Here is a 72089-nt window from a genome sequence, read left to right on the forward strand (position 1 = left end):
TTGCCCATCAGAACCCACTGTCTTACATCAGAAACCATATTGTACCAAATCCTAAACAGGTGGCCACTTTGCAGAACATAAAAGCATGACTTATGCTAAAATCAGCATGCCAGCTGAGATCCCCCCCCCATGCAGTTCAAAGAAAATGAAGCTGTAAGGCAGATTCTCCTTGGCAGCGTGCCGTAAACCAGTAACAGAGATTTACCGACAGAAACAGCCTTTCATACCTGCATCGCCCTTTGTATCAATGTTGCACATACTGAAGCGTGTGCACAGTGGAGGGGGAATGGCACTTGGCGCCTGGGTGCTGCTTTGCCTGGCACTCCTGAATTGGACAGGAAGTGCCAAATAGATCGTTGCGTACCGTTAGTTTGGACAATGCCCATCAAATGTTTGGAGGAAGTACCCAGATTTTCCCCCTCTTCCCAAGTTAATAATAGCACGGGGTGTTTGGTTTCAACTGGCAAACCACGCAGGTGGAACAGAGACCCCCGGCTCCCCAAACGCAGACTGGGGCGCTGCTCAGCTGCTACTTCTGTTTTTTAAAATACTGGCAAGTTCCACTCCAGGCCTTTAAGGGCTTCCAAGCAGGCAGTGGAGGCAAGTGTTGATAGTCTATTTCAGTGCCCTTCCACACCCACCAAGTTTACAGCATCACCCAACCCCCCACCCATCACAATTGGGCCTGCCCACCATATTGTGATACTTTTTTTCTGCTGGGAGTTGGGCCAGTTGCCTTTGGTAGGCAGATCAGGCAGAAATCAATGAATTCCCCAACTCACCCTGAAAACCCAGGGTGTTGCCTCTCTCTAGCATTTAGATGCTCCTTCGCACAGTCTGCATCCAATCCGTGCCTTGCTCCTCAAACCCATCTCTTTGGTGATAGCCACATACCTAGGTAGGGACAGCGGCATCTCTTCCTATGGAACTACACATCCAACTGATTCATTCAATGATTTATTTCATTTATATATGTGGAAGCTACTGGTCTTTGGAAGACAAAGCTTGTTTTTAGCTTTGGAGCACAGAAGGTTGTAGAACTGAAAGAGGCGAATCCTTTTCCCTGGGAAACCAGCAGTAGCTGGGAAGAGCTGAAGAAGAAAGGAAGAGCAGTGAACACAAATTACTCATGGCTAAACTTCTTGACTCCTTCAGACCAGGCACCCTACTACAAAACGGCGTGAGAGCCAAGCTACAAGTGACGCCTGACACAGGTTGGACACTTGTCAGCTTCCCTCAAGTTTTGATGGGAAATGTAAGCATCCTGATCTTATAGCTTGGCTCTCCATTTAATTGAAATTTACAGAACCCCCCCCCCCAAACACACACACAGCGAAGGGGAAGGGGGGAAGGGGGTGCCTGGCGAGAGGCTGACGCCTGCACTCCCCTCCTGACCGCATATTCTCTCTCCCATAGACTGCTGCTCTGTAAACTTCAATTAAATGGAGAGCCAAGCTGCAAGACCAGGACGCCTACATTTCCCATCAGAACTTGAGGGAAGCTGACAAGTGTCGAACCTGTGTCAGACGTCACTTGTAGCTTGGCACTTCCTCTTGCTAGGAGAAAAGGGGAACTGCTCCTAGGGCAACAAGCAAGCTCCAGGGTTCAGACAGCGTCTTCACAAAAACGGCCCTGTTGTTCTAAGGCTTTCTGGATATTTGGGACGCTGTTCCAGGCGTAGCCTCTGGCCAAATCCACAGAACTGACTGTGCATTCTACCAAGGGATTGGGAGTAGGACTCTGCTCTGGGGTCACTGGTTACTTGTCCAGTAGTGATAACTTTGGGAATGTTTTCATAGTTGTGTTCTGTTATATTTAAATAAATTGGATTTATATTTTGAATTTGTAAACACATCTCTAGACATTGAACCTGGCCCTGAGGACTTGCGGGGTGACATATGGCCTTTCTTCTCAATATTTATTTATTTTTTAAAAGCATTATACCACGTTTCTACCCAATAAGGTCCCCAAAGTGGCATTTAGGGTCCTCAGATCAGCTTACATTGTTCTCCTCTTTTCCATCTTATCCTAACAACAGCCCTGTGAAGTAAGTTAAGCTGACAGCATGCGATTGGCCCAAGGTCACCCAGCAAGCTTCCATGGCAGAGTTGGGGTTCGAACTTGGGTCTCCCACGGCCTCATCTGATGCTGTAACCACTGCACCCCTCTGGCGCTCTTTTTTGGAACCATAATCAAGTGAGAAGCTTCCTGGGGCACCCACCAAGTTCAAGCATTGACCTCATCCATACGGCTGTCAGGTCCAACTATCTATTCCACAGGCATGTGGGTAGCAGTGACTAAGGATCTCTGGATCTCTTTGCTTTCTACCACAGAGTAATCATTGCTGCTTAATGCAACTAATGTTCCTCTCAAATAACAGCATGATTGTACAGTTAAAGATTCTTTCTCAGCACATCAGACCTGTTACATACACATATTCCAGGGGTGGGCAATTGTTTTGGCTCGGGGGCCACTTTGTGGGAGCGGAGGTTAGCTGAGGACCACACCTTTTAAAATGATTGCATTCATTAGTTAACTTTGCATTTCAGAAAAGGTATAAATTGTATCATAAAAATCAATAAATATAAATTAAATAAAATAGTGGTAGTTTTATTCAATTTATTTATTGTGCTAATTTCATATCATCTATAGCTGCAAGCACATTTAATTTTAGAATCCGTTTAATGAGACAAATGTACCCTATCACACTTTTCTATTGTTTTGGCGGGCCACAAAAAACTCTGTAGCGGGCCGCATGTGGCCTGCGGGCCGCAATTTGCCCACCCCTGACATATTTGGTTAGCAGTTTATTTTATGTTGCTGTTTATTAAAGAGTGGGGGTGATCTGTTTGATTGACCTATCACTTCTCAAACATCCCTACAACTGAATGATACCTAGAAGCTTTGATTTTTGCACAAGTGTAAATGCTGTAGGGATTCCTGCCGACATTCAGATCCATCTGTTGTAAATTCACTTACAACATTACCTTCCCATCCAAAACATGGCTGTAAAAAATTCACTTAAAGTCAGGGCTCATTTCGAGGGGGAACGCGCAGGAACGCAGTTCCGGTAGTTCCCCAAAAAGGTCATATGTCAGGTGGCCCCGCCCACCTGACTCGGCCATTTTGGGCCTGTTTTGGCCTGGATTGAGGCTGAAATGGCCTGGATCGGGCCTCTGACGGGTGGTGGATCACTCTCCCACTCAACAGTGGCCTGATCCTGACCATTTTGGGCCCCTTTTTGGCCATTTTCAGCCCCATTTGCCATTTTGGGCCCAATTTTGGCCCTGAATGGCCAGGATTGGGTCCAAAACAACCAGGATAGGTGATGTCAGGGGGCATGGCATGCGCAAATCAGTTATGCTAATGACATATTTCCAGTGATGTCAAGGGGCGTGGCATATGCTAATTAGTTATGCTAATGAGTTCCGCTCTTTTTCTATTAAATAACCCCTGCTTAAAGTCATCAGATTGTCATTAGATTGCAACAGCTGAGATCTTTCCTTGCTCACGGTCAGTGCACAGACGCCAAAGGGATGTCCTCATCTGAAGTGCTTGTAGCTGGTTGTTCCCAGAAATTGCTCCACCAGAAGTACACACACACCATCTTTCAATAGCCCGTCACCAAGAGGGACATACAGCATTTCTACTGAGTCCCACCAAATTCTGGGGTTCCATCTTGAACTTCACCTGTTCTGTTTCCTACAACTGCCTAAAACTGAAGCCGGGGTGTTTCTTTTTTGTTATATCCTCCAAATCTGTTTTGGCAAAGATTTGGTGTAGTAGTTAAAAGTGGTAGGACTCTAATCTGGAGAAACGGGTCTGATTCCCCACTCCCTCGCTTGAAGCCAGCTGGTGACCTTAGGTCAGTCACAGCTTCTTGGAGCTCCCTCAGCCCCACCCACCTCACAGGGTGGTTGTTACAAGAATAATAATAACACACTTTGTAAACCACTTTGAGTGGGTGTTAAGTTGTCCTCAAGGGCGGTATATAAATCAAATATTATTATTATTGTTATTTTAATGGCCTTTCTCGTATCCTTCACACCTCTTCTCAACACACACAAACTCTGGTCCATCTAGCCTTGGGCATAACTTCACACATCATACCGGAATGAGCTTCTCTGTGTCCTGATACAATCTACTTTATAGGTGCATGAGAAATCTTATGGACATAGAGGTGCTCGTGTAAGTTATCAGCAGATGTCGTTGAGTAGGAACAAACGAAACCGTGTATTTACGTATTTATGATATTTATTGAATGACTGATATTTATATATTTATTGTATTATTGTACAAGAACAGTAATTCTGTATGTGAGAATATCTCAGAGTGTATTTATGAGGAGCATGTGAGCACTTCACCAGTCTTTATTACATTCAAACAATACATTAAAATATTTATAAATATTCTAATATCTTTGTACTTGACTATATGTCCTTGTGTTTTGGTAAATTATTTACATCTTCCTTGGGGGTTCCCCTTGGTCTTTGCAGTAGTGGTAGGGATGCCAACTTCCACATGGGGCCTGGAGATCTCCCAGAATTATAACTAATCTCCAGCCTGAAGAGACCAGTTCCCCTGGAGAAAATGGCTGCTTTGGGGGTGGGCGGACTCTATGGCATTATATCCTGCTGAGGCCCCTCCCCAAACCCCAGGCTCCGCCCCCAAATCTCCAGGAACTTCCTAACACAGAGCGGGCAACCCTATCTAGAGAGCAGCTGGTGGCCAGGAGGCTTTCGGGAGGAAGTAATGGGAGAGCTAATACTCACCACTGTTTGCACCAATGAGCCGAGTCGTCCCTGCAGTGCTGACTTGTAGCACCTCAGGGAACACTCAGCTTGCCTTACTCTGGGGCCACTTTCACTTTCCAGTCCCTTTCTGTTCCCTCTGTAAGAATAAAACTACCCGTTTTTACTTGAAAGGAAGATGATCCTGAATGTAAGACAACCCACTCCCCCAATGTTATACATACAAACATATTATTATTGTATATAACTTGTATGCAAATATATGATCCTCTCTTTTAATTGTTGGCATACCCAGGGAAACCATAGCCTTGCATTTGAGTTACCACTGTAACAGTGCACTCTCATAAACATGATCTCGAAATAAATGCACATCTCTAGGGATTTAAATAGGCTTCAATGCGAATATGTCCATTACTCTACCATTACCTATTCACCGTTTGGTTCCAGGGATTCAGAAGTTCTACCTTTTTCTCCCAGTTCAGCCAAACAAGGGACAGGGTTGCCACTGCCAGCTTGTGGTCAGCAACTAGCAGGAGCCCGGAGAGGTGGAGACTGGTGCGAATGGTGTGGCACAACACTGCAATGCCATTTCCAGCTGAAAAGCCAGAATTGGTGTCACCATGTTGAGCAATGCACTAAGCATTTACTACATCTCTATGGTAAAAACTATAGAGAACTGGGAAATCCCTACAGCACTGTGCAATGTGGTGACGTCACTTCTGGGTTTCCAACTGGAAGTGACATCACAGCATTATGCAATGGCATTCCCTCTTCCCTCTTTGCTCCTGCAGTTCATGCAAAGGGCAGGAGGTTGTCCACCAAAGCAGACAGCCCGGCAGCCCTAGCTCAACGTTATATAAACCACCACAGTACGCCAAGACAAGACTGAGGACATCATCCCTAATAACATTTCCTGTTTTCACGCAGCCCTTGCCAAGATTAACCTTTCTTAGCATGCCTTTCTGTTGCAAACTGATGTAATCCTCACAAGACCAGTGCTGCAGGAGGTAATTATTATTCAGTTCTCAATAAATGGTGTGCAAAAAAAATAAAGATGAATGATAAAAAAAGTTAACCATAAATCTTTACTTGCCTATGGCACACAAACGCATAATCAATCACTGGAGCAAAAGGACACACGGACAGCCTCGACTAAATCTGTTCTAAGCATGTTAGTAAACCCACACATTCTGAAATGAAAGGATGCCTATCTAGGGGGATGATAATACCATCAGCCGCAGGCACGTCTTTGGAACGAATTAGCTGTTCCTTCATTTGCTGAGTATAAAACCAGATCCCCTTGGTTTTGCACTGCATGGAGCCACGTTGGGTTGCATCTCACCAGAATGTGGAATGTACAGATAAGTCTTCCTGGTTTATTTCTCTTAGGACATTTTACACTTTTATACATGATATACTATCAGAGTGTTATTTATGCTCAACTTGGTTTGGCATATCATTCCTATCAACACTCACTAGTATGAATGGGAAAAAATACATTTGCACAGGGCTTTTTTTCTGGGAAAAGAGGTGGTGGCACTCAGTGGGTTGCGAGCACAGGGGGCAACTCTTGGTGGGAGGTGGTACCCCTGGTACCACATGTGCATGCGCAAAGTGCTTGCATGTCCCCAGGACCAATGATGTCACTTTGGGTCAGCTGGAACAAGGGGGGAGTTTTTAAAAGTTTAAACCGCCCTCAGTGAAAATGGTCACATGGCTGGTGGCCCCACCCCCTGATCTCCAGACAGAGGGGGGGTTAGATTGCCCTCTGCGCCACTCCATTTTCAAGAGGTTCCGGAACTCCGTTCCACCACGTTCCAGCTGAAAAAAAGCCCTGCATTTGCATACCAAGTGGGAGCAACCCAGATCAGAAATCTTTTGGTCAAAAAAGCATGTACATGAAATCTGGCAACATCTTTACCTAGAATGTACAGGTAGGGATCTGAAGCAATAAAAGCTAGTTATGTGTAGCAGTTAGACGGTTGATCTGGGAGACCCCAGTTCGAATCCCCACTCGACCATGGAAGCTCACTGGGTGACCTTGGATCAGTCACATACTCTCAGCCTAATCTTCCTCACAGGGTGGTTGGGAAGATAAAGTGGAGGAAAGGAAAATGATGGAAACTGCAGTGGGCCTCTATTGGAGAGAAAAGTGGGGTATAAATGAAGTGAGAAGTAAGTTCATAAATAAACATCCCCCTTGGGGAGGACCAATAAAGTCACTGTACCACTCTGTTCATCAGCAGTGATTAGAACACAAATACAAACTACTGTATAATATTCATTCGGAGCAAATACACAATAAAATAGGGCTCTTAACACTGCAGTATTCCATGTACACGATGACTGCATATTTGCAGCGTAGTATATATTTTCCTTCTTCTTCTAAAAATGCCTCCGATCTAGAGATTGCTAAGCCACATGCTGGCTACTATCCCACTCTAGTTGCATGCAACAGCTTGTAGTCATCCCAAAATGTTTCCTCCTGATAGTTCAAAGGTACCTGAATGATGAGCCCAACAGTGCAGATGTGGTTGCACTCCAAAATGCTCTTCCTCATCCCCATTACTGCATGATCAGAGACAGTGCTTTTTTTCAGGGGGAACGCGGGGGAACGGAGTTCCAGAACCTCTTGAAAATGGTCACATGGCCGGTGGCCCCGACCCCTGACCTCCAGACAGAGGGGAGTTTAGATGGCCCTCTGTCTGGAGATCAGGGGGCGGGGCCACCGGCCATGTGACCATTTTCTCTGAGGGCAACCCACTGAGTTCCACCACCTCTTTTCCCAGAAAAAAAGCCCTGATCAGAGATAACCTTCCACGAGTGGAGTGGATCTTTCCCATGGAAGTGAGATGAAGAATTCACCCTGTAGGAACAGACCGAAGGGCTGTTTAGCCCAATCTTCTGCATAGAGCCACTAGCATGCCCCTTGAAAGCTCAAAAGAAAGATGGGGGAAATGACAATGGTGGTAGAAAAGCTCTAGAAAATCCAAATCAAGGAAATCTATACAACAACAACAAAGTGTATTAGCCAGAGGCCATCACGTTCTTGAAATCAATTCAAAATTACATGATTGCCCATCAGCGAGACCATACTTTGTTGGTATTTTAGCAAGTGTCCTATATTCAGTCATGAAAGAGTTAAATTGTTGTTCTGTTTAGTCAGATAGCTAGTTAGCATAGTACCACTTAGGCCTCGGATAAAAGATCCCGCCATAGAAAGGGGAGTTTTTAGACTTAATGACGAGATCTAGGATTGTCTATTGGATGAACCAGTTTATCGGGGGACAATTAACTAGCAACATATACTAAGGTTTTATTGCTCAGTTGGTCAGTTAGTCTTTGGTCAGTGTCTTAGAAGTATTGAGATCTAGTAACCATCAAAATGTAGAGAGAGAGCCATTTATTTTCTCACCAAATGTACCATTTTCCCTAATATGTAGCAAAAGTATTTTTCTATAAAACCACAGGAGTCTGTCTTTTGATTCTACTGTTTGGTGTAGTGGTTTGGTGTAGTGGTTAAGAGCACAGGACTCTAATCTTGAGAACCAGGTTTGATTCCCCACTCCTCCACTTGAAGCCAGCTGGGTGACCTTGGGCTAGTCACAGGGCTCTCTGGAGCTCTCTCAGCCCCACCCACCTCACAGGGTGTTTTCTTGTGGGGATCATAGTAACATACTTTGTAAACCGCTCTGAGTGGGTGTTAAGTCACCTTGAAGGGTGGTATATAAATCAAATATTATTATTATGTTATTATTATGTGCAATAACCACTCTGCAACTTAATCCCCCAAACTGTTTTTTTTTACCAGGGAAAACCAAGGATGTTCGTTCTCTCTTCTTGTTTAATCAAGGAACCCAGATAGAATCCGTGGAGAGAACTCAGGAGACCAGTCACAGAACTCTGTCGCATTTGACCCTGGATTCAGCTCTTCTGCTCTTTATGGGTAACGTATGCATCCTGGCTGTGCTCTACCTCCCATTCCACGGCATCAGTCTAATGGTGTCTTCGGTGCAAACGTATTTATCTTACCCTGACTATGGACTATGGACAAAAGTAATTTGAATTGCCCTGTGACCTTTTGGCTAAGATCGAGTATTGTAATATTAGTTTAACTCGATACAGTCTGGATTTGAGAGTTACAGATTTTTGGAATGGGAAATCAGCTCAGAATCTTGCTCCGCCTCTTCCATGCAACATACCAGCATGCCACACTTCCAGAAGCAGTGGACAAAAAAAAAAGTTTAAAAGAAGTCATCAGAAGCCTGGAGGGTATCAAATGATTTTCTGCCACCAAATGTTCTGTGTCCCTCCCAGCCCCGATCTCAATTTAAAAATGTGCAGATGTTTCGGCTTATATACTGGATACGGGCCTTCAAAACTGCCTTCTTCTTGTGCTGGGTCCTCTTTTTAAATATACGGCCCAGCATTAATCAAGCACTTTGGAAGCACCCTGGATCATCTCAGTCGAAATGGATCTCAAATGACTTTCCGTTCTCGTTTCCCAGCTCCTGTTGGGCTTCTGTTTTCCTTTCATGTTTGGGAGCAGAGGTCAGCAGCAGGAAGACACGATGGCCTTCACGTGGTCTCCCATTTGTTGCCGTCATTCTAAACCTGTTTTGGGTCCCCTGCTGGGCAACAGGATGTGTTCATGCTCCCAGAGTTATATGCTAATTGATTTTGGGGGAACCCATTCGTCAGTTTAATTTAAGAGATCACCCACTAGGTTTGCTGCTCACTGTCAAAGGTAATTCAATTAAAAGTCCAGAAGTGTGACTAACTACCCCACAGTTAAATAAGTTTACCAGCTGTCTCCAAGCATCACTCCAGCCCAGCATGTCTGTCAGGTACTCTTTTCATAATATATGACCCTGCCGTGCAACCCAGTTGACTAACACATGCAGCCCTTTCACAACTGTCCTGGAGAATTGGTTCAAATATTTTCTGCCTGACATTAGAAAATACACATATCTGTACTATGCAATTAGGATCTTAAGTAACTTAAAACATCAACAGGTTGAATTAGTTAGAAGATAGCTGTTGAATTGGCCATAAAATGACAGCCTTCCTAAGTCAAACTATCCAAAGGTCCATTTTTAAACATTCGAAGAGATGTTCTAGGCAATTCACCTAAAAGCTTCCAAAACAGTAAACGTAGTGATAAATGCACACTAAGGGATTATTAATTCTATATTGGATCCTTGCTAATGCTAGGTCTTTGTAAACTTGTATTTATTTACCCTATGGCATTGTTTATGGAAATGTCCTTGAAACTGACTGTACTAATCTCACACGGTGTAATCCGCCTTGAGTCTCAGTGAGAAAGGCGGCCTATAAATGATATAAATAACAACAACATGTTACATAAAAGATTTTTTAAATTGTAAAAAGTGGGTAAATGGGGTATGGGATTAGGCCCTCGACACTAACACAAAACCTATCACCAACCCTTCCACATGTTTTCTTTTTAAAGACAGAAATATAAATAGCTCCAAGCTTCTTAAAGGAAAGGAAGGATACAATTTTAACAGCTAGATTGAAAAATTACGGGTGCAAGTGGGTCTGAGTAGTTAGTGTTTCTGACTGATTTGGGAAATCCAGGTTCAAGTCTCCACTCAGCCATGAAATTAGCCGGCCGACCTCAGGGAAGACAGCCTCTCACCATCTAGCCTTCCTCACAGAGTTGTTGCAAGGGCAAAAACATGTTCCATCTATCTGATCACAGGGCCAAACTACAAGTGACAAAAGGCACAGGTTGGACACTTGCCAGCTTCCCTCCAGTTTTGATGGGAAATGTAGGCAGCTTGGTGGAATGTTGAACAAGTGACAGTTGAAAAGTCCATTGGACAGCGGTCAGAGAGCCAAGCTGCAAGACCAGGATGCCTACATTTCCCATCAAAACTTGAGGGAAGCTGACAAGTGTCCAACCTGTGTCATTTGTCACTTGTAGCTTGGCCCACAGGTATAACATGTAGTTAGGGTTGCCAACCCCGGGCTGGGAAATTCCTGGATATTTGGGAATGGAGCCAGGAGAGGGCAGGGTCTGGGGAAGGGAGAGCCTGAGTGGGGAATAATCAGAGCTGAGTACAGGCACCTTTGCGGGGTGGGGGGTGGGGGGGCTCTTTCCATTCCTGCCAAATCAAGCCTTGGAAGTTTCTGGAGAATTGGGAGGGTAACGTTTGGGGAGAGAAGGGAGTTTAGGAAAGATGTGATGTTGTATCAGTTGCAATTCTGCTTCTTAGCAAAGGTTTCATAAGAGGAGGCTCTACCTAAGTAACTGTTGCTAGTCACAGTCAGGGCCAGATCGAGGGGGCAGGGTGGGTAGCCTGCCCCCAGCGCTGCCAAAGAGGGGGCACCGGGTGCAGCTGCCAGCCGCTGGAAGTGCACCATGGCTTGCTGCACAGGAGGCTGAACGCAGGGTTGGGAGGCCCTCACCTGCCCTGCTGATGGGGCGACTGGCTTGTCACGCATGCAGGGCTTCCCAGCCCTACGCTCAGCCCCCTGTGCGGCAAGCCAGCCACCCCAGCGCATGCCTGCGCCACCACCAGCTCAGCGGCGCACCAGGCGCTGGGGTGGCCGGCTTGCCACGCGGGCGGCTACAGGCAGGTGAACTGGGCCAAGGGCCTCCTAGCCCTGTGCTCAGCTGCCCATGCGGCAAGCTGGCCGCCCCAGTGCCTGGTGCACCATGGAGCGGGCAGCAGCGGCGGCAGTGGCGTGTGCGTGCGCTGGGGCAGCTGGCTTGCCACGCAGATTGCTGAGCGCAGGGCTGGGAGGTCCTGTGTGCACGGCAAGCCAGCCGCCCCATCAGCAGGGCAGGCGAGGGCCTCCCAACCCTGCGCTCAGCCTCCTGTGCAGCAAGCCATGGCACACTCTCAGCTGCGTGGACGTGCGCTGGGGCGGCTGGCTTGTTGCACGGGTGGCTGAGTGCAGGGCTAGGAGGTCCTGCATGCACAGCAAGCCAGCCTCCCCAGTGCACGCCCACACCACTGCCACCAGCTCCATGGCGCACCGGGCGCTGGGGCGGCCGGCTTGCTGTGTGGGCAGCACGCCCCCCGCCCCTGCATGATGACATCATGGAAGTGACATTATCATGCAGTGCCAGGAGCGCACGCGTGCTGCACGTGCGCACACAGGACCAGACAAGAGTTGCACCAGACACCAGCAACTCTAGATCCAGCCCTAGTCACAGTATGGAGGAAGGACCAGAGTGCCCAGGCGAACCAGGCAGTGAGAAGAGCTGGTGCTATTGACCTTTGATTCATTAGGATAGCCATGTAGTCCATTTGTCTGGATTTCGAGCATGTGGCCCAGTATCCTCGGACTCTTACCTGACTTTTATTTTTTAAAGAAGTAACTTTCTAACCCTTGTGGAGCCAGACAAGCGATTCAAAATGTGCAGGCAGTGTTTTGCCCATGCCTGCTCCTGCCTTTCAGTGTTCCAGCCAATGTGGGAAGGCATCGTTATGACTGACATGCTTGTCGCATCTCTCCTCAACCACCACTGCTGTTTTCTAAGAAGGGAGCATGGGCAAACTGCTCAGATAAAAAGTTGTTTTTGTTGATCATTTCCTCTGAGTTTTAGTTGATCGATTAATCAAATCTACTTAAGTATAGATCTGTATATGAGGACAATGATTGTTCTAGAGAAAACAAATCATCATTGTTTTCAGATAATCCATTGCAACAAAAATTTGGTTTAAACTATTATTGACAAAAATTGCTAATGGTAATTGTCATCTTGGAACTGGCATTTTCCTGTTGTTTATGAGAATGGTAGGGGAATGCCTCTTCCAAGATGGCAGCTACCACCAGCAGTTTCAACACTTTTTTAAAAATTGAGCATGGCCAAATTAAGTAAAAAAAATTAATCTGCTAAAAGATTAATTAAAAAAAGATTAATTAAAAAAAAAATAAAACTAAAGGATCTCGATTACAGCAGTACTCTCCAGAGAGCCAGACGTACATGTTCGGGCTTATCCCTGGGACTTTCACCCCCAGAGGCTATTCCATCTTATTGCTATTCTTTAAAGATTCCAGCTCAACGCAGAGCCTTCGCATTGGCCAGACTTAACTCCTTCCCCTCTAAAGTGCTTTCTGGTCGTTTCTCTGGACTCCCTTATTCTGAACGAGTTTGTGACTGTGGACAAGGAAAGTTAGAGACCTTGGATCATATAATAGTATTTTGCCCTAAGTGGAGTAAGGAAAGAGAGAGATTTATTATTCCTATTATGTTAAAAGAAAAGCTTCCCTTCCTTCCTTGGGCAATCTCAGTGTTATTGTCTGATAACTTTCCTGACAATCAAACCTCTGCTATAGTGGCTTCCTTTTTAGCCACGGTGATAAAGAAACAAAATCTTCATGAGCTTAGATAGTTTAAAGTGATAATGACGAGTTATGCCTGTGTGAATTGGGTATGTTCAAGTGTACAGTTCATATTTTGTTGGTGTTTGTATGGCTTATGGCTTCGGCCGGAAAAGCAATAAACATATTATTATAATTAGGGATACCATTTTAGTCAATCCAAATGCAGTTTAATTGATCCAAATACACCCAATCAGTTAAAATTGATTGATGGCAGCCTTGCCGTTTAAGATGTCTTATTGGGTCTGTTATCAATGCATCCATGAACAATTCTCTTCTCTTTTGCTAATTCCCAAGGCTTCTTTTAACTTGACGGGATTTACAAGTGATAACCAAAAAAGATCCAGGGAAGATGTAACTGGATAAGCAGAGACTGATCTATGACTGCCTGGCTTAGATTTTCTTTGTTATTGAATGTGGTCTTTCCGCCTTCCCTGCATCTTCTGGCATAGCACCTGCTGTACATATCAAGAGAAACCTTGAAAACCATTATCACTTTAAGCATAAAAGCGATGCCCATAAGCTGGGGAGAGAATCGGAGACCTCATCTATTTAGAACCTTAAAAGATTAGGTTTGTCAAATGATTGGGGGCCAAGATTGACTTCACTGTGATGAGGTTACCTTTGTCAACTTCCAGGTCACAGCCATTCGTTACAGTGTTCTTGTGTAGACTGGAACTAATTTACAACACTCCCAATGCAAAGCTCTGCACTAGCGATGAGCTCCAAGCCGCATGAATGGTACTTTATAGTAAGAGGTGAGGTACACGTTATATAAAGAACACCATTACGGCTGGTGAAAAACAAGTTATTTTTGACTGCAATGCACACATCCAAAGCCATCAGAGCACAAAGGCAAAAGGCATTCTTGAAGTGCCAAGATGGTGCATGGATAGCATTAATGTTTGCTTATTTTTACAAATATATTGATAAGGCAAAAAGGTACTCCTACAGGACCATAAATCTATAAGAGAAAGAGAGAGAGAATTCCTGCAACCCCCAGTGCTTTAACTAACTCAAACCTGCAAGTGTTCCTTTGTCCTTCTCACTCTCTCTCATACACACACACACACACACTGTCTCCCTTCACCTGGGAGGGTTATCAAGTGCTGATGGATACTTAACAGAGATGTCAGGGACAATTATCTCCCTCTGAGCAGGGCTTTTTTTCAGCGGGAACATGGTAGAATGGAGTTCTGGGACCTCTTAAAAATGGTCACATGGCCGGTGGCCCCGCCCCCTGATCTCCAGACAGAGGGGAGTTTAGATTGCCCTCCGTGCCATGCGGTGCGGTGGGCAATCTAAACTCCCCTCTGTCTGGAGATCAGGGGGCAGAGCCACCGGCCGTGTGACCATTTTCGCCAAGGGCAATTTAAACTTTAAAAAACTCTCCCCTAAAAAATGGTGGGGCAGCAAGGGGTAAATCTGAGCCAAAGTAAATACAGGGGGGAGGGGAACCAGCAGGAGGGCAGAAATAAGATTTCCACTCTCCTAGGAGACCCTCCCCAACATGTGTTTAGGCATAACAGCAATGTCTGTTTTTCTATAAAATCAATGTGATGTTAGCAGTACAATGAGATTGAGTAATCAAGAAAAAGGAGTCTGGAGGCACCTTGAAGACTGACAGACTTATTGAAGCGTCAGTTTACAGAAGCTAGAGCCCACTTCCTCAGATGCATGACGTGAATTCTCCATTAGAAGAATATTTATACAACAGAGGGTAAGAGCAAAAAAAGCAAAAAGGAAATTCAGACATTTTTACAAAAAACTCAAAAAGTCTGCTAGATAAGTACAGAGACCAGGCATACTGGTTCTAGCTTGTGATAGCAGGTTTACCTAAACCTGTAGCAACTGAAGAACGCTTCGGCGCTGACTCTTTGTTGATACAGTTAAGCCTACGGATGAATTCCACATCTGTAATTGCTGACTTAAATCTGCCTTTGAAGTTCCTTTGTTGAAGACTGTTGAGTTTTTCAATCTGCAGAAGAATGCCCCAGTAGATTGAAATGTTCTTCCAACAGATTTCTGAATGTTGTTGTATTTTAAATGTCAAAAATGTGCCTGTTTCATTCTTTTGCATATGGACTCATCTGTTTGTTCCTGGCAGAAGGGCATTGTTGACATTTCATTATATACAGACATAACTGCAGGCGGCACCTTCTGCACATCTTTGAGTTCTGACTCCAGGGATAGCAATCTCACTAAGAGTTCATTGATATATAACGGAGGGATACATGCAGGCCCCTCGGTTTCTGAAATGGGCTACCAGAAGCAAAAAAAAAATCTTAGCACTGAAACCAGACCAAAACGGAGTAGGATCCTGAGACCTCTTCCCAGCATAAGGAAAATGTAAGCAAAACCTGTGAGAGAAGGGGAAGAATGTATGTTTCTTTAAGCTCATTGGAACAATAGAAACGTCCCAGTTCCACTCCCATGAGAGTCTCCATTTGAAAATATCTTTTTGTAATTTAGTTGTGCAGAACAATAAAGAACACAGAAGACACTCCACAGCAATTGCTCTATGAACTGGAAGAATGTCTAGAACCTCAAGGAGGATACACTTCGGGTTGCCAGCTTCATCGTGGGAATTTCCTGGAGATTTGGGGGCAGTCCCTGGGAAGGGCAGAGCTTGAGGAGGAAAGGGAGCTCAGTGGGAGCTGAATCGAAAAGAGACCAGTAGCACCTTTAAGACTAACCAACTTTACTGTAGCATAAGCTTTCAAGAATCACAGTTCTCTTCGTCAGATGCATGACCAGTTTCTTCTTGCCCTCCATGCATCTGACGAAGAGAACTGTGATTCTCGAAAGCTTATGCTACAGTAAAGTTGGTTAGTCTTAAAGGTGCTACTGGACTCTTTTCGATTTTGCTACTACAGACTAACATGGCTAAGTCCTCTGGATCTATGACAGTGGGAGATGAGTGTGCCATAGAGTCAAATAGTAAAAAGTCCAGTAGCACCTTTAAGACTAACCAACTTTATTGTAGCATAAGCTTTCGAGATGCATCTGATGAAGAGAGCTGAGGTTCTGAAGTTTGGGTGCCATTACCAAGAAGGCCCCTACTTGGGTTGCCATCCATCGGGGTCCACACAAAGCAAGGCCTCCGAAGAGGACCAGAGTGGATCACAAGCTTCTTTAATCACAACAAGCACTCAGTGTGGATAACACTTTAAATATATGAAATTATAGCCATTGCGCACTAGAACAGAAACCATAGTACTACTGCTGGAAGTTTTAAATCAGTAGGTCAATTGTTTGAAAATGAATGTGGTATTCTCTTTAAAGCACTTCATGTACATTGGTTTGTCTCCTGTGCCACATAAGCAGAGCCCTGCTGCACAAATTGTGACTTTCCCCTTCTTGAACACATGAAAACAGCCTTATCCTGAATCAGTTCATTGGTCCACCAAGGTTAGTATCGTCTCCTTAGACTGGCAGTGGCTCTCCAAAACCTCAGGCAGAGGTTTTTCACATTGCCTACTACCTAATCCTTTTAGTTGGCGATGCCGGGGATTGAACCTGGAACCTTCTGCATGCCAAGCAGATGCTCTACCACTGAGCCACAGCTCCTTCTGTTGCTCCCCCATGGACTAGCAGACCCAAGGAGCATCATGGGGATCAGAGTGGGAGAGGAATGCAAGTGAAATAAGTGAAAATCAGTGTCCCCCTTTTCCGCAAAGAGAAGTGCCTACCAGCAGTGGAAATGGCACTTTGGATCCAAATCATTGCTGCCACCTTCTGACAACAACCCTGTAAGGCAGGCCAGTATTAATTATCACTACAGTGCAGACTGAGGTTGAGGCTTGTTTAAGATCATCTGGTGAGCTTATGGCAGAGGTGGCAACATTCAAACCAGGGATCCGTCAGATGCCACCTGTTCTCTTAGCCATTACACTAGGTTCGTTCTTAATCAGTGGAGCTAAATTTCAACTAGTCAGGCTGAAAGTTAAGGACGCGTATTTTTCAATGTTCCTCTGGTGTTTGATTGTAAAAGGGATATATTAAAGTTGGTCTTTCCTATAATTGGTATTTTATTATTTATCAATTATTTAGAACATTCACATGTAACCTCTCTAGGGAACAGCTCAAGGCAGCCAATAACAAAATACGTGCCAACTGTTAAGCATCAAAATGGAACAATGAAATGGCCAAACAATGCAAGGCGTTAACCTAATCAGATCAGCCAAGCAAGTCATAAAACAGCAGAGAAACAATCTTAACACATGGTTGTTGGGGGTTTTCCGGGCTGTATTGCCGTGGTCTTGGCATTGTAGTTCCTGACGTTTCGCCAGCAGCTGTGGCTGGCATCTTCAGAGGTGTAGCACCAAAAGACAGAGATCTCTCAGTGTCACAGTGTGGAAAAGATGTAGGTCATTTGTATCTACTCAGGAGGGGTGGGGTTGAGCTGAGTCATCCTGTAAGAGTTTCCCAGGGTGTGGAATGCTAATGGCGGGAGGCTTCACTGAGTCATTCTGTAAGAGTTTCCCAGGGTGTGGAATGCTAATGGCGGGAGGCTTCACTGTATCCTGAGGAGGTTCTTTTGCATATGGATTGGTGCTTGATGTGCTAATCTTCTCTGCAGGGCTATTGTCGGGTGTGGAGTGTTTTGTTGGCCTGGTGTTTTTCAGAACTGGAGCCTATGCTCTGTTCATTCTTAAGGTTTCTTCTTTCCTGTTGTCAAACAGGGCACAGTATCTTATTCCAAGACACCAAAATACTGGACAACACTTCCAACTACTTTGTCAGACTGCACAGGGAAGCCATTGAAATTCACAAGCATAAGCAAAACTTCAACAGGAAAGAAGAAACCTTAAGAATGAACAGAGCATGGGCTCCAGTTCTGAAAAACACCAGGCCAACAAAACACTCCACACCCGACAATAGCCCTGCAGAGAAGATTAGCACATCAAGCACCAATCCATATGCAAAAGAACCTCCTCAGGATACAGTGAAGCCTCCCGCCATTAGCATTCCACACCCTGGGAAACTCTCACAGAATGACTCAGTGAAGCCTCCCGCCATTAGCATTCCACATCCTGGGAAACTCTTACAGAATGACTCAGCTCAACCCCACCCCTCCTGAGTAGATACAAATGACCTGCCAACATCTTTTCCACACTGTGACACTGAGAGATCTCTGTCTTTTGGTGCTACACCTCTGAAGATGCCAGCCACAGCTGCTGGCGAAACGTCAGGAACTACAATGCCAAGACCACGGCAATACAGCCCGGAAAACCCCCAACAACCATCGTTCTCCGGCCGTGAAAGCCTTCGACAATCTTAACACAGATTACGAAATAATTGATTAATTCAAAGATTGGTAGTTAGGCAACAAAAGACCTTTTAGCCAGCAAACAGCTCTATGTGATACTGCACCAAGTGCCTTATCTACAGCCAATGAACACCAGCCCGCACAGCACAAGATCATAGCCAGTGATCAAAAGAGATCATGTTAGATCTCCTTACTTAGTGAATATCACATCCCAAAATCTCAGAAAATCATTTACCTCCCTGCGCTTTCAAACAATGCTGACAGCTTTACTTACAGGAAGATACCATCAAACCCCAATGGCTCTCCGTCTCTGCATATGCGGTGCCTCAGTTCCTGAGGATCTTCTACATCACACTTTATTTTGTCCCATGTATGCAGAGGTTAGAGCTAAATTTCTTGCTAACTTGTTAGTGGGGCTTAACTTTACCTCTGATATTGACAAATTAGTTTTTTTGTTATCTGATGCTGATTCATTTGTCACTAGCAGAGTATCCCTGTTTGCCTTAGCTGCAAAAAAGAATAGGGCCAAGATTGTTTCCTCAGAAACCTAACTTTCCCCCCGAACTATCTGGTATTTATTAAGGTTCCATTTTAATTTTATTTTATTTCTGTTATTTTAATAACTGTATTTTATGCTTGTATGATAAATTTCCATTTTTACTGTTCTTAACTCTGTATTGTGACAGCCTTTGGCCACATACAATTAAACCTACTACCAGGGCTTTTTTTCAGCAGGAACGCGACGGAACGGAGTTCCGGAACCTCTTGAAAATGGTCACATGGCTGGTGGCCCCGCCCCCTGATCTCCAGACAGAGGGGAGTTGAGTGCATGGCGCGGAGGGCAATCTAAACTCCCCTCTGTCTGGAGATCAGGGGGTGGGGCCACCAGCCATGTGACCATTTTCTCCGAGGGCAACCCACTGAGTTCTACCACCTCTTTTCCCAGAAAAAAAGCCCTGCCTACTACTACTACAATATCATAGCCTTTCTAAGGAAATGTTGGGTCTTGATTCTTGGAGGGAGGGAAACACACCCATAATTACTGAGAAATCCTCTAGAATGCCACACTAGTGAGCTCAGTGGTGCTTCAAGCTAGTTGGTACTTCTTGGTTTGTTTACCATGTTTCTGTTACAGAATATTCAGGGTTTAATGTTCGGGGTTACAATGGGATCGTCAGGAACATATTTGTCTACTCCACCTGATGAAAAGGCCGTGACCCTTCCCGTTCAGACCCGGTGACAGCCATTCATGCCTTAGTAACTTCAAAGCTCACAGCTGATCATCAACGACTGTTGGCAAATTGCCAGTCTCCTAGCACTCTCGGTTTGCAAAGATGTCCTTTCACCGTCTGCTTTCGACCTATCTGTCTTCTCAGCTTTGGCTTCCTCCCATTATAGAGCATTACGAAATGTACATTCTCAGCAGGCACTAGAAGCGCAAAGCTTCCAAATTTGCATTGTACAAAAACACAATTCCTCCTTGCACAATTTTTTAAAATCATTTGCAACGAGCCAAGCTCTCCCATAGAACCCTTCTCTACCTACACATCAGAACTGATTCAGCATGACTTTCTTAATAAAGAAAAGCGAAAGGTCAGCCCCAAAGCCGGTTGGACTGCCAACAAACTATCCCGGGAGTTTAAAGGGCTCCACTGGCGCTTGAAATTGGTTACAGATTGTCCCAATAGGGCTTTTCCTTTATCTGAATGGTAATGACAGGGTCGCATGTTTTGAAAGAGTTGCTTCCGATACAAGGAAAACCGCTGACCTTCCTTGCCGTTCTGCTGGGTGCTTACTGTGGGCTCTAGTGGAAACAGCTCATTTTAAAAACAAGGTAGCTACATTGGGAATTCCTCCTGAAATATATTTCTATCATATGTTTTGCATATAGAGGTTGACTTCTAATTGTGGAACTATTTTACTTGAGAGGACTACAGGATTTATATGGTTGCAATGAAGCTGAATATGATGTTTTTACTACATTTTCCTTCAATGGTTGTTAATCCCCTTGAGCCTGGTCTTGGAACACATTTACAATATGGGCCCCTGTGTACACTCAGTTCCGTCTCATATATACAATCTCAAAACCAATAAAAACATTTTCTACTTTGTTCCTCCAATGCCATGGTAATAGATTCGCACACCAACCCCCTTACCTCCTGGGCCCTGCTAAAGTCTACCCATTCATTTTGTTAGAATATTCATTTCCAGAAGATATGGTGATTTTGAGTATCCAAGATATCTTATATATAAGATTTATCAATAGGTGCTAATCATAATGGCTGGACAGAACCTCCAAATCCATATCTATAAATACTAAAGATTACGGGAACAACTAAAGGAAATCCCCTTAATGACATGCTTGTGACTTTCGCAGGGGTACTTGGCTGTTCACCTGCCCCTTAGAACCAAGAATGCTGGACAGCGGTGCAACGCAGCAAAGCAATTCTTACATTCTATTGATGGTTTCTAACACAATCGGCACACAAAAAGTGACGCAGGAAGAGAAAGGACTCCGATTAAATGTGGTACGATCAGCTCATGCAGGTTTTAGAAGTTGAAGGATCTTGTGAAAGAGTGGACTAGGCAGGATAATGCGTTCCTGCCTCGGTTGTTCAAGCAAATGTTACAGAAGAATCTCTGAAGCACCGAAGTCTCCTGCTCCCCTCTACTGGTTCAGTAAGTAAAGACGCAACCTGAACCGCTACCCTACTGATTTTCCAGAAATGGATCAGCAAGGCTGTCTCAGTCATAGACAACGCAAGCCAGTGGGGGCAGGGGAGTGGGACGACGTTTTTTAGTTTCTCCTGCCTCTTCTCCACAGAGTACAGGCCGGGTTCTCTTCGAAGTATGACACAGTTTTGCTCTGAGACTGCCGTCTTGAGAAACCTGACCAGTAAGATCTATTGATGAGATACCTTTCAGGTGGGTAGCCAAGAGCAACATTCAGATCCAGTAGCAACTAGATTTCAGCATGTGGAGCTTTTGAGACACAAAGCTCCCTTAGCCAGACAAAGTGTCTGATGAAGGGAGCTTTGACTCTTGAAAGCTCACACCTGGGAAATCTAGTTGGTCTCTAAGATGCTACTGGACCCGGATCTTGCTCTATTGATTAAGTGTATCTTCTGAAACCAGTCCAAACGCAAAGCAAGCAAGAGAGGAACAGCAGCCTCTCGCCTCAGAAAATAACTGTATGATGAACTGCCTTATGATAAAATGTCAGCATCAAATTGGCATCAGATTAACCAGCCTCCCCCACACATTTCGTTCAAAGTGTTTAAAAAATTGCTATTCAACAAATACCACTGAAAGGCTCGGCCAACTGGCTGATGACGTTTCAGCGCAGCAGGAAGAGTGGCTGTGAATTATACTAGCGAAGAGAAATAGCTGGACTACCCTTCCTCTGCTGCCCAGCTGCCAACTTTAGCCATGGCACAGAAGGGCGAAAGCATGACCCCAGCAAGATGCTTTCCTTTTCTTCTAACCTTGCAAAAATGCAGGTGGGAGGAAACAGTCTGGGCTAACTTTCATTACATTCCTCAACCTTCTGCTTTTTATCTTTAGATCTGAACACCATTCATGTGTTTTCTTGTAGTATGCACATCTATGACAGTCAGTGAGGTATAGTGGTTAGAGTATCAGTCTAGGATCTGGGAGACCCGGGTTTTTCATCCTCACACTCCTATGGAAGCTTGTTGGGAAAGCTTGGAACATTCGCATGCCTTCCGTCTAACCTATCGCTCAGGATTGTTGGGAGAATAAAATGGGGGAAAGGAGGATGGAAGCTGCTTTGGCTCCCCATTAGGGAGAAAGGAAGGATATAAATGAAGTAAATAAATAGACCCCTGTGGCCAAAGCACATTGGGTTAGCTACTGGCATGACCAGATATTATATTTTCCTGACCTTCTTATGCTGCACCCCTCCCCATTAAACACTACACTCTTGAGGAACATCTTGGTCTTTACACCAAAAGTCAAGTTGATGGTAAGCACCATCAATATAACTCCCCCCGCCCCTGTAAATCCAGTTTTTAGCTCATTTCTGAAACTTTTATTTACACCCAAATGGTTAACTGAAAAAGAAGAAATATGTGATCCTTAAGTCAACCAAACATCTCACAGAACAGAAAAATAGAAGTACGCTGCATTTTAAAAATGCTTGTTTCTAAGCACAACACTGAAGCAAGACTGAAGATGCTTACTGCTTTGGCAAAGCCTCAAGGGTCTTATCTATACGGCATTATTTCCTTTTCAGCAATTCACCTCTTACCCCAGAACACAGTAGTATGGTGAAAAATGACGATGGGATGTAAACAGAGTACCACTGTGAAATGTCTTCTTGCATCACGACAAAGGTGGTATTTTAAATTAGTCTTTTAAAGAAACCTTAAACAAAGTCTATACGCAACTATAATAAATATGAGAGAACACCTAGGCAAGCAAAGAGTGTTGAAAAATATATTTTATTCCTTCGGAACTGAAGTGACGATACCGACAGAAGGTTCCAGTTATGACAGCCTGGACTACTATCATTTTAAGCCTTGCTACAAGTATGCTTGTTCTACCATGCCAAAGGCAGATGATCCAGGAGGGTTTAAAGAATATACACATAGGCACAGCATATATCAAATGTACCATTCTGTCCACCTGGTCTGGTCATGTTCCTTAAGCATTAAGTGTAATGATCATTTGGCTAGCATACACCACCTCAGTCACTCAACCACAGACCTTATTCATAAATTTAAAACCCTGTTACATAATTTTAAAATCATGTATCTTACGGGTGCAGCTTTCCTTTTAATTGGATGATCTGACATTAGCTTGGTAAAGATTTCCGTTAGGACCTTCAAAAAGAATATTTGCAAAAATATAACCCTCCACTGGGGAAAAGTGTGCTGTACTGAACTAGAAAACCACACACAAGCACACACACCGAAGGGTTAACACCACCTTTTGAGTTGCTTAATGTATTTTAGAAAGCGTGGCAAGACAAAGACAAGAACTCTTTAGTACGCTAGTTAAATATCCAGAGGTGTTAGACACGGAGATCCTCATTATGTACACAGAATGCTTTGGAAGCATACACGAAGAACGGCAGAACCGAGTCTTCCTGTTACACTTGATCACGAAGGCGGGCCAATCTTTGTGACAGCTCATCCTGCAAAATTCAGAACAACAATATTCACCAGGACATTCCATGACCCAATACTAAGGGAATCCTGTATCTCCTTAAAGAGTAACAAGATTCCCCAGCATTAGCTCTTTTATTCCACAAACGCTGAAGCTGGAATAAAACCTTACTTCTTTAAGGAACCACTAAACTCCTGTTTATTTTTGCTTCTACAGACGAACACAGCTCCAACTCTGGAATGATTACCCCTGACTTAAGGGTACAAGCACGTAACTTCTAAAAGACCCAATGATGACCAAAGAAAGGAGACCAAGCTTAGGCAAAATCCCTTCAAGTCCAAGGATCTACATTTCTAAGTCCGGATAACTCCGAACGAGACTAATGGATATGGGACACCCAGGGCTTTTTTTCAGCTGGAACGCAGTGGAATGGAGTTCCCGAACCTCTTGAAAATGGTCACATGGCTGGTGGCCCCGCCCCCTGATCTCCAAACAGAGGGGAGTTTAGATTGCCCTCCGTGCCACCATGCAATCTAAACTCCCCTCTGTCTGGAGATCAGGGGACGGGGCCACCAGCCATGTGACCATTTTCTCCGAGGGCAACCCACTGAGTTCCACCACCTCTTTTCCCAGAAAAAAAGCCCTGGTGTCAGCTATTAGATACAGGGAACATCCAGCAACTGAATTTGGGGAAGAGGTGAGCAAATAGTTAGCCTAGTCTTTGGAATGTGTGAGAAACAGCTTGCCAAGACTTAGCTTTAAGATATGCTCCTCACTAGAAATGTAGACATTCCTTTTTCATAGGACTAGAGATAGTCACAAATTTATAAGCCCTACTAAATTTTGCACTGTTGCTAATTGTATTACTCAGTTATTTAATCTGGCTTCTAGAATCTTTTGAAAAACTAAGCAATCGTTATACTGCTAGTATAACTAATCTATCAAGTTTAATAGGAACTGATCACTAATATTGTACTATCACAAAATTAATAATCTGTTATTTTTACTACATTCACCGTTTAATATGTTGTTTGTTCATGAAAAATTAATAAAAATATTTTTTTAAAAAAAGATACGCTCCTCACAGGTGGCACGTACAGAAACAAAAGGCTTAGATGTGAGGAGCACCTTTGGTTTTGCAGAATAGGTCAAATAGGAATGTTCAGGAGGGCATTTTTATGAAGGGTTTGAACGATAGCAGAGCGGAACAGTCCAAGAGGGGACCTTTTAATGGAATACGATTGCAGCCCATTGCAATGATTATTCGAGGTATTCTCTGGCTTTGACTCTACTGCTACCTTTGTAATTCCACTTACTACATTATACTGTTTGTATTGTCTTTTCATTCTGTGCTACAACATGGTTCTTGGTTATATTATGTTGCATTCATTCCTTGCTTTTATTCTGTAACCCACCTCGAGTCTCAGCAAGAAAGGCAGGCTTATCAGTAAAGTGAATAAAAATAAAATGCAAGCAATGTGTAAATGGAAAGGTGTAACTGAACCAGATATTGATCCCCAGATGTAAGAATTAACAGATGTAGCATCCAAGGAAGTAGTACCATATATAAAAACCAAGGCTCAGAAGAGATGTATTTTTTTAAAAAAAATCAGCGAAATTTTGTGCAATTGCATGCTGTATTTTCTACCCTTCCCCTTTCTTGTTTTGTTTTCCACTTTGGGATTTTTTTCTAATTATTTGATTGTCTCGTGTGTGTGTGTGTGTGAGACAGAGAGAGAGAGAGAGAGAGAATGAGAACGAGTACTGAATGTGTAGGGGGAAATCCTGCAGTAACTATCTCTGATGTTCAATTGCCAGGGGCTTCCAAAGAAGGTTTTACACTGTAAGGGCTCTGCTGGATGGGAGGGGAAGGTTGGAGAACTGGGATGAGAAATACATATAAGTTGCATAAAATTAATTTCATAAACATGTATATATTTTTTAAAAATTAAAAACAAAAAACACTATGACAATAAGACACCTTCTTAAAATTTATTATATCCTAGTGTGAGTTCTGGCCAAATTATGTACTAGCAGAAGTCAATTTAGGCATATTTCAAAGTTTAATGCTATGTCGCTGCAGTCATTTTTTATAGGCTATCAGATCAAAAGATGGGGAAAAATGAAGGGATTACCTGTTCTGCTGAAGCAACACTTGTGCCAACGGATCCCGTCTGTCCTTGAGGTAGCTCCATATTCAAGTCAAGGCTGGAGACAAAAAGAAGCCAAAATTACTGCAGAAGCAAGTAGACAATGTGGAAGAGGACCCTTATCTTAGGCCCATGTTGCCTCAAAGCCCAAGCTGAAACGGAACGCATGAAGCTGCTTTATGACGAGTCCACCGAGGTCGGTCTTGTCTACTTTGACTGGCTGCTGCTCTCCAGGGTCTCAGGCTGAGGTGGTTCACATCACCTCCCACCTTGCCCTTTAAACAGGAGATGGTGGAAATCGAACCTGGGACCGTCTGCATGCAACACTGATGCTTTTCCACTGAACCTCATCCCTTCGCCTTGAACTGCCCACTCTTGCATACCTACACCTCCTGAGCCTCAACACATGTACCCCAAGGATGCAGAAGTCATGGATGACTCACGAAGGATAGCAACAAGACTCAAACAACTTGGCCGACACAAGCAATGCGCGTGCTACAGAACATGTCCCCCAATCCTCTGCATTCTACAGACGTTTCTCCACACCTGCCAGTTGGGCCAGACAAATCCTGCATGTTAATTCTTCAGGAATACGGGGAGATGCCACACAATGATATTCCAAGCTTCTGTCCATACAGATGTCAGGTTACATTTATTAATATCTTCAAAAAAACAAATATGGTTCCACGAATGACATGCCAGCCCTGGATGTGGGATAGTAGTAGAGAACGCCATCAAGACATAGCTGACTCATGGTGACCCCTGGTGGGGATTTCATGGCAAGAGACTAACAGAGGTAGTTTGCCGTTGCTTGCCTCTGAAACCTTGGTCTTTGTTGGAGGTCTTCCATCCAATTACTAACCAAAGCAGACCTTGCTTAGCTTCTGGGATCTGACGAGATCAGGCTCACCTGGGCTATCTAGGCTAGGGTGGATGTGGGATAAGCAGATTTAAGTCCCTCAATGTTTACTCCAAGACCTCTTGATGATCTCCCTACCCAAGCCTAACTTTCCCCATAGGGCTATGAGATTAAGGTTGCCAGCTGGCCAGAAAAAAGCATTCTGCCCCATTAATATGCAGAAATGGGCAGCTGAAGTTTTTCATGGAAGGGAGCTCAATGGCATCACCAAATAATCGATGCAAATCAAACAGATGTTAAAGAGACAGCTGGAGGGATCAGTTTAAAAGTTGCCAATCCCAGATAAGAGGGACCTACTGCAGCCTCCACTGCCCACTTCATAATCCAGTACCCTCTTCTTCTTATGGCTTCCATTTCTTTTTCTTCCCAAATATTTCATTAAAATGCTGCTTTGATTTGAAGGATGAATGGACAGTATTCCTCCCAAAGGAGGAAAGAGGACTGGCAATATTTTTGTGAAAGTATCACACAATATTTCCATGACTCTATTCCCATGCAGTCAGATACCAACATGCTTTGAGTGCTAACTTTTGCGTTAACTGCTAAGCCTTGAGTACACTGCCAGGTGCCACTGTCATTATGCCCTGACTTGAAGAACACAAGCAAGCCCGATTTCATCAGATCTGAGAAGCTAAGCAGGGTCAGCCTTTGTTAGCAATTGGATGAGAGGTCTCTAAGGAAAACCAGGGCTGCTATGCAGAGGCAGGCTATGGCAAACCACCTCTGTTAGTTTCTTACCTTGAAAACCCCAGCAGGGGTTGCCATAAGTCAGATATGACTTGGCAGCACTCTCTAGTACCACCACGGCCATTATGACACTTGAGGTTTCAAGCCTTCTAGAAGTTCACACTCACCCTGCTTCATCGGCCATTTCCTGCAGAAGCAGATCCACTTGATTCTGGAAAAAAAAGAGGGGGAAAAGACAGAATCAATGTATAACATAATTTGCATAAATAGCAGCACGACAAATGAGATCTAAATTTAAGAACTTCAAGTATTTTGCCACCAGGGGGAGCTGCAAGTATGTATGCTCAATCTACTGTGTTTCCAAAAAAAGAAAAAAAGCTCTACTCATGCAAGTAGTCCTTTAAATCCACTGGTTCAGGATTCTGGATGATTTTCTTGGCCAGGATCCAGAGAACCATTCCACTAAGGTGGCTTTGGGTCTGCATTTCCTCAAACAGCAGCACTACGCCAAGCCACACTTGAAACTTGGAAGACGTTTAGAAGCACTGTGTGATCTGCTGTCAGGGCCTGCAGTTGAAATCCCACCAGGCATACCCAAGCCAGGCATTTGGGCCATGCCAACATTCTGTGTGAACTGAGTTTATGCCTTACTGAGCGGATGCCTTATATACCCACACCCACACCCTGATCTGTAGAGGGTTCCCCAGGATCTAACTTTTAAAAATGCTGGAGCATTTTTCTTGCAGATCAAAATCTGCTTTCTTCTGTAGCCAAGAGAGAATACGTTCAGCTCAAGGGGGAAAATGGAAGATGCCTGCCCAGCCCCTTCTCTGAAAGGGCAAAGATAAAGAGCCCCTGTTAGGGAGAACTGCTATTCCAGTCACATGGCCTCCATAGCTCTTACCTGTGGTGTCGTTAGCGTGGTCGTACTACTCATTGTGTCTTCCATCTGCTGCGTCTGAACATCTAAGGTTTCAAACTGCTGTTCAAACTTGTCCATCAAACCAGAGATCTGCAGAGGAGGAAACGGTGTTAAGCCAGTAGCACACACCCCACATAAAAGGGGAAATTTTAAAACTCAATGTACAAGTTTACCTTTTCCAAGTTCATAGTTTTCAAGGTAGCGTCCATAGATTTAACAACTCCAGCCATTGACTTTGTTACCTAGAAGAAAATATACAGATTAGACACATAGCTGCTGTTGCATGCTGGTTAAGTGGCTGGGCTGCAAATCAGCACTCTGCTAGTTCGACTCCCGTTCCTGCCCTGAGCTCCACAAGTGGCCTTGGGTCAGCCACTCTTCTCAGCCCAGCTCCACAGTTGTATTGTGGGGATAATAATAACACTGACTTTGTTCACCGCTCTGAGTGTGGCACTAATCTGTCCAGAAGGGTGGTATATAAACACATCATGATCATCAAGATGCGCAGAATGGTCACTGTTACCTTGTCCAGATTCCTAAGGAAATCTGGAATACCATTTTCCCTAAACAGCCCGTTTCAAGCAGACACGACATGAATTGGCTTCAGACTTTGCTGGAAAATCTGTTGATCTGAGTTGCTGTGAGTGGTGCAAACTGGTATTTTGACAACACGTGAGTCTTACTAAAACCTCCAGTAATCGGCTTACCTTGCCCATTGTGACTGCTGTTTGAACTCTCGCTGCCACAGCATCTACTCGAGCACTCATGCGCAAGAAGTTGATCGCTTGATTCTTCTGCCGGATTGCATTTTCAGCGTGTATTCTTGCAACTTCAGTATTACCTTTCTGAATTGCCTTTTTAAAAGAAAGCAGAGCGGTTTCCCCACCTTCTTTGAGAGTTACACCTGAGTACCTTCAAGCTTTTCACCCTTTCTTTCAGTGACTGAGATAATATAATATAAAATAGTATTTCCCAAACTTCTAACTTCCATTTTCTGAACTACACGCACAGTAGATTAGTGCTTTGCATTAAAGAAACTCAAATGAGAGATCCCGAAAAGCAAGGGAGTTTTCTGAAGCCTTCTTCAGGTGGTGGGAGAAAGACACACCAATGGCCCAGGATCATGACACATAAATGTTCAAGAGAAGGAACACCCATATCTAGGTTTGCAGAACATGCTGCCCTGGACACATGTACTGGGGTGGTGGTGGTGGTGGTGGTGGTGGATCTACATGGCCAAATGATCCAGTCCTTTGAAGGTGTGGGTTTGACCCCTGAAGCTATTGATGTTAAAGATATTCTGGTCAGCAAGATGCTGTTAATTAAGGCAATGAATAAAAGATAGCAGTAAAAATAAGTTGGGATATTGACACTTTAAAGCCTCAACTCAGGATTAACAGTCTCAGGTTTTCAGACTGATGGGCAGATGGGGCGAGGGAGGAAACAGAAAGCCAACTTGTGGTTAAATAGTTTTTGGGAAGGGGGGAATGAGCATATTTTGGCCACAGCAACACATGAGCTCTGCCAGTTTTTATGTCCACTTCCAATATCACACTGAAAGATCTTGGTTACATGCTATTAAATGGAGCATCCAGACTTCCAATGCAAAAACTTGCTCACCTTCTTAATTTTAGCTTTTTCAAGCTTTTCTTCTTTATCGCATTTCTTGGAATTTCTGTTAAGCTCTTTGGCAGCAAACTTCAGGTTAAAGAGATGCTCTGCAATTCAAGTCAAGGAAGACTTCCAAGTCATCAAAGAGCATCAACGCTGACAGTGCAAAGTCTGCAGAAGAACTCGCTGAGGTTCAAAAGCCTTTTCTCAGAATACCGGGCCACAATTCGTATCACAAAATAGTGGGTTTGATGGCTTGCTACAGTTACAAAACTCAACCCACTGAAATTGGTGCACAGAAGAACTAGGTTTACATTTCCTCTCTATTTGGATTTATGGGTCACCCAACCAGAAAGGACATAACAAAAGCATAAACATTTTTTTTTAAATGTTCCATTCTTAAATCTAGAGGAAAAAGTGCCTGGTTTAGCTTTTGTACAGCAAGAAGAGTGAATCTCATATACAAGTGGGAAATCTCCCACAGGGCAAAATATTTTTTTGGAAAATGATACAGTGAAGAGACTCAGGAGATAAAAGTTCCATTGAAAATGAAAGTCTTTCTCTTGAATTATGTAAGGATTGGTGGAGGTAAAAAGTGCCATAAAGTCATATCGGACGTATGGCAAGCGCTGCTGGGGTTTTCAAGGCAAGAGACTAACTGAGGTGGTTTGCCATTGCCTGCCTCTGCGACCCTTGCCTTCTTTGGGGGTCTCCCATCCAATTATAACTAAGCCCAACCCTGCTTCGCTTCCAAGGTCTAACATGATCAGGCTCCTATGGGCCTATCCAGGTCACAGCTATATAAGAATTACTTCCCAAATATATCAAGAAAGACTTCTGTATAACCAAGAGCAAAGAAACCAGAAGGCCAAAAGTGCACATACTAAGAGGGAATGGTAAATAAAAAGGTATGACATTAAACATGATCAATACGATACCCCACACGTGTATGAAAGCCAGAGTGGTGTAGTGGCTAGAGTGAAGGACTAGGACTTGAGTGACCCAGATTCGGTTATGTGCTTTGCCATAGAGGCTCACTGGATGACCCCGATCCAGTCACACACCCTCAGCCTAACTTATTTCACAAGGTCTTGTGAGGATAAAATGAAGGAGAGGAGGATCATGTAAGCTGCTTTGGGACCCCACTATAGAGAAAGCTGGGGTATAAATGAAATAAAAAATAAAATGATATTCCACCCTTCGTTCAAGGAGCTCAGGGTTCTCTACTACATTTCATCATTAAAATAACCCTGATTAGTAAGACAGACTTAGAGAAGAGCCTAATGAGATCGCCTACGGGTTTCATAGCAAAGGGATGATTTGTACGCAAGGCCGTACTTGACCCCTCCAAATGCTCAAGGAGGAAGGCCACACCTTCACAAGAGTCAAAGCTTCCAAGTGATCTTCAAGGGCAGCCTCGAGAAAGGTGTACTGCAGCAAGGCTTGGATGAAAGGGGAGGAGGACAATGATTTAACCAAGAACTAACTAACCCCAGACTTTCCTTCTGGGTGAATTTATTTAACTGCTGTGGGGTGGGGCAAATCAAGGACGTTCTATGACAAAGGAGAAGGGAGAGACTTAGCTTCTCTGCATTAAAAAAAACTCCCTGCAAACAGAAATCTGGCACCAGCAGAAAGAAAGTCTCTACCTCACTCTTTGCTTGCTGAACTGTTTTCTATTTGCAGGGAGTTTGCAACTTAGGCGCTCCAAAATGGAATCCTTCATGCACAATCCAAAGTGACACTGTCCATTCCACCACCTCATTTCCCTGTATGCATAAACAAGGTCGAAAGTAGAAAGCAACACAGGAAAGCAGAAGTTTTTATTGTTTTCCAACTAGCACCTGTCCAAAAGACCTATCTTGCCTGCAAGTTGTAAAAAAAAGATCCCTTTGTAGGGTCATGAAATTTGTTTCCCCAAATTAAGCAGTTTATTTTATTATTTTGTAAAATGATACAAAACTATCACGGCAAATATTCAAGAAGCATATAGTGCAGGGGTGGGCAAATTGCGGCCTGCGGGCCACATGCGGCCCACTACAGAGTTTTTTGTGGCCCGCCAAGAGAGTCAGAAAAATCTGCCTTGAACCGAGATTTCTTTCCCATGCGCAACCAAAGATTCATCTCGTATTTTCCACTAGGACGGCTACGTCAATACACATGCGCAGTGTAGATACGCGCTTTTCCAGCTGATCTGGTTAATTTCAATTTTGTCTTTGCAACAGTAAACTGATTCTAAAATTAAATGTGCTTGCAGCTATAGATGATATGAAATCAGCACAATAAATAAATTGAATAAAACTACCACTATTTTATTTAATTTATATTTATTGATTTTTATGATACAATTTATACCTTTTCTGAAATGCAAAGTTAACTAATGAATGCAATCATTTTAAAAGGTGTGGCCCTCCGCTAACCTCCGCTCCCACAAAGTGGCCCCTGAGCCAAAACAATTGCCCACCCCTGATATAGTGTACTCCCTATGGCTGCAAAGATTTCACTCAGTCTTAAGCTGAACTGTTTGTACTGATATAGCAAGAAATTTGTCTTTAGGGAATAGCTAAATAATAAATAGAACATCTAGATTTTAAATTGGACAACCCCCCCCCCCCAGCAATTTAAACCACTTTGATTTGAATCAACTGACCCTACAATAAACCTACCATCTATCTTTTATGCAATAGGATACGAAGCTTAGGAGTTATACTGTAAGGCCTCACCACTAGAAGGACATTTTCATTTGTTTTGTGCTCGGCTCCTGGAAGTGAGCTGAGAACAAAACAGACCAGCCTGGACAGTACTGTAAAATTCAGGACACGCCTTACTTAATAGGGGTTGAGCGAGAGTAAACAGCTGTTAGGGCACCTTGTCCTGCTGCCTCTGCATGATAAAGGGAAAATGCAAAAGAAGTATGATCAAAACCCAAACAGAAGGGGTAACTCTCTCTATTTTCCTTGATGATACAGGATTTTAAAAAGCCAGAAGGAAACCTACATCAGTGGCAAAAATCCAAAGAGCCTGAGGAAGATGACATCATGCTGTGTCACTGTCTGTCATTAAATCGGCCACAAACTAAGCAGAGTGGCCGGCCTCACAAAGCCATTGAGACCAATCCTGGGTAACAGTGGACTCCTATGCAGAATTACTCCAGTCTAAACCCACTGGTTTCAACAGGCTTTGACTGGTGTAACTCTGCAGAGGACGCACTGTTTCGTTTTAGAGAGAAGACAAGAGTGAGAAACAGTGGACGAGTGGAAGTCCCAAAGGCAGCCTTGCCCTCTCTAGCCAGATTTGGCGCTGTTTTTGCTGTAATATTGAAAAGGAACTAGCAGCACCTCCAAGGGTTAGCTGTGACATAAGCCTTCACAGTTAAGAGCCACAGCATCAGAACCATAAAAAGTGCTCCTCAGTTAACAGTTATATATGCATACATGCAAATACGAAGACTACATTACTGCCAATTAACACAATTGTCCTGTGCTTACTTTGTATACAGAGATGTCACAGACTGGGAATTTTTGTATACACATTTACAGTTTCCCTTTGTATATACCCAATGCCCACTGAAGCAACTGATGAAGTAGGCTCTAGTACAGAAAATGTTACGCCCCTACCACTTAGCTTTATACAAGTTTTCTGTGTCCAAGTCACACACCACATTCTCGTGTTTTAATTCTTGCAAGAGATCTGAGAGTTAGGCCACTACTGTCACATGCACCCCACTCATACAGCAAACATGGAGGAAAAGGCTGAATCTTGCTCAGAGCAACTTGTAGGCCATCTTCTCAGAGGCAATATTTGAACCAGTGAACACCTGGACTCCAGCTCACTTAGCTACATTCGCTCCTTTGTTTCAGCATTTCTTCATCCCTGTATTGGATCTCTGCCTGTTTTTAAATCTTTGCATTTGCAGACTCTATTACATCATTTATTGAAATACCTTTGAATCTGACTGTACTGACTCACCATGTGTAATTCTCTTTGAGTCTCAGTGAGAAAGATTCAGATCCAGCTGCACCTTAAAGACCAACTAAATTTCTACTAAACTGGAAACTCTGGTTGGTTTTTAAGGTGCTGCTGGACCCAGATCTTGCTCTTCTGCAGACTCACACAGCTATCCATCTGATGATATCTTCAGTGAGAAGGGTAGACTAATGTAAGTTTTAGGTGGATGGCTGTGTTGGTGTGTGGCAGAACAGCTGGATTCGAGTCCAGTGGCAACTACACCAAAAAGAATTTCAGGGTGTAAGTTTTTGGGAGTCAGAGCTCCCTTCTTCAGATACAAGTAGGAATAAGCCTTAAATAATAATTATTATTATTTAAATAATAAAAGTTGGTTAGTCTTAAAAAATTATTATTATTATTATAGTAATAAATACAGTAAATAAATATTAATGATGCCTTTAATGGACCAATATAGTAAAGAGGCCAGTAGCACCTTAAAGACTTGCCAACTTTATTGTAGCATAAGCTTTTGAGAACCACAGCTCTCTTCGTCCTGCAGCTGACGAAGAGAGCTGTGGTTTTCGAAAGCTTATGCTATAATAAAGTTGGTTAGTCTTTAAGGTGCTACTGGACTCTTAACTATTTTGCAATTACAGACTAACACAGCGAACTCCTCTGGATTTAAGGGGCCACAATGCTGGGGGGGGGGGGAGGGTTGACACTACTCAAAACCCCCAAGGAAGGACTATGGGCGACCCCCTAAGGAAGGGCTCTAAGGCCCCCCCCACACACACACACACATAATATCAGGGGTCTTCTTCCTGCCAAGAAACAGGGCACCAGGCAGCGGCCTGCCAAGACCCACAGCCCCGGCTCCCTTACCCAGGGGCAAAAGGCAGGGGCGCCTCTGAGGCCACGCCCATCGCCCCCGCCAATCAGGAGCGCCCCCTAGCGCCCAGGTTCCAGCAGGCAAGCCACGCCCCCTCCCCGACCCGCGCGCCGAGAGCGCGGCTTGGGACGCCCGCCCCTCCACAGCCCCCCAATCAGGAGCGTCCCTTGGCCGCCCCCACAAGGATACTCTCCATGGCTGACATGGCGGCGGCTGTCGAGGCGCCTCAGGCCGGGCAGCGACGAGGAGGAGGAGGAGGGTCTTTGGCTCGGCCGCGGCAGCTGCTCAGACCCCGGTCTTGTTTTCGAGAATTCACTTCCTGCTTCCTTCCTTCCTTTCTCTCCCTCCGCCCCTGCATCCTGTCACGCGCGAAAGGCGGAGCTCAGCAACGGACCGTGAGAAGGGCTGAAGGACGCATGCGCACGCAACCCCGGCTCCCCTCTGGTGGCCCCAATCAGCGAACGGGAACGTACACACGAGCGCAGGCGCAACAGAATATATTTTCTCTCTCTCTCCCTCTCCCTGCCCGCCCCCGCTGCGTCAACCAATGAGGCTTCACTACGGTTCTTGGCGTCACTTGGCTTGACTAAGGCATCCCCCTGCAGGGGTTCAGGGGTAACTGCATGGCTCCGAACGAAGGCGGCTCTGCGCGACTCATTGGCAGCGTCTCGTTGCCCACAGAGATGAATGGTACGCAACTGCGGAGGCAGCAGAACGCATGCCCAGGAACCCGACCGCTGCGTCACCAGCCCCCATACCGGCCGGCCAATCTGAATGAACGAATGCAATCAATGGAGCCCCAATTTCCTGAATGACGGCCTTCCAGGCAAGCGTATTGGCTAGCGACCCACTGGCTCGTTTGCATATCGCTTGCTGATAGGCTGCGAGAGAGGGAGCGCAGCCGCGCCGGTTTGAATTGTAACCGGGAGTGACTTCCCGCGCTGGATTCGTTTCTTTTAAAGCGGACTGAAAGCGTCATGGCTGAAATAGAGGGACTGGTCAGCCCCGAGCAGGCTGAGCGGTACCGGAGGTAAAAAGTTCGGAGAGGGGCTGAATTTGAGTTAATTCTGAGCTGGGGCTTCGCGCTTGTGAAAGAATCTGTTTTTGTGCTGGTTTTCCCGGGCGGAGAAACTCGTTTGGCCTCTTAGAATTGATCCGGAGCTCCTGCTAATCTCGGGGGCGAGGGGAATGGTCAGGCAGCGTGGTGTAATGGTTAGAGTGTCAAACATAAATTTGAGCCAGGTTCGGTCCAGTAGCACCCTAGAGACCATCTAGACCCGAAACTTGCCCTTCTGCTATAGACCCCCACGGCTACCCACTTGAAACAAATTAGGATCTGGGCAACCTTGGCTAGAATCGCCACGCTGCCATGGAACTTGGTGGGGGACCTTGGGACAGCCATTGTCTGTCTAACCTACCTTACAGGGTTGTTGTTGTGGGGATAAACTAGAGGAGGGAAGAATGAAGTGAGCTGCTTTGAGGTCGCCATTGGGTGAAAAGTGAGGTATAAATGAAGAAAGTAAATAAAGTGTGGCATTTAGATCTTAGAAGAGGCAGAAAAGCAGGCAGCCACTGCAGTGAATTGATATAAGCAAAAATATACAAACAGGTGTTGTGGGGGGGTATTGGCCACATTTAAATGGATAGGTTTCTAGTATGAATGTTGTAAAGGACAGGGTTCTGCTTTTCATTACACTCATTATCTCTCTCTGTCCCACCCTCTTTCCTTCTTGTTCTGTTTTGGTGGGATTTGTGAATGTTATTTATTTATTATACTAGATTTTTAGTCCGCCCTCCCTGCCAGGCGGGCTCAGGGCGGAGTACAACATTTCAATTTACATATCCCTTGGCAGCCAGCCTAGAGTGCAGCTGCGGTGAATTCAAATGTTCCCTGATTTGAGACTTCTTAGCTGTTCTTCAGAAAGGCATCATGCTACCGCTTGTTTGTCTGAATATCTCTACGACCCTGCTTTTCCTCAGCAGAACCCAAGGAGGCAAAGTGTCCATTTAAAACCACCCTTTTTAAAAACTGGCAAAACGCTATGCAGAAGAACAGCCCAGATATTAGCAATTCATAAAACCATAAATATTTTGTCATTTAAAAACATCATTGGCAATCCCTGGTCAACTTAACAGTAATACACAGTAACCTTGGAGGAGGGTATGGCCATCACTTAAACTATGCTTTTAATTAATTTTAAACTAATCCCCATAACTCCATCATCCTGCTCTTCTCCCCTTTGTGTACTTCCCAAGCATGCAGATTTTTCTTTCTCCCAGCTTTTTCCAAAAATATCCTTACAGTGCTGGAGTTGGAGTTTTTAAGCTGCTCTGGGAGCAGAGTGACACCTGGCTTATTGGAGGACTCCAAGAATTGGCATATGGAGCAACCCCAGTGAGGTGGGATCTAGCACTGTTTGGGGGCTGGGATGTGCTTTGTGTTGGAAAGTTAAGCGTGGCTAGGGGACTGTGTGTTATAAGTGTTTTGTTTTGTTTGACTGATGGATCCAGAGTGTGTGCAGAATGTTGGAGAAGGTGTCTGAACGGTCATCCATAGCCCAAGTAGTCAGCCATAGCAGCGTGTAGAATTCACTAGGCGTTGTGACCCACATACAGCTGGGTGTGAAGTATAAATGAGGACTCTCAGAGCAGCAGCCTCCAAAGCTGGCAGTGAAAACATCTCTGCATGTTAAGGGTAGTTGTAGACCATCTGAATGGGCAGACAGGACTGAGTTTGAGAAAAAGATTTAAAGGGTTATAAAGAAAAAAATTCTAAAGAGACTGTAGGGTGAAGACTAACCTCTAAGCTCCTTCCATCAGAGACCTTGAACAGCTCCATTTGAATGAAGGTTTTTTTGTACCATTGTATAATAATTATGGTTTACTGTCCCAAAGAGTTCTTGCACGAATGAACACTCCATTGGGCAGTTTTCCTTATTTGTAGCTAACAGCCCCACTATCAGCTGATGAATAATCTATTAAAGTTCCTGTGCTGAACACTTTAAAAAAACAGTCCAAGCAATGTAACTGGATGTTTTTATGATTATGTCATATAAAGATTAATATGGTCACACTTGAATAGGTATTACTTGGTCATAATTTGTTTATTCTTGATATCCTGCACATGTATTTTCTGTCTGTTTTCAGAAGCAGTTATCTCTTCACAAGGGCCTCCTCAAATAAAGCATGTTTGTGTGTAATGAGGTCAGAGAAAAAAAACTGAATTCAAGACAGCTCAGCTTACTTTTGCTTGATGAATTATAAGCTCTAACAAAAGGCAAAGTACAAAAGCAGGCTCATATAGTCATAATGGCAGCATATTTTGATATCGATTTAAACTTCATAAGAGAAGCGGCTATAGCACAGTGTGTTTCGGCTGAGAATCCGCACTCTACTGGTTTGAACCCCACTACTGCCATGAGCTCAGCAGGTGGCCTTGGGTAAGCCACTCCTCTCAGCCCCAGCTCCCCAGCTGTATTGTGGGGATAATATTAACACTAACTTGTTCACCGCTCTGGGTGGGGCACTAATCTGTCTAGAAGAGTGGTATATAAGCACAGTTATTATCATTATAATGTTGAACATTTAGGTAGTATATCATATATTTAGCATATTAATTGTGGATGAAATTAATCACAGCTAAACAATGTATATATATTTTTAGTGTGGTATACACCTTACAGTGTACACTGGAATTCTTAGATACTGTAGATTCTCTTATATGAAAAACCCTTCATTCTACATGTTCTTCGTGTCTTAAAAGCATTCCCTCAATTCCAAAAAACCTGTACATTTCATATGAGTGGGTTTTTTTCTAGTTTCCACCCAAATGTCCATGTTTTCCTATGGGAATAAAACTATGCGTGAGTGTGCACACGCGCGAGTGCCTACATATGTGTGTTGGTGATTCCCCATCTCTGTCTGTAGCTCGTCATCATTTATTTATTTACTACCTTTATATCCTACCTTTCCCTCCAAGCCAAAGAGGCTTACATCATTTTCCATTCCTCCACTTTATCTTCACAACAACCCTGTGAGGTAGTAGTGGAAAAGAGCAAGAGTCCAGTAGCACCTGTAAGACCAGTGGCACCTATAAAACAAACAAAATTAGTGGTAGGGTATGAGCTTTCGTGAGCCACAGCTCAGTTCTTCAGATCTGTTTCTGTGGCTCACAAAAGCTCATACCGTACCACTAATTTTGTTCGTTTTATAGGTGCCACTGGACTCTTGCTCTTTTCCACTGCTACGGACAGGCTAACACGGCTACCCATCTTGATCTACCCCCCTGTGAGGTAGGTTAGGCTGTGAGACTGGCTCACCCAAGGTCACCCAATGAACTTCTGTAATAGAGTAGGGATTCGAATCTGAGTCTCCCAGATCCTAGTCTGCCCACTGCACTGCCTGGCTCTTTGAGCTCAAAGTTTGGCTAAATAAGATGCTTGTTCACTACAGAGCTTTACATTTCTCCTGATTATCTTTTTCTGTCCTTTCTAGCATGTTGGTGACGGCTGTATGGGAAATCCTTTTGTGGTTTGGCCCCCCATCCTTTTGTTCCCCCCCCCCCAAATAATGCCCATATTGAGCATAATTGGTGTATTACGTTTTCTGAATTGAAAGCGCTGGAATAACAGCTTTGCCCTGTTTGAAGACTCTGGCCTTGAGCTTGTTCTCTGTCTGACTGAGCACACTGCGTTGTCTTTTACAGATGTGTGTCCCAAGCTAAGCAGGAGGCCCGGAATGGGAATCTGGAAGAATCCATCCGGCTCTTCAGAGAAGCCCATGAAATCCATCCCAGTAAAAAGCTGGTGCTGCATGTCCAAAAGCTAGAGGAGGCGTTGGCATCGCTAGCCCTGAATCAAGAAGAGGATGGCTTTGTGAACGTGTGCCAAAGCGGGCTGATGCTCTATGGAGAAATGTATGATAAGCTGTTCGACCATCAGAGGGAAGGGGTCGCCTTCCTTTACAGCCTGTACCGTGACAGGCGGAAGGGTGGCATTCTGGCGGATGACATGGGCTTGGGGAAAACTATTCAGATCATTGCTTTCCTCTCCGGCATGTTCGATGGCGAACACATCCAGTCTGTGTTGCTTGTTATGCCAACCACCCTCGTTAGCAATTGGGTGAAAGAGTTTGCCAGCTGGACACCCGGCCTGCGAGTGAAGGTTTTTCATGGGGCCAGCAAGGCGGAGCGTAACAGAAACCTCGAGCGAATCCAAAAAAGAAACGGCGTCTTGATCACTACCTATCAGATGACGCTCAACAACTGGCAGCAGCTCTCCGCCTTCGATGGGAGGGAGTTTATCTGGGACTATGTGATTCTGGACGAAGCTCATAAAATTAAAACTCCTTCCGCCAAAACCACAAAATCCGTGCACGCCATCCCTTCAAGAAATCGCATCCTCCTGACCGGGACGCCGGTGCAAAACAACCTGCAAGAACTGTGGGCTCTCTTTGACTTCGCTTGTCAAGGTTCGCTTCTGGGCACGATGAAAACCTTCAAGATGGAATATGAAAACCCGATCACAAAAGCGAGGGAGAAGGATGCCACTCCGGGAGAGAAGGCCTTGGGGCTAAAGATGTCTGAAAACTTGATGTCCATCATCAAGCCGTATTTCCTGAGACGGAGTAAAGATGACATTCAGAAGAAACTCAAGTCTGGACCTGAAAGCAATCTTCCGGAGGATCAAAGCAAGGCCGCTGCTCCTGCAATGCCCTCCCTTCCCAGAAAAAATGATTTCATTGTGTGGGTGTATGTATCGCCCATACAAGAAGAAATATATAAGAAGTTCCTCTCCTTGGATCATATCAAGGAGTTGTTGACGACCACACGGTCCCCGTTGGCTGAGCTGAACGTCCTGAAGAAGCTTTGTGATCACCCCAGGCTGTTGTCCGCACGAGCTTGTTGTCAGCTTGGCCTGGCCACGTCCAAGTATTCCGAGAAGGAGGAAGATGGCGAAAATGAAGCTGATGAGCTGTGGGGCAAGAACATGCACATTGAACATATTTCTGACGAGATCCTCATTGAGGAGTCTGGCAAGGTGAGTTTCCTCATAGCTTTGCTGGATAGGCTGCAACAGGAGGGGCACAGGACCTTGGTGTTTTCCCAGTCAAGGAAAATGCTGGATATTATAGAGCGCATCTTAACCCACAGGCACTTTAAGCTGATGCGCATTGATGGGACAGTGACTCATCTGTCAGAGCGAGAGAAGAGGATCGACATGTTCCAGAATGACAAAGACTACGCTGTCTTTTTGCTTACGACCCAAGTAGGCGGAGTTGGCTTAACGTTAACTGCTGCTACCAGGGTGGTGATTTTTGACCCCAGCTGGAACCCAGCTACTGACGCCCAAGCTGTGGACCGAGCGTACAGAATCGGGCAGAAAGAGAACGTTGTGATCTACCGGCTCATAACCTGTGGGACAGTGGAAGAGAAGATCTACCGGCGGCAAGTCTTCAAGGACTCGCTGATAAGGCAAACCACCGGAGACAAGAAGAATCCGTACAGATATTTCACTAAGCAGGAGCTGAGAGAGCTTTTCACTCTGGGAGACACTCGGAGTTCCACCACCCAGCTCCAGCTGCAGTCTTTGCACGGGGCCCAAAGGAAAACAGACGTGCGTCTTGATGAGCACATCGCATACCTCTACTCGCTGGAGATCTTTGGCCTTTCGGACCATGACTTGATGTACACACGGGAAACGGTTCATGAAGATGAGGCTGAGGATGAAGAGGCCCATCGGTACATTGAACGCAGGGTACAGAAAGCCCAAGAACTGGTACAGCTAGAATCCCAGCTGAAAGATCAGACGGTGCCTAACAGCAGACATGAAGCTGAAGGCGCATGGCTGAGAACGGTGGATTCGTCATCCAGTGGGCCAAGGAAAAAATCACCAAGGCCTTCCGCAGCTCCCTCAGCTCCCTCACCTGTACCTGCGCAACCCACAAACAACGCTGAAGTGATCAGTGTGGTGCCTGATGAAGAAGACGCCTTTGCCAATGTCAGCTTTAAAATGACGAGTCTGGCTATTGAGGAGGTGGCTGATGAAAGTATGGTTCGAGACACTTCTCAGATGGATGTGTCTCTCTCCAAGACTGAAGAACTGAGGCACGCTAGCATACAGGAAGGCCAGCCAAAGCCCAGTCTCAGCACTTCTGTAGCTTACTTTGTATCCAATGAGGAGGATGGCAGTCCTGAATCCAAAATGACATCCCACGATCCGCTTGCCACCGCAAGTAACAGCTCTGATGAAGATGTCCGTAGGGCAGCATTACAGGAATCCGTAGAATATATATCAGATAATGATGATTGTGAGGCCCAAGCCGAGACTGAAATGTCGCTTGAGGTCCTTGTGAATCCGAGCAGAGAGGCAAGTAAAGCTGGTGAGCGAGATGCCTCACTGGCATTAATGTTACAGGTCAGTAAAATGTCGGAATGTAGTGCAAATCGGAACTCTGGAAGGAGTGAAATTCCGGCAGAGGGTGCATCTTTAGCTGGTTCTTCCCTGTACCAGGCCGATTTCAACCTCGTTTTAGAAGATTCCGAGAACCCACTACAAGAGACTTCAGAAAAAGGAATGTTGCTTGAAGACACAGAAAACATAGGATTTCAGCTGAGACTAGACAGCCGTTGTAGCTCTGTGGCTCATTCTGGGACGGGAGACGACGGCAGCAACAGGAGCCTTCAGGCTAGCAAAAATAGGACGGCAGAGGAGTCCAACGATGCTTTGATGGACGACAGTGATGTTCTTGTTGTGCATACGAAGAAGCCAGTCCAGAGGATCGTTTCAGATAGTGAAGAGGACGAAGAGAGCCCTATAATTTATCTGGGAGAAGGTGAACATGGAAGAGCATTTCCCTTGAACAACCCGAGTGGAAATTGTATGTCAACCCCAAAGATGAGCAGACCTTTGCCCGAATTTTGTTTTTCTCCACAATTAAAGGTTAGTGAAAGAAGGTCAACAGCTTCTAGAAGGTCCTTGGCCAGCGTGGTCATTGATGAGGTAGAGGATGTTGCGGAAGACATTGCGGATGCCTCTCCGGAAAGGCCCTTTCAGGGTGATATTGAGGAAGAACTCGCTCAGTACAGTGGCCAGGAGTCTGCAGAGCCCGAAGGGGAACCATCAGGTGAAACGCTGTATTCCGAGGGCAAATCCAGCTACATAGATGAAGCAGACTCACCCCAGGATAATTCTGTTATTTTTGAAGGAATGGTGCCTTGAAAGGGGAAATTCTTGGCCCCGAAATAATCAAAACATTCACAATTGTTAGGGGGGGGGGGCGGAATAACAACAACTTTGCTGAACTGTAGAATCATGCAAGCATTTTGAATGGTTATGTTACTCCTCTTTCCCGAGGGTGGGTGTGGAATGTTTATGGAAATGAAGGCATCGGAAATGTTCCTCTATCAGCTGTTCTTTTCCCAAAGAGGTAAATTTAATCTTTTTGTGAAACCAACACTTGATTACCTTTTCTTAACACACACACGCTAATTGAATTTCAGGTCTTCGCAATTGGCTGTGATGAGGGTAACAGGAAGATAGATTTGCTTACTTTCATTCACTTTATACCTTGTAAATGTTTAAGACTCAGTTTTCTTCTCTTATACATGTCTTGTAGTTTGATTACTGTGATTCCTTACAGCTGACTGCTAAAGGTTAAAAATATACTTGGCTTCACTTTGCAATCCCTTTACGTCTCCCGCTCTACTAACTTTCGTTTAAGTAGCAGTTATGGTAGGTGTGGTCTCTCATTTTTTTATAGATGGCCTTCTCTTGGCTCTTTTGTGCAAAATCTCTAGCCCTGCTCACAAGTTACAGTCAATGCACATACAAGCTGGGTACAGATCAAGACGGGTAGCCCTGTTCGTCTGTCTGTAGCAGTAGAAAAGAGCAAGAGTTCAGTAGCATTTTTAAGACTAACAAAATTTGTGGTAGGGTATGAACTTCCGTGAGCCACAGCTCACTTCTTCAGATACACTTTACGTGCGTAATGCATTCAGTAATTCTCGTATTACATTCAACACATGCACAGCTGAACGTGTGATTGAAACCACACATTTATCCAGGTAAAGGTCCCTAGTTTCATTTGTAAAGTGAATGCTGGCTTTCCTTTAAAAAAAAAAGGATGCATGTACAGTTGGGGTGTATGTATGTTCACTTGTAACATGTGAACAGGGCTTCTGTCTGGGGTCAAAGAAATGCCAGAAATTAATAACCTTCCATGAGTTTTTGAAAGAGTAGATGGAAGCAGGGGCGAAAAAAGGAATGAGGACCGGGGGGGGGGGGGATCCTGTTTGTAAAAAGGGGCCGTGGCTCAGTGGTCGAGCATCTGATTTGCATGCAGAAGGTCCCAGATTCAAATGACAGCATCTCCAGTTAACAACAACAACAACAACATTCAATTTATATACCGCCTTTCAGGACAACTTAGCACCCACTCAGAGCGGTTTACAAAGTATGTCATTATTATCCTCACGACAATCACCCTGTGAGGTGGGTGGGGCTGAGAGAGCTCCAAGAAGCTGTGACTGATCCAAGGCCACTCAGCTGGCTTCAAGCAGAAGAGTTGGGAATCAAACCCAGTTCTCAGAGTCCCGCCGCTCTAAACCACCACACCAAACTGGCTCTTGCATCAGAACTGGGATAAGCATCTTAAAAGCATCAGACAGGAAGTGATGTAAAAGGTTTCTACCTGAGGCCCTGAAGAGCTGCTGGCATTCATAGTAGACCACACTGATTGGGGCTGTAACAATGAAACCACACATAGCAAAGTAACTGACTTTCTTAACGTCAGTTTTGCAAATTGGGCGCAGGGCAGTTCTTCCTTGTTGAGGTGCCTGGAGTTGCAGCAGGTGGCCAGTAGGATGCACTGTGCTCTGCCCCTAGTTCTGCATTGAGCTCTTTGCGCTTCTCCCTCCTGCCCTTGCAAACAAACGTCCTAATTTTTAAAAAAATTAAAGGAAAGCTGCCTCCTACACAGTGGCCTTCTTGACTTCACAGAACAGGTGTCAGCTTTTTCCCCTCTTCAAAAAAGACCACAGTCAAATAACTGCGAGTCACTGGGCAAATGATGACCAATTGATTGCTGTGCTGGCCCAAATATAGTGTGGCCCCTGGGAAGACTTCACTGTCACCTAAAGGGTAGAATTACCTCCTAGCAATTCTGATTCGTATTGAGGGTGCCCAGAGGGGGGAAGGCACTGCTCTAGGTGGCAGGATCTGGGCTGCTAAGTAAAGACTTTAAAGGTTAGAATCGGCCCTTAGAAGTGGACAGGAGGACGCATGTGCAGACCAGAACTGGAGCGAGAGGTTTTTTTCTCCCCCTTGTGCCGAGTGTAGCCAGTCTTCTATGATCTGTGCTGGCTAAAGCTTTTGAGTTACTTTTCCCCAAGGGCAGCACAAAGTAAAATGTATTGCAGTAATCTAACTGAAAGTTACTGTTACGTGGATGAGAGCCTCTTGGTTCCGGTTGGAGAGGAGAGAGGACAGGGGCTATTGCCTGCCACTACCTGCCCTTCCAGTGGAAAACTGACCAATCCTAACTCTGCCCCTGCCCCTTCAGGGGGAAGGTTAACTCCCTCTTGAAACATGTGCCTTCCTCCCCAAGACCTCTCATCAATACTTCTGTCGTGATTTAGTTTATTGGTCCTCACATAACCCCCCCATGCCTGCAAGCGTGGCCTTCACCTTGCTTTCAAGGGGCATTAGTGCCTTTGGGACTGCAGGAACTCTTACACCGATCACCCTCATCTCAGACCTATTTGCATGCCCAGCAACTAACATGCCTTGGGCTAAAGGTAAAGGCTGCCATGTTTGGACAGGCTTGGAAGCAAAGGTACCAGAATTAACATGGAGGGGTGGGGAAGCCCCAGCGTATTGTGCCAGTAGCAGCACACTAGGCTATTTGATACCCAAGGCCAGATCTCCACTGCAGCGACTGAGGCACTGCTGGGGCCAGTGGTGCAAGAAAAGGCATGCGGCTCAGGCCTTTCACTGCTGCTGAGACCTGCATGGCCACCAGCTATGTTGAAGGCAGATCTAGCCGTGCTTGGCTTGGTCTAAGGGTCCCTGGCTAAATGCAAGGTTCATATCCCCCACCCCCATTTTGCTGGAACACCGACATCTTCCCAGGCAGATGCATTTCTTCCAACTCTTGGGCCCCAAAGGATTACCTATCCACATAGACCTCTGGGAGGGTGGGGGTAGCAACTCTCTTCCTCTTTACACGTCCCCTCCAAGTGGTCATCACTCTTATATGAGTATTTTCCCCCTAACTCCTTAATTTCATTCTTTTCGCTAGAAGTGACGGCCTCAATTTTCTAAACATCTTTTTTAATTTTAAAAGCCTGTAATGTGACCCACTGGCCTGCAGGGAAAATGTTCCGTCCCTTTAGAACAGGGTGAGATGTTATATACCAGGTGATATGGTTTGCCCCGGAAAAGCCTCCACTGCCCGTTTCTACACATTAAGCTTCCTTTAAGTGGACAAGACCCTTTTCTCAAAGGCCGTTAGCAACCCCACTAGACTGTTGTGTAAAAATTCAAGGTGGCTTTTGAATAAGTAAACGGGGGAGGGAGTGAAGATGGCATCCTGAGTGGGCACACTGGCCTAACGCTCCTGCCTTTACCGTGGTTAAATTGTTTACCTTGAGAACTGAGATTTGATTAGCACAGCTGGCCTGAAGTTCCTGAGAAGTTTACAGTTCTGCTCAGAAAGACATCCTTGAAATTCTTTCGAAGAAAGAGTGTGAACTCCCACAGGGAAGAAGAAGCACCAAAGAGCATGGTTTCCAGTTCTGAAAAACACCAGGCTAACAAAACACTCTATACCCGACAATAGCCCTGCAGAGAAGATTAGCACATCAAGCCCCAATCCATATGCAAAAGAACCTCCTCAGGATACAGTGAAGCCTCTCTCCATTAGCATTCCACACCCGGGGAAACTCTTACAGGATGACTCAGCTCAACCCCACCCCTCCTGAGTAGATACAAATGACCTGCCAACATCTTTTCCACACTGTGACACAGAGATCTCTGTCTTTTGGTGCTACACCTCTGAAGATGCCAGCCACAGCTGCTGGCGAAACGTCAGGAACTACAATGCCAAGACCACGGCAATACAGCCCAGAAAACCCACAACAACCACCAAAGAGTCCATTCGGACCACTGCTCTCGGACTAAATCAGCCAAGCAACTTTGTTTGGACGATCTCATCTCATGGATTAAGGCAGTAAGTGACCTTTCAAATCTTATTTCTCCAAATAAATATGCAGCTTTAGAGACGAAGCGTAACACCCAGATAAGTAAATGAGGCAGAGAGCCAGTTTGGTGTAGTGGTTAAGAGCGTGGGACTCTAATCTGGAGAGCCGGGTTCGATTCCCCACTCCTCCACTTGAAGCCAGCTGGGTGGCCTTGGGCTAGTCACGGCTCTGTCAGAGCTCTCTCTGCCCCACCTACCTCACAGGGTGATTGTTGTGGGGATAATAATAACATACTTTGTAAACCGCTCTGAGTGGGTGTTAAGTTGCCCTGAAGGGTGGTATATAAATTGAATGTTGTTATAAGTGCAGGTTATCGGCTTCTGTTGAAGCTGGAGTTGGGCAAAGCATTGTGGAAAATTGTATATTAATCTCTTCAATCAAGGGAATTTGCACTAGAAATGGTCTGGTTGAACCAATGCACTTGATTGGAGTATCAAGGTGGTATATAGAAAACCTGGTTTCGAAACTGCATGCTGCCATGAAGCACGCTGGGTGGCTGAAAATGGAGAAAGTGAAGATTGCGCCCCCTCCTAGGAGTCATGGTAGGATAGATGTCAATTGAATCAATGCTCATCTAATCCGAACCCTGCAAAGGCAAGACTTTCTGTTCTTTAGAACATTCCTAATGAATGTCCTGATGTCATTATTTATTTCCTTCATTTATATCCCCAACATTAATAATAACAACATTCGATTTATATACTGCCCTTCAGGGCAACTTAACACCCACTCAGAGCAGTTTACAAAGTATGTTGTTATCCCCACAACAATCACCCTGTGAGGTGGGTGGGGCTGAGAACGTGGGGAAGCTGTAACTGACCCAAGGTCACCCGGCTGGCCTCAAGTGGAGGAGTGGGGAATCGAACTCGGTTCTACACCAAACTGGCTCTCAATGTGGGTCCAAAGAGGCTTATGTTCTCCATTTTATCCTCACAACAACCCTGCGAGGTAGGTTAGAATATGTTTGTGCGTGCGTGTGCAGGACTGGCTCATGGTCACCCAGCATGCTTCCATGGCAGAATGGGGATTTGAACATGGGTCCCCCAGATCGTGGCATGATGCTCTACCCACTGTAGCTCTCTTGCCTCTCTTCCTTCAAGTAGGCATCCATTTCCCTGGAGATCTCCCATCTAGGCATGGACCAGACCTGTCCAGCTTCAGCAAAGTGGGTGCAGCTCATACCTGCACATCCCACTAATCTCTTTAAAAACCTCTCTGAAGAATGTGATAACTTCCCCTGCACCTTTATTGGATCCAACCAGCTTTTCTGCCAGTGAAGAAGGGAGAGGGTCCCCTCCGATCACCCAAAAGGCTATCTTGGGATCATGGAACTTGCATGGATGAAAGCCAAGAAGTGTGGGGGCTGTAAGTAAAGAAGGGGGGGTAAACCCCATTGCTATCAATGGAACTTGCATCTATGCTCATTGTATTTCAGTCTTACTTTAATGCAGTAACTTTAAAGTTTAAAATGCTGGGTTTTCTTAACAGACTGGAGTAAGTGCATTGCTTAGTTGTGAAAGAAGCAATATAAAAATTCCCAATAAATGATGAAAGTAAAAGAGAAAATGTCCAGCACAGGAAGCCATATGCTTTCCCAGCGCCTTCACAAAAATCTATTTTTCTTTTGACGGATTACTCTTGAGGCTCGCGATTAGCATCAGCCTTTCTCCCTGGCTGGGGCTGTTTTATTGCAGACATAAGACTGTAAGAAACAATTGTACTGGAATCTAGTCTTGCTTTATTGGTGGAGTCTTTCAGTACAGCCTGGTCTTTTAAAAGCCATTCATCTTTTTGACAGTTCTATCCAGTTGAAATGGCTGCTGTTTTCCAAGTACAGCAGCCTCACAAAATATAGATTTATTTTATTTTAATCACCAAGCTGCCCTTAAACTGGGCGCTAAGTTCTTGTATTTTTTTAAAAGAAGTATTTTATAAAAACAGACAAGAAAGATGATCCTGCATGAGCAATATATATATAATCACAAGTTAAGTATTTATATTATTTGCATAAAACAAGCCCTGCAGGACTTTACATAAATATAAAGATTAACATGACAACATAAGAAGTCCCCCAGCCATATTTAATGAAGAAGCAATTTTTCTCATCTTGTACACTTAAATCTTATCCTAATGCCAAAAAGTTACTTTGTATTTCATTGGCCTACTTATAATTTGCCTTGTTTTTCACAATAAGACCTGTATTAATTGAAAAATTTGTTTTCAATGTTCTGCCACTTTAATTTGATGTAAGAGTTTTTCCATTTTTACTAGCTCCTGGGCATTCTCTTCCCATAAATTATAATTATGGTTTCCAAAAATCTATCGATAACCAGTTTTGCTGGTAAGTAAAAATTCCAGATTTGTTTTTAAAACCTCTTAATTTGAGCATCTACCAAAGAAAAAATACTACGGTCCCAAAGCTGTCAATCGGTGCATTGCTTCCTATTTTGAATCACTGCTATTGATAACAAACAAGCTTTTGAGTTCTGATGAACTCTTCTTCAAGCTGAATATTAGGCGAAACAGTTTGAAGAAGAGTTCTGAAAATGAATGCTTGCTCCGTCTGTCCCAATAAAGATTTACACTACTGTATGTTACTAGCGTAGTTCGTGGTACCTTGATACTAAAAATGTGCTCTCGTCAGAAAACACCTTCCTCCAAAGAGGTTGTCACTTACTGCGTGATAATCACTCCTCTGTTGTGTCTCTGTATTATGTGCCATCAAGTCATTTTAGCTTTAGGGAGATTTCGGGCTTGATTGATCTCGAACCCACTTATTTGTCTTTTTGGCCATCCATTGTATCTGTAAAACTCTCCACCAGCATCACATTTCAAATGAATCAATTTTCTTCCTGTCAGCTTTTGTCAGTGACCAACTCTCACATCCACACATAATAATGGGGAATACCATAGTGTGAATTATCTTAGTTCCCCAAAGAGAAATCCTTATCCTTAAGGATTCTTATCCTTAAGGATCTTTTCAAGTCCCTTCATGGCTGCTCTTCCAAGTCTCAACCTCTTTCTGATTTCTTGGGTTCAGTCTCCCTTTTGGTGGATGATTGAGCCAAGGAATAGAAAATCATTAACGAATTCAATTTCTTCGTTGTCGACCTTAAAATTTTGTAATTCCTCAGTAGTCATTACTTTTGTCTTCTTGATGTTCAGCTGTAATCCCACTTTGGCACTTTCTTCTTTAACCATCATCAGTAGCCTTTTCAAGTCTTCGTTATTTTCTGCCAGTAATGTAGTGTCATCTGTTTATTTCAAATTGTTAATTCTCCTTCCACCAATTTTCACTTTGTGTCGCATAGCTTTGGACATTCGTTTTGCGTCTATTCACATCCACAACTGGCCATCCTTTCAGCTTTAATCCAGTCCTATCATTAAGATCAGTGCTATTTGTACTTGTCCTCTGCTCTTCCCCAGTAGCCAACTGAGAGCCATCCGACCTGGGAGTCCTGTCTTCCCGCACTGTATCTTCTTTCATTTTTGTCTGTCTCATCATAGGGTTTTCAAGGTAGGAGATGGTCAGAAGTGGTTTACCATTGCCTTCTGCGCAGAACTAACCAGAGTTGGTTGCGCTGCCGTTGTCTGCGAAAGATCTTCCACCAGTGTCACCTTCCACTACTGCTGCTGCCCAGTAGCTAACCTTCAAGGATTCCTCCACCCCCCACTTACCACTGGAACTGTCAGTTCTCTCCTGCTGATGTGACCACTGATCCCTGACGGGGTGGATGCATCTTAATCTGGTGTCTCAGGTTTGACCTTTCCACCTTGAGTGACTCAGCTATCGAATCTGCTCTCCTTACAGTATTGCTCTCAGCTTCACTGATACACTCAAACCCCCTCCCCACATTAAGTTGTGTATCCAGGAGGGGGGTGTCTGTATAACCTCTGCAATAAACACTGGAATGTAGTGTATGATTGGGGTATTGGGAGCTGGGAGATCTAGGTTTGAATCCCTTCTTTACCCCAGTGAGTTTTATGGCAACCTTGGGGCAGTCATCATCCCTTAGCCTAGCCTACCTCACAAGGTGGTTGTGGGGATTAAAATGGGCACAATTGCCATTCTGGATTCCTTGGAAAAAATGGTGAGATAGAAATGTACAGATAAATACAATATTTTAAAGAGCATGAGAGAGAGACTCTTCTACCTAACACTTTAAAGAGAGATCCTTTAATATTGGCACCTACTGAATACAGACTGGATAGGTAGATTCTGTTCTCATTGGTTAGTTTCAGGCCCCTCATACTATGTGGTTATATCAGCATTTGCACTTCTAGGTTCTTCCTGAATCCCCCAGAATACCCTCGGGTGCTGCCCAGAGTACATATGCTTTGTTTTGGCACTGTAAATATAGACTCAGCTAAGGTTACTGTTTCCCTTGTCACAGTGACTCATGTGCTGCTGACGTCAGGCCTCTGAAGAGGTAAATATGCTTTGAGGTCATTAGAAGCAACACAGCTGCATCCTTGTCAAGTCCAATTGATCTTCCATTCCATCACGGGCAGAAGGAGCCGGGGCAAAACCATCCTCTGGCTCCGACACCAGAGGACTTCTATTGATTTCACTTGATTTCCTTTTGTACAGAAGGGAAAACCATTCTCATTTCAAGTAGGACAGAGGCCCCATGCAGTCACTTAATTATATTGGCTAGACTTCTTTATTAGTTAACTTTCCACTGAAAAATAAGTCCTCAAAGTGGTTTGCAACCTCATATTAAAAAAGAAATAAATTACAATGAAGCCAGCCAGTCCAGTACACACTTTGCTGGAGGGAAGGCCTGTTCAACACAGTAGGATTTATTTCCCAGTTAACATAAATAGGATCGCACTGAGTGACGGTATAAAGATACCAGCAATAGGGCCCCTTTATCAGCTGGTGGGGGACTCCTTTGTGTGAATTTTTTAAAATTAATTTTACGATGGGAGAGGGAAGTAGTACTTTCTGAGGAAAGAGTCCAAATGATGGGAGCCATTCCAAAAAAGGCCCTGCTCTGGTTGAAGGGCATTCACGTGTCTGGCAACTGAGATGGGGTGCAAGACAGTTTAGGGGGCTGATACTAAAGGGCGCTTGCATGGATGGTTCATTGGCCTGGATAAGAATGCAAGAAGAATGTTGTAAGATTAGACCAAAATCCAACATCTTGTTTCCCACAGCGGCCAACTGACACCTCTCACAAGTAGAAAGCAGTGGTAGAAAACCAACAGCAACCCCCCCCCCTCACTCTTGTCTCTCAGGTATACAACTGCTGGACGCGGAGGTTTTACTTAGCCTTCATGGATACTTTCTGACAGCATTTCCTGCTTTTCCATGAGGTCTCTTCTTTTTAAAAAACCTGAAGATACTAAGACTTAAAACTGGTGCCCTGTGCACGTGCTCTACCACTGAGCTATGGCCCCATCCCACAGCATTCATGCGACTCCGTCACTGTCTCTCTCATCACAATTATTGCAGGCAGACAGGATCCCTTGGCATAAACTGGTGTTTCGCCAGCATGCTCCCCCTCCAGTTTCCATAAGTCTAGTAGTCCCAGCAAGTGCTGGAAAACACATCTGCAGTTACCCGTACTATTTATTAGCGTGCATACTCTTTGATGAACAGAATATACAGGAACTTGAATATACAGGACCAGACTTACAAGTATAATCAGAAAGGCAGGTTGAAAACTATAAGAACTCTAAGCGAATGCACAAAATATTCTACAAATGAAACCAAGACAACAGTAGAACCCATATGTGGATCCGGATCCCTGAACCATCAGTGGGTTGTGATGATAGGCCTATGCCACTATTATTTTGGCTGGGGCCCCCTGTAGTCCCGGGCTCTGGTAAAATGCGCTCATCCCCCTCACACGCACACCCAAATGTTGGGCCTTGACTGAAATTTGGGGGTAGGTAAGAGCAGCTGTTTGTCTGAAACCTGAATAGAATAGGGGATAGTCTTTTTATTTCCATTTTCCAGCACTATGGGGAAGACTGGACAGGGAATCTTGGATTTTTTTACGCTTTAGGAAGGCCAGTTTCTCTTCCCCAATACAGTTTCCTTTTCTTCTCCTTTAATTGGTATTCAACTGCCTTCCGTGTTTCCTGGAGAGCAATCAGTATGTTTAGTATGCTTATAATGTAATAGGAGGTTTTTTAAAAAATTACAAACTAATATTTTTCTATATACTGCAGAAACTATTGTGTGTGTGTAGTTGGCCCCATTTTGCTTCCTTGGGGATAGCTATTACGTTGTCCATTGTTTGTTATTGGAAAGAGTGATTTCAGTTTTCCTTGTAAAATTACCATTTTCCTACGCAGGGCCATATAGATACCATAAGTCAAGTGTTCCCAACTGTGGTGAACCAGTTGGCAATTTTGGATATGAAAGCACGTAGCAACCACAAAATGGCTACCATGCGGGGAAGGAGGAGATGACCCACCACAAAACGGAGCTATGGCCAATCACAGAATATTGAGAGGTTCCCAGCCACATGTCCTCCTGCGATGGAGGCAGTTGTTTCTAAATGGGTATTTCTTGGAGAGCCTAAGATGATGTCTCCTGGGCTCTTCTGAAGCAGGTCTTGCTCCTATGTGATGGAAGAAAGCCACGACTGACTCTTTGCTTTGGGGAAGAACAAAGTTGATGGCTAGAAAACACATCAGCAGGCACCAAAGCACCCTCAGGCACCGAACTGAGATCACTGTCATAGCAGCACATGTGAATTTTATTTCATAGGCCTCATAACAGCCCAAGGAAGGTAGACTGAGAAAATGGCATAAGAAGAAATAGTTACATTTCCCTTTTTCTCTCACCCTGTCCCTAATTCCTATTGAACTTCCTACCATTGTAAAAAGTACGGGAGTTCCAAAGATGGAAGATTAAAGACATCTCTGTGATTGGGGCAAAATTCTTGGATGTTTCTTCTTTTATAGGGAGAGTCATAAATCACAAGTCTGAACGTGCAAAGTTAGAAACTTGCAGGAGGTCATTCTGCAGTCTGCCTTCTCCTTTCATTTAAGCCTTACCTAAATGGAGCTCGGCCGTGACCACACACCCAGATGTTTCAGAAGATTGGGTTTGGGTCACAAACATCTTCAGCTTCGAGTGGGAGGTGAAGGACTAACAGTCATATTACTCAGCCCAAGAGAAGAGGAACATGACACGCAGTTAACAAGACTGTCTCATTAGCAACTTCTGCTTACTCACTGTTGGCCGAGTGGTCCAAGACAGCTGACTCACTTCTGAGTAATATTTGGGACGGTGTCCTGAAGCCGGGGCAAGATGCTGTGTGGCTTTCTGCCCTACCTCTGCTGGCCTCAGCAGTGGCAGGAAGGAGATTCTTAGCTGGAGGTAGAACAAGGCATGACGGAAGGGTGACCGTTGGTTTCGTACCTTCCTCCAATCGCCCCATCAATGGCATTTGGAAGTTGGGCCGTTGCTTCCCCCAATGGCCATTGCTTAGATCGGCAGGAGGGAAGCAGCGGCTAAGCAACCCTCCCTCAGCTGGAGCTGGGACCAGGCATAGCGGAGGGGTGCCTAGCTTCTCCATCCCCTTTATTGGACAGTTGGAATTTGGAGGGAGGGGTTCCACAGCTGGAGCTGACCCCAGGCACAGCTGCGCAGCTGTTTCCTGCCCTCTCTTTGATGGTGCCATCAATAGCTCTTGGAAGTTCTGAGAAATGCTTTGACTTGTAAAGGCAGTAGCAGCTGCAGCCGTGTTGGGTCTGCATTATCAAGGTGGGATCCTTCTTCCCTGTTGATTCTCTTTTGTTCTCGCATATACACAATAAAACCTCAATCTGCAAAGAAAGGGGATGGAACCTGAGACAACAGGAGAGCTGAAATGACGTTTTGCATACATTTTGAACTGAATAGAGTGTCGCTTTCGAAAGTGAATCCAAGGAGTTCTTTGTTGAATATGAAGTAAACAAATGCTGAGGAAATAACATGGCAAACTTGGTGCTTCTACACATATCTGCTCTCGTATGCACCTAATACAGTTTTATTCTAACCATCCTCCAAAGAGCTCAGGGTGGCATACGTGGTTCTTCTGTCTTAATTTTATCCTTACAGGAACCCTGTAAGGTGGGTTAGTCTGAAAGCATGCAACTGAGCCAACTTGAACAAGCTTTATGCAAGAATGAGGATTTGAACCATGGCCTCTTAGAACCTTGCCCAGCACTCTAACCTCTACCCCACACTGTCTCTCCTCTGTCCTTTCTTGCAGCACTCTGCAAATCCAGTCCTGGCCCCAGGTTTCATTACAACAGCAAGTTTGGCTGTCCTCTACCAGGAGCAGCTGACCCAAATGTGTGGAAGTCTCTCCCCTTGGAGGCCTCTCCTATCTTTTAAGAAAGAACTAGACTTCTCTTTTTCACCAGGCTTTTATGTTCTTTTGTAATGATCTTCAACTGACTGATTTTAATGGACATTTTCATTTGAATGCTTTCTGATTTTTATTGGACGTTCTTACCCAATGGATTTAGCATTGGTGATTTTTGCTGTTATTTGGGGGGTTGGTGGTTATTACATACGAATTTTCAAATACTAATATGCACACGCACAAAATTCACAGATTCATCAGTTTAATTAGCCCAGTTACATAATTACCAAAAATACAACATTGGTCTTACTCCTATGCGTGCGGTGTTCTCAAGTCATAGCTGACTTATGGCGACCCCTGGTGGGGTTTTCATGGCAAGAGATGAACAGAGGTGGTTTGCCATTGCCTGCCTCTACAGGCCTGGTCTTCATTGGAGGTCTCCCATCCAATTCCTAACCAAGGCTGACCCTGCTTAGCTTCTGAAATCTGATGAGATCAGGCTCATCAGGGCTATCTGGGTCAGGGCTCTGTTGCTACAGTTATGCAGATATCTATTCATTATAGCATTCTGCATAATAAATCAGTTGCTTCCATATATTAATAGAAAGCCTGTGTGGTGTAATGGTTAGAGTATTGGATATGGAAGACTCAAGTTTGAATCCCCATTCAGCAGTGGAAGATCACTGGTGACCCTGGACCAGTCACACACACTCAGCCTATCTTACCTCGCATAGTGGTTATAAATGGAGGAGATGATTATGATTTAAGCCACCTTCGGTTCCCGCTGGAGAGAAAGGTGGGGTGTAAATGAAATAATCTTTTAGGCCTTACAAGACTAGTCAATCTTACCACACAAAACACAAACTAGAGAGCTAGTGTGTTGCAACAGAGTGTCAGAGCAGAATCACAAGTGACAAAAGGCACAGGTTGGACACTTGCCAGCTTCCCTCAAGTTTTGGCGGGAAATGTAGGCAGCTTGGCGGAATGTTGGACAAGTGACAGTTGAAAGGTCCATTGGACAGCAGTCGGAGAGCCAAGCTGCAAGACTAGGATGCCTACATTTCCCATCAAAACTTGAGGGAAGCTGACTAGTGTCCAACCTGTGCCTTTTGTCACTTGTAGTTCCGCTCTCAGACTAGGATCTGGGAGACCCAGGTTAGAATCTCCACTCTGCCATGGAAGCTTCCTGGGTGACCTTGGGCCTATCACACACACTCAGCCTAGCCTACCTCACAGGGTTGTTATGGGGATAAATGGAGGAGATGAGAATTATGTAAGCCACCTTGGATCCCCACTGGGAAGAACGGTGGGGTATAAATAAATATTGTTTTCTTAAATGTTTTTGTTGATGTTTTTTTTAAACAAAAACACCTCACTGAGTATTCTTTTTCATATATATAACTTCTCTAGCTAATAGTAGGAAATAAATTATGGTCCGTCTTCAGCTAATTAAACCCAGCAACATACACAATCTGGAATGTGACAAGAAAGATCTGCTATACAAATACAGCAAGGTAAACCTGATTTTTGCAAATTAGAAGACCAGTTAAAACAACAGAAATGAATTCAAGCTGCAAAAAGACAGATCCCCAGTTTTTGCATACTCGTGTCAGTATATTCTTTAACCCCCATTTCTACAACAGACCTGTGGTAGCCTCGAAGTGTGGAACCAGATGCCCAACGGAGAAATAGTCATCTATTTTTCTAGCCTGCAGGTCGTAATATGCTGCCTTCATTGAGCTTATGTTGAGACCCAGTTTGGGTAGTGGTTAAGAGCGCAGGACTCTAATCTGGAGAATTGGGTTTGATTCCTCACTCCTCCACTTGAAGCCATCTGGGTGTCCTTGGGTCAGTCACAGCTTCTAGCTCTCTCAGCCCCACCCACCTCACAGGGTGTTTTGTTGGGATAATAATGACATACTTGGTAAACTGCTCTGAGTAGGTGTTAAGTCATCCTGAAGGGCAGAATATAAATCAAATGTTGTTATGCAGGTGTCAGTGAACAATTGTGTAGGAATACTGCGACCTGACAGCTGAACAGAGAAGAACAAACCTAAATAGGTCTACTTGTAAGTCGGCCCCAGTGTATTCAGTGGGGATTTAATCCCAGGGAAATATTAGAATTGCAGAATAAAATCTCAGGGAGGAATCTACGAACTACCTACTAACTAAGAATTACTACTTTCACCCCAACCCAAATTTAAGAGAAGTGTGCAGAGGAGAAGGGCCCTCGGAAATCTGGAGCTGCCATTGGACACGGCATGGGGATCTTTTCTTCTGTGGTAGCACCTCTGTGATGTGAGCATCTTTTAACTCAAAGAAAATCTCACTCCTCATTGATGTACCCCACCTGCTTGATTAAATAATCTGTCAGCTGTGCTATATATTGAAAGCCCCAAGAAATGACGTCTGAATGCTACAATTTTTTAGATGAGATTTCTATTCAGTAAAAGGAAGGTTGGATACAAAGCCTTACAAATTCATTAAATGCTATGATCTGATACAGGCAACTGGAGCTGAACATGTGAAATATTGTACTGCCTTGCCGGCAGGGTACTTGATCGACGGAAGAAATATTTTTATTTCCATATTGATTCCTGAACTGCATCTTTGTACTAGTGCTTTAGATCCATTTCAGGCCAGTTTAATGGCTGCGGTTCCAAGGAACCCTGGGGCTTGTAGTTTTATGAAGAGGCTGGGTACTCAAAGTGCTCTTGGCATCCTCACAGGACTACATTTTCCAGGGGACTTAGAAGGAAGTCCTGGGTTCAAAGCAAAAAAATGTTTTATTGTGGACATCCTTTCAATTTGTATTATTGAAATAGAGGGAGGCATAAGTTGCAGTTTTAACTCTTCTGTGGCTACTCCTCTTTGACAGTGTCATAGGAGAGAGAGAGGAAAGCGGAGAGAACCTGAGATTGCTCAGGAGCTATGACTCAGGGCCAAGCTACACATGACGAATGACACTTGAACGGCAAGTGGATTTAGTGGAGGGCAAGTGAACAGGGAGAAATACACTTGCCGTTCAAGTGTCATTCGTCATGTGTAGCTTGGCCCTCAGTTGTAGAGCATGTGCTTTGCATGTAGAAGGATTCAGCTACAAGAGCATAAGAAGAGCCAAGCTGGGCCAGGCTAGCAGTCCTTCAAGTCCAGCATCTTGTTTCCAACAGCAGCCCTCGCCTGCCAACTGCTCAGTAGCATCTGACAACTGGAAGCATTTTCCCTCTAAAACTCAGAGGATCCATTCAGGTGTCATGGCTAATAGCCCAAGATAGACCTGTCCTTCATGTGGTCTTGGCTGTTCTGTGCTATCTGGTGAGCCTCCTTACCAGTCTCCTGTTGGGAGGGGGCTGTGTTAGCATCGTGGCCCCCCCCATACAAATTGGTCCAACTCAAATGTTGCCCCCTCCTTCCCTTCCTCCCCCCCCCCCCCGTTTACAGGTTGAGGACCTGCCATCTCAGGGATTGCAGGCTGTATATTTTATGGGCATTGTGTTTTTTTGATTTTATTATGATTTTAAATTGTATTTATTTTTGATGTAACCCATCCTGATCCCGTTCACGGGGAGGGAGGGCTAAAGATTGGATAAAAGAAATAATCATAATAATAAATCTGACCACCCCCTTTCAAATCTATCCGGTGACCATTTCATGGCAGTCTTTTGTTGCACAAGTGGGAAATCAGCAATTTGGGGGGGGTTTTAAACTCTTTAAGAACTCTGAAATGTATATCATCTGGACTCACAGATTGGATAATTTTGAATTTGTCAGTTATCCCTGAGATTTCTTTAGAGACCTCTGATTCAATTCTTCACACATCCTCCCTGAAAGATTTGGCTGAGAGACAGGTGTCTATCTAAACCCTGAAGACAAATGCAAATAACTTGTTCAGTTTACCTGTGGTTCCTGGATACTCTCACACCTTTGTTGTCTAGTGACCCAACAGTTTCCTTTTCTTCTGATGATGATAGACAGACAGACAGACACAAAACCATTCTGTGTTTTGAGCCAAAGTGGAATTTAATCCGCTCCCCTTGTGCTATAGGAAAACTTCCAGAAGAGAGTTAAGAAACCCCTCCCCACAATGCACTTTCATTTCAGATTTCAGCTTCCAATATTATGTTTGGGGGGAAGGATACATGAGGTTGGGGAGATTATACACAACTCAGCATTGTGTATTGTGTTGTCTTAAGAGTCCGACTCTTCTGCAGTCCATTCAACCATGATGTTCACTGGCTGATCCTGGGTCTATTACACACACTCCCTCACCCTCTCTCAGCCTAGCCCTACCTCACAGGGTTGTCGTAAGGATAAAATGAAGGAGGAAGAACTATGAGTGTTTCCTTGTTTCTTGGAAGAAGGACCACTGTTTGTCTGTGAGAAAGAGAAAGAAAGAGCAAAAAGTCCTGTGGGCACAAAACAATAAATGTCACAGGGAGGAAAGTTTCCTATGGAAACATATAAAGCCAAGTTGTAAGGAAAGTTTTGTACTTAAAGCTCTGTGTCTCTGGAAGTTGACTGTGCTGCTTCTGGCCTTGACCTCGTGGCTTTCTCTAATCCTTTTATCATCTCTATGACTGGTTTGGCCTTTCCCTGCCTCATTTCCAAGCAATGACTGTTAGCCTGAGGGTTGTTTCCTATGCTTTATGATCACGGAAGAAGACTTTCCTCTGCCAACTGGAACTCTTCATTGTAAAACAAAAGAAAAAAAGTGGCTGCCCTGATTTGCCAGAGTGGATAGACAAGATGTACAAATATGCATCAATGGCTAAATTAACTTTCAATGTGCACAACAGACCAATAGTGGAATTCTGGATATAATAGAAAGATCTCTTGGATTACTTAGGTTAAAACTAAGATAAATCAAGGTAATTATGCTGTAAAGATTAAACACAGGAGAAATGACTGACTGAAATAATTGATATTAATGTTTGGGTAGAAGCAACTAAGGAGAGGGAACGAGAGTTATATAATTTACCTGTGCTGTTATATACTCTGATTATATTCTTTTATTAGCTTTATCTAAATTCAAATGTAGTGCTTGTATGAGTTTTATGCACTTTTATTGTTATATCTTTTATTTTTAAATAAAATCTTTAAAAATAAAAAAGTGTCATTCAGAGTGAGGATTTGAACCCGGGTCTCTCCTTGGTTCTCTCCAATACACCAACCATTTTGCCTGCTCTTCAGACTTGCTTGTAGACCTGGCGTCTTGCACAAGGAAGGAGATGTACATTTTTTCCTGTTCCTTACTGCTGTGATCCAATCAAAGCCATCTTGGCTGGTTAAAGGGATGAGTTTTCTTCTATCGATTCAACCTGCATATATTTGCATGTGAATGAGGCATTACTTCGAAAGGGGGAAAAGACAACCTTCTTTAGAGATGATTCACACATTGCAGCAAAAACTGGATTGTAAGAGGCATTCCCTTCAGGGGGTGAGAAGACAGTGAATGACTCTCCTAAGTGCCCGCCCTACACACTTTGAGGGGGGTCTCCTCGTTGGTCTGCAGCAGAACAGCAGGACTTGAGTCCAGTGGCACCTTAGAGGCCAACGAGGTTTTCAGGGTGTCATCTTTGGAGAGTCAGAGCTCCCTTGTTGAAGTTGCTGGTGTCTCGAAAACTGACACCCTGAAAATCTGGTTGGTCTCTAAGGTGCCACTGTGTGTGTTGTGTGTGTATGTATATGTGTGTGTATATGTGGACAGACAGACAGACAGACAGATAGGGGTGTGTGTGTGTAAATGTAAATTTCAATGAAAGCGACAGCGAGTGTGCGTGCGTGTGTTTCCTGACAAGGGTTCCCGTGTGAGTCTTTCCCGGTCTGTTTCAGTCAACGAACCCATTCGACTTCATTCGGCGGCTGGCGCCAGCCCTTGGCAAGAGGAGGCCGCCCTGCCTGCGGGAGCGAAGCGAAGGAGGCGGTCCGGGGAGTTTCTGGCGGGCTTGCCCTCCCCCGGTGCCAGCGGATCGGGGCTCCCCGGCCGCCTCCCCGCGGGCTCCGTCTGCCGCCCCCCGCCCGCCCGCCCGCCCGCCCGGGCGGCCCCACCTCGAACTGTGTGACGCGGGGTTGCCATGGCCACCCTTTTACGCTACAAGGGCTGAGGCGGGCGGCGGCGAGCGCGGAGCATTTCAGCACCGGCGCGGCGCGGACAGCACCCTGGGCGCCGCACTCGCCGGCTCTGCTTCCCCTCCCCGCCCGCTCCCGGCTTTCGGGCTTCCCCCTCGGCTCCGGGGGGACTGGCGGGTGCCGGGGGCTGCTGCCGACGTCTCTCTCCCCCGGGCGCCCTCACCAGCTCGGGCGGATCCATCCCTGGAGGGGAACGGAGGGCGGACAAGAGCGGCGAGGGACGCGTCTCCCCAGCCCCTCGCCTGGGGGACGCCAAGGGGGAGAGGGGCAGCCGGAGCCGTCGCGTCCCCGAGGCCATCCCGGTGAGTACTTGGCTCTCGTGGCGCTCAAGCAGAGCCCTGCAAGGGCAGACCGAAGGCGCCCCTCGCCGCGCCTTGTTTCCAAAAGGGGCCCGCCAGTTCCTCCCTTGCGCTGAGCAGCTGGCTTCTCCCCCCCCCGCCGCCCCGCCGACTGCGGTGTGCTCCCCCAGCGACCATCTGTGTCCAGAGGTACACTGCCTCTGGACATGGAAGCTCCACCTCGATCTCAGGGTTAATAGGCAGCGCTCACGCTGTCCTCCCTGCATGTATCTGGCCCCCTTGAAAGCCCCCCGAGCCAGCGGCTGCCACCACATCTCCTGGAAGTTCTGGATTTCGCGAGTTAATGGTGTGTTGTGTGCGGAGGACTTCTTTTTGTCTACCCCTGATCTGCTGCCCATTCCTTTCATTGGGTGACTCGGAGTTTTGAATTTATGAGAGAGGAAGAAAAAATGCTACATAGTCCTACAGAGAGATTGGGGAGCAGTGGAGAACCCAGCTGTACGCAACCCAGAATGCTGAGCAGGTGGCCCTGACTTTTGACCCCAAAGGATATGGGGTGTGCGCAAATCCCATAGAAATTGTGGGATTTAAGGATACAGTGTGTCACACTGATTTTTTTCCCAGTGAAAATTAGGGGGTGGGGGGCACGGTGCTGACATGCCTGTTGTTTGTCCCAATCCCCAAAATCTGGAAGTCAGAAGTATACCCCTTCGGAACATGGAAGTTCCAGTTTTAGCTCTCATGATTAAGACAGAATGAAAAGGAGCAGGAAGGGTGATATGAAAAATGTCCTTTTAAAGATAGAAGAGCAAGATTCGGGTCCAGTAGCACCTTAAATTCCAACTAGTTTTTCAGGGTATGAGCTCCCTTCTGTATGATCTCTATGTGTCCAGCAATGTTTGTTTGTTTGTTTGTAGAGTTCTCGAAATCTATGTAGTGTTTACTTTCTGGACAAAAGAACCAGGGCTGCTCTATTTCCTTTGGATGTATGTGTGTATGTCTGCATGCACATACACCAACTTGGGACAATATATATGCTCTGCCTTTTGAATGAAGTATCTTTGAAATCTGGAAGGTCTTCGGTGCCATAAAATACGACCTGGCAGGTTTTCTGTTCGGTCCCCAAATGTTGTTAAGGAGCTGCTCTTTTAATGTAGGATCTTTGAGGGCTGCATGGTTTCTGATGTTTCGAGAACGGTCTGTAGAATAAGTCGGCCTTGCAGAGATTACAGTAAAGTGATCGGATTTCATACAGCTTCTCTGATTAAAAGTTCCATAGGGATCTGTAGAACCCTTGAGTTTGAGAGACCTCAAACTGGTTGACATTGATTCCATAGTCCAAAAAGCCTGTGGGTGGTATAGGTTTGATACCCAATGTACCTAGACTGCATTTAACTTGCGAGCAACCTGGCTGGCTGTGCATACATGCAAGTGCTATGGAGTTTCTAAGTTTCTCAGTACGGTTTCCTGGTGCTGCTGAATATCTGAGATTTTATTGAGTCTGGGGGAGGTTAAAGTGACAAAGCCTTGTGAGATTCCTTGAAATGTTTTTTGCCTCAACCATATGCAGAGGCATCAAATACATGAAGCTACCCTCTATATACCAAGTCAGACCACTGGTCCATCTCATCAAATCCTCTTCTGCAAGGTCTCAGGCAGAGAAAAATATCTCCTGGGCCACCTACCTTAGATCTTTTAAAGTGGACCAGCCACGGATTCAATCTGGAACCTCATAGACAAAAACATATGTGCGACTGTTGTGCTTGGGAGGAAAGGTGGCATGGTATAGCCTGATCTCATCACATCTCAGAAGCTAAGCAGGGTCGGTATGTGGATAGGAAGGAAGACTTGTGTTGAGGAAGACAATGGCAAACCACCTCTGCTTCTCAATTGCCTGGAAAACCCCTTGCTTGGATCTCCATAAGTTGATTGTGAGTTACCGACACATATGTACCACATGTGTACCATTGAGCTTTGGACATTTCTAGGAAAAAAGGAAGAGAGAACTTTTGGACTTCCAAATGAAGTAGTATTCTTGGACACCACAGGGCTTCTCTCTTTAGAAAAGGTTTTCTGACAACAACCTAGAGAAAAAAAGTCCTTCCCCTTTAACAGAAGCCTAATGTGGTGTTATTTACTCGGTGATATTTACTTCCATGCCATGAAAAGCTTCATCTGCCCATTTCCACACATTAAGCCTCTATTAAAGGAGTGAGACATTTCCCCCACTCCAGGTTGTTAGCAGCCCTATTTTAGAACAAGGTCTCTAAGCACTGAATATTCCTGGGTGCCACATCTCTTGAGACACTACAGATGCCTTTTCTGGCTCTAGCACAATGTTAGTTTTATCTGATGCTGGAAAGATCCCTTATATTCCTTTCTTACAGGTGTGTGTGTGTGTGTGTGTGTGTGTGTTGGTGTATGTACACAAGAAACAGGGGGACTCTCCTTACAGGATACACTGCGGGCAGGAAGCGGCAGATCAGAGCAATCCAGAATGCCTGCTGTAACTGTTGCTTCCATCTTTACAGTGCCAGCCTATGCAGTTACACCTTTCTAAGGCCATTGACATCAGTGGCTTAGAAAGGTGTAACTCCGCTTAGGGCTGTACTGTTGAGTTGGCTTCTTCCCCCATGCAGAAGGGTTAAGCAAATTTATTGGCTGAAATTAGTGGTTTTACGAGCAGGAGGCGAGCCAGTGAAATTGCAGCTTGCTTCTCCAACCCACGATCAACTCCACTCTCTGGCACTAATTGTTCAATCACTTCTGATGTGCAGGCTTTTTAGCGCTCTCCTCCCATGGCCAGCTCCCTTTACGCACCCTCCTCTTTTCTTGTCTCAACCACTTAATGGTTAGGATTTGCTGTTTGCTTCGTTTGGCCTTTTTCAAGACCAGCTCACCAATACTCCTCCTCAATGGCGCTTGCGGGATGTGAGAATTTCATAAATGAATTATTGGCCAAAATGGTTTTTCTTCACTCGAGATATGCTGGATTCATTTGTCTTGTAGTTACAGATGGCTGAGGGGGCATAAACATTACCCAAAAAAGTGCTGGGGGGGGGGCGGTAAACTAGGAGAGGATGCAGCAGCCTCCTCCTGAAATTATTCCACTTGGTCATTATTTTTTCCTCTTCATGCTTTTTGCGTTTATCTTGTGGCCGGGATGAAAAATCCTTCACTGAATTGGCACGATTCAAAAAAGCAATCACTTGGAGCAATTCAGTCATGCTCCCGATTTTCCATCAAGGAGCAGTCACAGAACAGCCCTAAACAAAAAGATTTCCTTCGGCTGCATTTGTAAGCTTGCTTGGGAGGGAGGGTGGTCAGGATGAATCTGAATTGAGACTCAGGCCCAGACTCTCGTTTTTAATGCCAGTGTTTGGCTTTAGCAAGTCAGTGCGGTGCAGTGCTCCAGGGTTCAAACCTGACTCTGCCCCAAAGCTCACTGGGGGACATCTGCAGCTCTTAGGTGAGCCTGATCTCGTCATATCTTGGAAGCTAAGCAGGATCAGCTTTGGTTAGTAATTGGGAGACCTCCAAAGAAGACGAAAGGTTGCAGAGGCAGGCAATGGCAATCCACCTCTGTTAATCTCTTGCCATAAAAACCCCACCAGGGGTTGCCATAAGTCAGCTATGACTTGAGGGCACTCTCCACCACAGCCTACCCTACCTCTCAGGGATGTTGTAAGGCTAAACCAGGAAAGAAGTGAATCACGTACGCCACTCTGAACTCTTTGGAGGAAAGTTATTGCATAGTGTTACAGCATCATAGTGGGATTTGGGACAGCTAGGTTTGAATTTTCACTCTGCCTTGAAAACTTGCTGGGTGACTTTGGACCAATCACTTTGTTAGCCTAACAGCGTTGTTGGGAGAGTAAAATGGAAGAGGGTGGAATGTTGGAGACTGCTTGGGATCCCCATTGGAAGGAAAAGCCTTGTCTAACGAACGAACAAATGAACGAACGAACGAATGCACAAATGAACGCACGAACGAACACACAGACTAACTAATTTTTTTTTTTTAAAAAAGGGTGGGATTAAAAATGTGAATAGTTTTAGAAGTTGAGGCAATAATGACCCCCCCTTCAAATCTCTGATTTTGTGGCGGTTGCACCCCTTTTGCCACCAGTGCTGGTTTCAGCCACCTTTCACTTGAAGCAAAAATGGCAGAATGAAACCCTTACACTCAACCCTTACACCCAAGTAAAAGCAAAACATGTATTTTTAAAAAAAACTGATACAAGTTAGATGCAGGAAAACTGTGCCTCTTAGGACGTCATTTCCTTCATGGTCCCTTCCTCCCCCTCCCAGATATCAGCCACATCTGCTTGCACGGAGAAGTTCCTTAACTGATGGAAGGGGCAGCTGAAAAGCTCATTCACAACTTCCTGCTGGCCTCCTCTCAGCTGCCCCATCTCCTATGACAAGACATGACCACCTGACCTCAAAACCGAAATAGGCTCATATGAGGGGAGGTGGCCTTTCAGACAGAGGCTATCAGTGATTCTGGGGCCTTGGGCAGTCAAAGAAGAGACTCCCTCCGTAAACACTTTGATTCCTACAACCTCACTCGGAACAAGAAAACAATGCCCAGTTTTCAAAACAATGCAGAAAATGGAGTTATTACTGGAAGAATGAGAATTAATGTTATAATAGGAATGTAATGACTCGAGGCTCATCTGAGATACTCAGTCTGAGTATTGGACTCAAAAAGTATCATACTCTAACTCTAATGAGGAAAAATATTCCCCCACTTGTCCACCCCTGATGTCAGATACTTTGAAGCCCTACTGTTTCAGAGTTTGCAGGTCAACAATACCACTTAAAATTGGGCCCTAAAACTGACCAAAAGACTGCATTGGTCTTATATTTTCATTGTGGTAGACTCCTGTTAAAATACAAGCTGCCATATTCAGTACTAGTTCAGATTCCAGACTGCCTTCAAGGACAGCCCATACACTTGTGTGTGTTATGTACCATCAAGTTGCCCCCGACCAATGGCAACCCTATGAATGAAAGACCTCCAAAACATCCTCCAAAATGAAAGGAGACCTCACATTTCAGGTGTCTAATCCAGATGTTACCAGGGCATTTACTGTATGACAGTACACTTTTCCCCCTAAACTGGTAACAGACACTCCTGGTTACCTCCAGTACTTGCTTAGTAGATTCAGGAATGCTTCCAAACTTGATCTTTTATTGGCAATGCAACTCCACCCAAAACAGACATATTCCTGTGTTTATTTTAATCCCAGTCTACATCACTTCTACCTTTTCTAGGTTCAGAAAAGGGAGCAATTACATTGCAAGAATTGCAAGGGAGCAATTACATTGTATAGTATCACTGCATGACACAATGATGGGTCCCTGCCTTGAAGAGCTTACAATCTAAAATATTATTCTGAGCCAGCAATAGGGAATGAGGGAAGGATGAATGAGAGAAAGGAACAGGAAAAGAATAATTGTCAGTTTTTTGCATACTGCTTATTTTACAAAAGCGCTTTATTGTTATTTTAAGTGCTTTTCTATTATTACCGCCACTTGACTTCTCCTCCTCCCTACAACAATGAATGAGAATAAGGATGAATAAGGACTTTGTATCCTAAAACAGCTAGATAATTGCATAAACGTTTAATAATTATGAGTCACAAGCCGTTATGAGTCTCAAGTCATTGAGATACAATATTCTGGACTTATTTCATTTCTAAACTGGAAGCCAGGATGTGTTTTCAAGTGTGTTTCATGAAATTCAAAGTCCTATCTCTACTCTGTCCCTTAAGTGTTGAATATTTTATTGAATGATACAAGAAAAGGGATTTGAGGCAGTTCTGGTGGTTGAGTGTCTTTGTTTACATGCAATTTTCAGTTGTTTTCTTTGTTCATCTCTGTATCCCAGTGTTTTATGAATGATGGCTAGTAATGCATTTTCACCACCACAGAGTCTTATGAATTGCTGTCCCCGGCCTTTCCCACTTATTCTTGGCCTATGGAGGCAAGAAAGAGAAACACTGCAGGCATGTAATCAAGGTACCAACTACTTTTTAAAAAATGGGGGAAATTCAATTGCACTGTTAGTGCTAAGCGGATACCCTCTAGATTCAGACAAATAGGATAAAAGCCAACTGTGAGGCTGATAGAGTTGATTATTGGGACAGTTGTGGATATTATAGTTTGTGAAACCGGCTTCATGTTCCAAGTATGTGGGATCTCAGTAGGAAAGGGACCTGCCTTTCAAAAGACCATTTCCACTCTCCAAGTGGTATGGTGGAAGAGCCCCGTGGCGCAGAGTGGTAAGCTGCAGTACTGCAGTTCAAGCTCTGCTCACGACCTGAGTTCGATCCTGGAGGAACCCAGGTTCAGGTAACCGGCTCAAGGTTGACTCAGCCTTCCATCCTTCCGAGGTCGGTAAAATGAGTATCCAGTTTCCTGGGGGTAAAGTGTAGATGACTGGGGAAGGCAATGGCAAACCACCCCGTAAAAAGTCTGCCAAGAAAATGTTGTGATGTGATATCCCCCCATGGGTCAGTAATGACTCGGTGCTTGCACAGAGGACTACCTTTACCTTTTTAGTGGTGTGGTGGTAGAGAGTGCCCTCAAGTCATAGCAGATGAATGGTGACCACCACCACCACCACCACCCAGGCAGGGTTCTTATGGCAAGAGACTAACAGAGGTGGTTTGCCATTGCCTGCCTTTGCAACTCTGGCCTTTCTTAGAGGTCTCCCATCCAATTAGTAACCAAAGCCAACCCTGCTTAGCTGTTGACATCTGATGAGATCAGGCTCACCTGGGCTAGCCAGGTCAGAGCCCTAGTGGTATACTGTAGTGCTTTTTAGGGACCACAGATAGATGGTATCTGAATGTGTCAACCAACAGACTAATTGCACCTCCCCTACAAATTGCATGGGTGACATGAACATCAGGTTGCAGAAAAAATGTCCTGTCCCTTTAAAAGAGATAGAGTTGAATGTTATTTACCTGGAGGCGATCGCCGGGGTTGCCTCAATGGAGGTGCCAGCACTATCAACAGCCTCAATGCCATGAAAAGCTTTAGCAGCCCATTTCCCCACATTAAGCCTTTTTTAAAGGCACAGGACATTTTCTCCAGGCCTGTTGGCAACCTTAAATGTATACTGGCACATATTTTTATAGAATTAGAGAGTTTGTGTGCCGCCTCTCCAGAAGGTGCTTGAAACTGATCCCAACTAAAACAATAAAAACAGAATGAGCAAGCCAAAAAGGCATAAAAGAAGCATAAAACAAACAGAGCAATCTAAAAGTATGTTGTTAGAACAATCTTCAAGCCCAGAGCAGACCATAAAATGGCTTTAAGAGGTGTGGGTGGAGGGTTTCAGTTAAAAGCCTGAAAAGAAATGTTTTGGCCTGGCACCTAAAGGTAAGTGCCATGCAGGCCTTAACAGAGAGGGCATTCCACAGAGAGATGCCACCACTGAAAATTCGCTGTCTCTAGTCGTGCCTCACCTCTGCAGGCACAGAGCACAGCCCGAGAGGAAGATCTTCACTGAGAGGCTGGACTTGAGAGGAAATAGTCCTACCCTGTCCCAAGCCATTTAGAGCTTTAAAGGTTCCCAGCATTGTGAATTGTGCCCCAAACCAAATGTAGATCTACATGATGAGTAACCAACCCATAGATCTGTGCTTTAGACACAGCTTATTGACAGCTCCACCTTTCTATTTGCATGCCTGATTTATGCCTGGTAATTACCGGGCTGTGTTTTTCTGTCCCAGAATGCATGGTAATGGAACTGTCATGGCCAGGAGGCCTGAAGGGACACTCTAGGGAATAGTCTTTATGACACAGGATAAAGCCAATAGTGTTAGTAAGCATGGGAGTTCTTAGCCATGGCTTCGCATCACGCTGTTAGACCCAGCATCTTAGGGGTGGAGCCTGTCATACAAGTCCCTCTCTCTTGATTCCTAGCATCTTTCATGGCTGCACAATGATTGTGTGGGAAGGGCCTGCATGGGTAGCCCCACCGGCTATTCATAGCTGGCACGAGACATTAAAGCAGCAAGGTGGACACAAGAAGCTGCTTTATACTGAGCCAGAACATCATTCTGTCAAAGTCAGCGGTCTCTACTCTGACCGGCAGCTGCTCCCCACAGTCTCAGGGAGTGGTCTTTCCTGGGAAAAGAGGTGGTGGAACTCAGTGGGTTGCCCTCGGAGAAAATGGTCACATGGCTGGTGGCCTCGCCCCCTGATCTCCAGACAGAGGGGAATTTAGATTGCCCTCCGTGCTGCTGAGCGGCGCGGAGGGCAATCTCAACTCCCCTCTGTCTAGAGATCAGGGGGCGGGGCCACCAGCCACGTGACCATTTTCAAGAGGTTCCGGAACTCCGTTCCACCGTGTTCCAGCTGAAAAAAAGCCCTGGTCTCACTCCGAATAAGACAGCTTCCTGCATTCATTGTGTGTGGAATGAAGCTAAGAGAAGGGGCTCCCGCTCTGCCGCTCTAATGAATGAAGCCGGCCTAACACAGCTTGCAGACCAGTTTCTGGGTGATCCTGTCAGCTTGGTGCAGGGAGAGTGGCAGCCACTGTGCCCTGGAGTGGTTTTGAGAATAAGTCCCGCTGACTGGCAGGCTGTCATTCAAGCGCCTTAGTGGCTCTGTGCTTAACAGACAGCAGCCATCAGGAAGCACCACCACCACGCCCTCCCGGAGAAGCTGCTGGGAATCACTCCACAGCCTTTATTTATGCCAGCAGAGGGAAAGCCTTTGCTGCATGTGTCTGGGCTACGCTCCTCACTGAGCCTCCATCCATCACTGTCTTCCCTTTTGGCAGCATGGCAAGAACGTCAGCAGTGACATTTCGATCCGTTCTGGGCACAGGAAAAGCAGCAATGGTGTGATTCTTTGGTTGTGGCATCGATCCTGTCTCTTGATACGTTTCAGCCAAAACAACAAAGCTTATTGTGGGATCGCAGAGCAGATTTGCAGCCTTTTGGAGAAAACACATTTCTGTTAATTAATAAACATAACAAGAGCCCTGCTGGGGGGGAAATATGAAAGGAGCTTTGCTGTATTGGAACCGTTCCCCATTTAATCCAGAAGCGATAGACAGAAGCCAAAACGTCCCTCTGTTCTGGCTGTCTGGCAACTGGTCCTTTGAAGCACACTGCCTCTGAACATGGAGGTTCCATTGAGCCACCATGGTGACAAGCCATGAGGGCTCTATCTTCCAGGAATGTGTCTAATCTGCTTTATTACAACTATGTCCTGCAGCAGACTCCACACGCTTTTGTACTGCAACTTCCCAAATGTGTGAAAAACTGCTAGAAACATTTAACGTGACCCCAAGGGACATCTGTGTGAATGCCGGAGTTTTCCAGACCGCTTTCTTTCAGCAGCTCTCTATGAAAAGCTGACGCCTCATTTATCAATGCTAGGAACATTCAAAATCACATATATCTCAGCTGGCAGTGCTCCTTTCTTCGGGATGAGCACTCCGTGCCCTCGTACTGGTGATTTGTTAGTAATCTAAAAAGACCATATTTGAGTTTGCATAATTGGTAGCATTCGTATGGATAGCCAGCCAGTATATGCATTAGCATATACTCAGAATTTTTGGGTTTTCTGCAGTTAATGGGGATGGTAGTGAGTGGCCCAGGCTAGTCCAATCTCATCAGATCTTGGAAGCTAAGCAGGGTCAGCCTCGGTTAGTACTTGGATGGGAGACCTCCAATGAAAACCAGGGTTGCAGAGGCGGGCAATGGTAAACCACCTCTGCTAGTCTCTTGCTTTGAAAACCTTGGTAGGGGTCAACATGAGTCAACTGTGACTTGATGGCACTTCACACAGAGAGAATGTTGGGGAAAACAAAGGCAGGCAGATCAAAGTTAAAACAAAAAAGTAGATTTACATTGTTGGCACCCAGATGATCGCCCCTTCCTGGTTTTCTTTCATGGCTTTGATCCATTTGCAATGTGATACTCATAGCTGTGACTCACACCCACAACAGGGCCTCCTATGGGGTGTCCCCTCAACTCTGGAAGACATTTCCTAGAACTGATTACTTGGCACTAAAACAGCTTAGTTTCCAGTGCCAGGTGATAACACGTCTCTTCCCTCTTCCTCTTTCAGCTTCTGTTGATTTTCTTAAGTTTTGGGGCTGCTGACTTTCCTTGAAGGTAGTTTTAAAAAAAAGATTTTACAGTTGTTGCTGATCATTTTGTTTCTGGTTGCCTTTTTGATTATTTTTTAAATTGATGGCAATTGTTCATTTTAATTGTTGAGTTTAATTGCAAGTCTGAAGCTCAGGAGCTCCTGTTCCTGGGTGTGCAGGGTATAAGTATTTTATTTTAAAAAGTCCTTTCCAATAGAGGAGCTGATAAATTAGAGTGGAATATAATTTTCTCTATTGGCACTGTCTTTGCTACTCAGTAAGGGAAACTCCTCTACTCTTACGGCAGGGGATAGCCTCACCTTAACA

At 44.9% G+C, this 72089-nt stretch overlaps 2 protein-coding genes across 2 annotated transcripts; one reads left to right on the forward strand and one right to left on the reverse strand.

Moving 5' to 3' along the window:
• Positions 1–22828: 22828 nt before the first annotated feature.
• CHMP1B (charged multivesicular body protein 1B) lies at positions 22829–35013 on the reverse strand. The gene is made up of 8 exons (XM_054996953.1): positions 34830–35013; positions 29813–29910; positions 28900–29046; positions 28366–28434; positions 28175–28282; positions 27438–27481; positions 25650–25722; positions 22829–23542 (listed from the first exon to the last, which is right to left on the reverse strand). Exons 1-8 carry the CDS (start codon positions 34843–34845, stop codon positions 23498–23500), a joined length of 600 nt encoding a protein of 199 aa, XP_054852928.1. The 5' UTR covers positions 34846–35013; the 3' UTR covers positions 22829–23497.
• Positions 35014–39634: 4621 nt separating this feature from the next.
• Positions 39635–43312, forward strand: ERCC6L (ERCC excision repair 6 like, spindle assembly checkpoint helicase). Its single transcript, XM_054996733.1, has one exon. It carries the CDS (start codon positions 39650–39652, stop codon positions 42857–42859), a length of 3210 nt encoding a protein of 1069 aa, XP_054852708.1. The 5' UTR covers positions 39635–39649; the 3' UTR covers positions 42860–43312.
• The last annotated feature ends 28777 nt before the right edge of the window (positions 43313–72089 follow it).

This window comes from Eublepharis macularius, chromosome 13, assembly GCF_028583425.1.
Source record: "Eublepharis macularius isolate TG4126 chromosome 13, MPM_Emac_v1.0, whole genome shotgun sequence".
Taxonomy (NCBI): domain Eukaryota; kingdom Metazoa; phylum Chordata; class Lepidosauria; order Squamata; family Eublepharidae; genus Eublepharis; species Eublepharis macularius.

Excerpts from the sequence above, each read along its gene's own strand:
- ERCC6L (XM_054996733.1), top strand. The coding sequence starts at position 39,650 with ATGGGCTTGGGGAAAACTATTCAGATCATTGCTTTCCTCTCCGGCATG.
- CHMP1B (XM_054996953.1), bottom strand. Across the intron at positions 28,283-28,365 it reads AAACTATGAACTTGGAAAAG|ATCTCTGGTTTGATGGACAA; the intron begins GTAAACTTGTAC and ends CCTCCTCTGCAG. Across the intron at positions 27,482-28,174 it reads CCACGCTAACGACACCACAG|AATCAAGTGGATCTGCTTCT; the intron begins GTAAGAGCTATG and ends TTTTTTTTCCAG.